Consider the following 71,301-nt stretch of genomic DNA (forward strand, 5'->3'; position numbering starts at 1 on the left):
GAGGGTGGTGGGCAAGACCCTGGCCTTTGAAATTCATGCGTCCATCCAACAAGTATGAATGACTAGGGATGAAATCAAGGATGAGCTAGAAAGGTAGCTACCTGCCAGTTTGAGGAGGGAAGCAGCCCTTATTGCAGTTTACTCTTTTTAAACAGCTCAATCTTTATATTCTAATTTTAATCTATTTATTTTTTAAACTATACTTCATATTATAATCATTCCATACTAAATAGTTAATATTTTGCTAAGTATGCCGTGTTATCTCCTATGGAGTGACACCTGTTATAAAATTAAAAAACTCATTAAAAAAAACCTAAGGGTAGGCCCATTGGTTAGGTCGTGCCATCGGTTGGCCTAGGTGTTGATTTGAGAGATTCTTTAGTTTGTTTTTAAAATGAGATTAAATTTCGTTAAGAGAATAACTTCTAATCAGTACATCCATTAAAAGGTTGAAATCAGCTACCAATGTACACAAGCCACGTAGCCCATTCATTAAACCCAACACGCGTCCTCGACGCACCCAGACCAGATCTCTCTCCCACCCTCATCTCTCTTTCACCAAAGCCAGATCCCCCTCCTCCCCTCACTCGGAGAGAACCATGCAGCAAAGAATGTCTTGTAAGTCCAAAACGGACTCAGCCTTGAGGGCGCGACAAAGATCACGGAGCTGCTTCTTTCGGCACTCGTACTCTTCTTGAATCTTCTTCCTCTACTCCCTGTCGTCGTTGTTCCACAGCCACCGCAACTGCTATTGAAAGAGGCCCCACAAGATCTTGAGAATCTTAGCTCGCTGATCTCTGATCCAGGACTCCATCTGGCTATGTATGGACTCCATTGGTGTCCTAGAGACATGAGATTTGATTTGGGGATCAAAGAAGGAAGGGGAGGCAATGGAGAGTGTATTATGTTTCAATATACCAGTGATAGGTAATGAGAATCTCAGTGTCTGATTGTAAAAGTACATGCCCGAGAGAGCTTTCTCTATTCATCTTTTTGTTTTGTTTCTTCCTCTTTTGATTGAATAAAACAAAAATACTAAAACAAAAACAAAGCCTGAGTGCCAAATTGAATTGATGCATTTATAATTTATTTAAACGAGTTGATATTTTAATTTTAATAAATTAATTCCGTATTATTTCATGTCAGGGTTAAGCAGCAACAGGTGGGGAAGGCCAATGTGGCGTCTGGCTTTTGGTATCCTGCCTCCTAGAGTGAAAAATGAAAATGTGTTTAGGGTATTTGGGGAAAAAATTTGATGGAGTGGTCCTCATAGTGAAATTTACTACATTACTGATGTGACAGTCTCTAATTGGATTATGGTTTCATCCTCAAAACAAACAGTACCACTCCAAAGTGAAACTGTTTTTTTAATATATGTTATTCAATTCATGATAATGAGTTAATTTAACAAAAGAATAATAAAGGTCCGTTCGACAATATAATTGTTCTAAAGTATTTTCAAATGTTTCATTTTCATACATCAAAACACTTTCAATTTCAGATTTTTAATTTTTTCTATAATTATTATCTAATCATTACAACTTTCTCAAACTCTCAAATAAGATATAAAAACAATATTAATTTTTCAAATTTTAATCAAATAATACCACTTTTTTAAATAATAATATTAAAAAAAATGTATTTAAACAATTTTTTAAGTTTATAATATTTTTATTAAACTTTTTATATCTCATTTCTTAAAATTCAATAAAATATTTTAATTCAAATTATTTCACAACTATTTATTGAAATATTTTAAATATCTAAATGACCGTAGATCATCAAAATTAGGAATACAAATAATAAGAAACTTAATATTAGAGGATCGAGGCAATTTGTCCGACAAGCATTAACGAGGATTATTTTAATATGAATAATATTAAATATAATCATGAATTATATAAATGTCAAATACTCTTTTTAAAAATAAATATATAAAATTTATATAAAAAAATAAAATTTTTAATAATGAATTTATTATTTAAATAAAAATTTAATGTACAGTTAATTTTATATATTTTATGTGTATTCTATGTGTACTTTATTAATGTTCTTGATTGTGTCACTTTTTTAATATAAAATAACTGTTTTAATCAATTACATCAATAAAATACATAAATAAAATATAAAGGTGATTGTGAAGAGAGAAAATTCAATAGATTGGGCTAAAAGCAGGGCCCAGATTAAAACCCACATATAAGGTGTGGGCTGGATTGGGCTGGAGACAAGGCCCGAATTAGGGCCCAGGTACGTAATATGGACTAGGTTAAACGGTAGTACCTGTGTCAAGGTTCGAGATTAAGACCTGGGTCGGATCATGCTTACATTAAGAAAAAAGACAAAAAATGTAGGCAAGGCTTAAGAGGGAAGGAATATAATATTTAATGACAGGTGATAAAACTTGCGGCTGTTCACACCTAATATTAATGAGATGAAAATGACCCAAGACAAAATGTACGCCGCATTCAATATGACCCAAGGCTCGAACAACACTTAATAACATTGAGCATTTCATAGCTCGGTGAACTGATGGCAAAATGATAGCTTGGCGAGTAGACAACATGAATATATGATCTCTTGCTATGCAACGCTCCACTACCGTGGAGACCAGATCGACAAGTATAAATAAACACTATTTACAATACGCAGGTAAAAAATCTAATTCTATTATCGTCAATATACTTCATCTTCATCCTCAACACCATACTGACTTAAGCATCGAAAAACAACGAATCACAAGGTCCCTCATTGTTACTGTATAGGTGATCACACGAGCATTGACAGAGTGAAATTACCCACCAAACACAACATCCACAGTGATTATATGTAACATAATTTTTATTTAAATATGACTATTGCTCAACTCTTATGACAGTCAAACATTAATCTTTTAATATTCCATGAGACCGAAAAGAAAAAAAAAATAGAGAGAACGAGTCCCATCAACACCTCACCGAGACCACGCACTTCGAATCCACGCGATCACACACTCTCTCTCGGGGGAGGGAGAGTGGGAGCGAGAGAGAGAGAGAGAGAGAGAGAGAGAGATGAAAAAACAGGGCGCGGGAGTTCGAAATCGCCAAATGAAGAAGGAAAATTACGTCCACTCTCCTTGAGACTGGAGAGAGTGGGACATTTGTGCTTGCTTTACACCCATTCTATGCCCCCTGACCTCCAAACCCTAACAAAATCTCACCCTATCTTCTCGAGCCCACTTCAAATTTTGTGAGGATGGTGGCGCAGTCTCTCAAATGCACTGAAACCGAATCGGAGGTTTTTACCAGGAGAGTGAGCGCTAGAATCAAAGAGAAACAGAGGGCCGACAAGGAGCTCTTGGTTCGTCGGAGAGTCCTGAGTGACCAGAAAGACGTTGGTGGAGGCGGTAGAGGAAAAAGCGTCAAGCATTGCTATAAAAGGGCGCGTGCTGATAAAACTGTGAACGGAGAGAATGCGAATGTGGAGCTGGAAAAGACCCACAAGGGTTTTGAGGTGGTGGCCGAGCCCATGAATCGGAGTTTAGAAGCGACCGAGGCTGGTGTCGCGTGTACGTTTGAGAAAAGTGACCATGCCAAGGTGAAGGAGACCCTGAGATTGTTCAACAAGTACTATCTCCATTTTGTGCAGGTGAGTGTCGTCACTTTTTGTTTCTCTTTTCGGTTCACGCTGAGCGGATCACTCAGCATCTTTTTTTTTTTTTTGCATTGGGGGTGCAGGAAGAGGAAAAGAGGTGTGGGAAAGCGGAAGCAGAAAGGAAAGCTTCCAAAGCTTCAAAATCTAAGGTTAGCATCCACTTCAATCAGGTTGTTTCGTGCCTGAAATTATTGCGTAGTGGTATAGAAATTATTTTTAGCGCTCTGATGTTGAATTTTGAAGCTTCATGGACTCTACATTGCAATTATTTATCTGCTATGTTTTTTTCCTACGCTATATTTAACATACCAATTTGTGCAGAAACGAGCTGCACCAGAAGATACGAAGTCCAAGGCGAAGCGACCTGATCTGAAGGCTGTATCTAAGGCAAGTCAACATTTGAAGAGTGGACGGTTCTTTCTTAGAATCATGGCTAAGTTTTTGTATAAAAAAATTCTACTATTAGACTATTCATCGTAAGTTCGATTTCACTACTTGCAACTGATAGGCTTGACCAGTTGTCATTTTCAAACAATGTTAGGTTAATTTTACATTTGCTCTTCTTGTAGAATATACTTAGTGTGAGATATGAAAAGTAATATGGTCATGTTATGGTATCAAGGACGATGATGACAATGCGCTCAAGTTCTTGGTCCTTCATTGGTCTGCAGTCATATCCTGATTTATAATAATGGTGACTTCTTTTGGTTGTGGAGAATATGATGGTAAACTAATTATCATAACAACATTCTGATAAAATGAGCCCTTTCTTTCTCCAAATGAAAATCTCTGGCAGATGATGGAGACTAATGAAATATTGTACTACGAGAAAAGAATTGGTGACATTCCAGGTTGGTTGCTCGTTCTTCCATTGTATTTTGGTATTGTTCATTTTAGCATGTTTTGAACTCCTTGTCTATTCTGCCCCCCCCCCCCCCCCCCCCCCCCCCCCCCCCCCCCCCCCCCCCCCCCCCCCCCCCCCCCCCCCCCAAAAAAAAAAAAAAATTGTTACCCAGAGGTATTGATAATTGCTCATGATGGCAGGTATTAAAGTTGGGCATCAGTTCTATGCTCGTGCTGAAATGGTTGCTGTTGGATTTCATAGTCATTGGCTGAACGGGATTGATTATATGGGGCAAAATTACAAGAAAGGGGTACTTCAATTATTTTGCTTCTTGGTTAAGGGATGCCTGAGAATGCAATCCATTAGCTTTCCATACATTTTCTTCCTGTAATTCTTTGTTATGCATAAAGTGGAGGACCAAGTACTGTGGTCAAATAATAGTTGATATAAGGTTGTTGTATTTATTAAGTTTTTTTTTGAAATTGATATTGGTTGAAATATATACAGATACATTTTATTTGTAGTTCTTATAATATATTCAGGTTAGGAGAACAAGAAATGTTTGTTGCATTTCTCAAAAGCATTATAAATGATATAACTTTGGCTAATTTGCTTTCATATTCTCTATACTTTTTTAATAGCTTTATGCTTTATATTTTTAGTGCTCCCTTGAAGCATCATTTCTTGGGATACACAATGACTCATGGAAATTCCAAGTCACATTTGGGCCTACCTTCTGTAAGGACTAGTCAAGGTTACATTTAAAGCACATTGAAGTAATTATAAATTGCAAGAACTTCTCTCTCTCAAGAAATGTGGCATCCTATTCACCACCCTCCCATACTGAATTCAGGGCATTACAATCTCCCTCAAGTAAATTCCTAATGTTCTCGTTTGACCATTTCGTTGTAGGTGGTGTAGCTTAAGTCTCCAACTTATGGTTGAGATTGATTCTGATACCATTTGTAACACCTTAAGGAAAGCTCAAGTTACATCTAGACCAATACTTAAAAAACTAGCCAAGGTTACAATTGGAGCCATTTGAAATCATTATAATTTGCAAGAATTTATCCCTGCCAAGTAATGCTAGAACTTATTCAACATCCTCTCTTACTAAATTTGGCGTACTAGAAGATGCTAACTTATTTACAATTTGTGTAAGTAGTGTATCTAGTTGAGGGCCTGGTTTGAAAATTAGAGATTTTAGGTCCAATTGTTCCAAATTACCCATGCATGTGAATTGCAACTTGACACTATGCATATGCTATAGAAGTAAAAACAACCAATCTCTTTGCATTTTCTTGGATGTTTCGGTTTTTCAGTTGATCTTTAGCCTCTTATATGCTATTTTTTTTCTACACTGTTATATTTGTGGTAATGCTGCTATACTGTAAATCATGGACTAAATAAGTAAAGGCTATTCCTAATTGAGTAGTCTCAGTCCTTGTTGATGTAGTCAAAAATTTAATGTTCTTCAGGTTGTGAATTGGAGCTAAAGTAGAATTAATGAAAATATTTATTTCTCTTTTGGAAAATAGGAGTACATGAACTATACCTTCCCGCTAGCTGTTGCCATTGTATTGTCTGGAATGTATGAGGACGACCTGGATAATGCTGAGGATGTTGTGTATACTGGCCAAGGTGGACATGATTTAACTGGTAATAAGCGTCAAATTCAGGATCAAAAGATGGAGCGTGGGAATTTGGCGCTCAAGGTGTGTATTTTGAAACGAATAGAGTTGACCTCCAAATTGGGTTCGAGGAAACCTCCAACCCATCTACAAATATGACAAGTGTCCATTAAGCATGTGGCAAGAGCATGCCTGTTTTTAGAAGTCTTAACTTTAGAAATTGACATGTCCTTCCATTAAGAAAACATGTGTTTGTCACATGCTCAAGTGACGCATGTCAAGTTTTCAAATGGGTTGGAGGAAATTTCCTTCTACCCAGTTTAGATGAAAACTTTGTCCTTTTGAAGCCCTTCTAAGTTCTTTGGATATTTTTCCTCACATACTCACTTCGTAGTATTAGTTGACCCAGAAGCTCTCTTAAGTTCTTATTTCTATTTGATTTTGTTGGGTAAATGATTGTGAGGGAGAACCATTTTACCACAGGAATAAGTGAGTCTCTAGAGTGCCCTTGGAATTTGAAACAGTATTGCTTGACTTCTACCTACTTTGGCCTCAATTGCAGAATTGTGTGGAGCAATGTGTGCCAGTTAGAGTTGTTCGTGGCCATGAATCTAAAAGCAGTTACACTGGTAGAGTTTACACATATGATGGTTTGTACAAGGTGATTCTAAGCATTTGGTATTAATTTATATTTCTTGATGACTTAGGTCTTGCATTAGTGTAATTTACCCCTTGATTATCCTCATTTTCTATATTTAGTTTTCTTTTGCAATATGCATGTGGCAATTTTTCTAATTTGGAGTTGAAACTGTTTTCTCTCTCATAAACTGTTTTCTAATATGCCCTCCTCTTATTTCATTTGAGCACCAACCTCCCAAAATACTTCCATATTTAACATTAATAACATTCTTCCAAAGAGCATCCCCTTCTAGATGATACTGCCACAACCATTTCCTCTTTTTTTTTTTTTTTTTTTTTTTTTTAATATCCATTTCCCTAAAAGTGTTTTATTGAAAATTCTCAACTTTTTGATCCCCAAACCTCCACAAAATAAAGGGGTACAAATCTTATCCCACTTAATGAAATGGATTTTTTTCTCATCCTTTAAACCTCTTCACAAGAAATCATGAAAAATATTTTCCTTTCTATCTGCCACCCTTACATGTAAAGAAAATAAAGATAGAAAGTATGTTGAAAGGTTAGATAAAGTACTCTTGATTTAGGTGATTGTATTACCTCTGGACAAATAAATCCTTTTCCAACCAGCCAATTTACATTTAATCTTTTCAATAATCTCATCTCACATTGCCTTGGTTTATGAGGAGCCCCCAGGGGAAGACCAAGATACTTCATAGGCAAAGATGACACCTTACAACCCAAAATAGTTGCCAATTCTCCTAAATTATTAACCAAGCCAACATGGACCATTTCAGATTTTGATAAATTCACCTTAAGGTTGGAGACAACTTCAAAACAAAGCAAAAGAGCCCTCAAGGAATGTATTTGATCGGGATCCGGCCCACAAAGAATCAATGTATCATCAACAAAGAGGAGATGAGAGACATTTATTCTACCATTTGATGAACCTCCCACTAAAAAACCCAAGATAAAGCCCCTATCCGCTGCTGCCTTCAACATTCTACTCAACATGTCCATTTCTATAATTAGTAGGAAATGAGACAAAGGGTCCCCTTGTCTCAAACGTTGAGAACTATTAAAAAATCCTTCAAGAGTGCCATTAACCAGAATCGAGAATTTGATAGTTGTGATGCAATGTTTCGTCCACTTACACCATCTCTCCCCAAAACCATACCTATCGAGAATATATACCAAACAATCCCAATTAACATGACCAAAAGCCTTCTTGATATCCAGTTTACAAAGAATACTTGGGCACTGTCTTTGAATCTACTTTCCAAGCATTCATTAGCAATGAGAACTGAATCAAGAGTTTTTCTTCCCATAACAAAAACATTTTGTGACCTCGAGATGATCTTTTCCATAACTTCACTCAAACGATTAGCTAAAATCTTTGAAATGATTTTGTATACTCCACTCACCAGACTTATAGGATGGAAATCTTTCACCTCCATTGACCTTGTCCTTTTTGGAATAAGGGCAATGGATTTAGCGTTAAGACTTTTCTCAAATTTCATTAACGAGTGATTCAAGAAAAACCTTCATGATGTCCTCCCTAACAATAGCCAAAAAAGCTTGAAAGAAAGCATTTGTGAAGCTATTTGGGCCCAGTGTTTTGTCTTTGCCCATCTCTCTTAACACAATAAGCACCTTATTCTCTTCAAACGATCTCTCCAACCAAGTCGCACTTGATTGATCAATCGAATAAAAAACCAGCCCATCAACCTTAGGCCTTCAAAAGTATTGCTCCGTGAGAAGCTTATCATAAAAGTGAACAATGTGATCCTTAATTTTAGTGCTGTCCAAAATTAGCCTACCTTCCTAATGAAGGACCTCGATGGCATTATTTCTTTAATGGGAATTAGCTACTCTATAGAAAAACTTTGTACACTTGTCCTCTTTCTTCAACCAAAGAGCTCAATATTTGTCTCCATGAAATCTCCTTCATAGGAGTATTTTTTCCAGCTCAGACTCAACAACAATTTTCCTTGCCTTGTTTTCAACCGAGAGGGCCCCATCAACCTCTTTTTCATCAAAACAATGCAACTCCTCAAAAAGAATATTCCTCTGTTCAATAATGTTCCCAAAGACATCCATATTCCATTTTTTCAAATCATTTTTTAGGGCTTCAAGTTTCTCAGCTAAATGAAACTAGTAGTACCCAAAAACTGATGTGAGGACCACCACGAACTAACCTTGTTCATAAACCCAACTTTCAGCCACATGTTCTCAAAACACCAAGATTCACCCTATCTTTGTGCCTTCCTGTACGGGCAATTCCTTCCCTTGCATCGTAATTGATAGAACAAGAAAGTCTTTTAAGCTCCCTATCACTTTTAGAAGCAGATCTAGCTAAAAGGGGTTATCTCGCCTCAATGGAAATAAGATGAGCTTTAAACTGATCTTTGAAACCTTCACAAGAAATCCCTACACAATCATGAATTTCATCTACCTTATGAAGAACCCAATGTGATGTAAACCAGCCCATAAAGGCGCTAGAGGCAAAGAACATCTAGGGCTAGTCTTGTCCCCAGAATCCTCCAATGTGTTTAAAGAAGCACCTACCCCTGACTCCTTGCAAACCAGCTGCAGATCAGGCCCTTCCATAGACCCATAATCCGAGAGCACCTCATGATCTGAAAGAACCCCATCATCTTCTTCCAAAGTACACAAAACCCTAGAGGAAACCACAACATCATTTACCAGAGGAAACATCCTCACCATCAATAGGTGCAACGACATTTGAAGGTACCCCTATAATTGTGTCAACATCATAAGAAGATGACTGTGGGCCGACAAAAGTCTGTGAAGGTCCGTCGTTGCCTTGAGGATAGGCAGAAACTTCATTTCGAGCCAACCTAGTTGAAGCCATCACCTTGTCACAACTGTTCACACTAACCGAGGCCGGACACTGTGCCATGTTGCGAATCAGAGGGTCATTGCCGACTCACTAGCGACTGACAATCCTTTCTGTGTCGACGAGGAGGTGCTCGGAACAACCACTGGCGAGATTAGAGCTCTCAAGCTTGAAGAAGATGAATTGGGTAAAGATTTAACTTGCCACTCAGAAGAGACAGGTCTAAGATTTGGCCCCCCAATGTTAAGATTCTTCAGGCTTGGCCCACAGAGTTCTCCCTTTCAGCTTCTTTTTTTTTTTTTTTTTATAAGTAAACGGTAGTATAAATAAGAATAGGCCAAGCCCAGGTATACAAGGTGGAATACAAGAGATAGGACCTATCTAGTTGCTAAAGAAGAAAGAAAAAAATCATGTACAGTTAGGCCATTAAAATCTACAGCACTATCCCACAGAAGTAAGGTGCGGTAAAAGAAAATTCTAAGATCCTCTAATGTCAGCTCCTTATCCTCAAATGTCCACTCATTACGCTCCCGCCATATGCACCACATAATACAAATAGGAACCATCTTCTACACAGCTTTGATTTGTGGAGCACCACCCGTCATTTACCCAACGAGCCAATAACTCTACCACTGTAGCATGCATGACCCAAATCAACCCTATACGAATGAATACATCACTCCACAATGCTCTAGGTATCTCACAATGTAGCATAAGATGATCCACTGTCTTGCTAGCTTTCTTGCACATACAACACCATTCTAGAATAATAACCTGGCGCTTTTGTAGATTATCAGTGGTCAAAATCTTACCCAGAGCCGCTGTCCAAGTGAAAAATAGTGCTTTTGGAGGTGCCTTATTCCTCCACACACCTTTCCAAGGAAAATGCGTGTTTGGAAGCTTAGTAAGGGACTTATAGGAGCGAACCGAAAAAATACCCTTACCTGCCGGATTCCACCACAACTTATCTTCTCTCAAACCAGACATCCTTGTAGAATACACTTGATTGAAAAAGGCCTCAACATTGTTAAGTTCCCAGTCATGTATTGCTTTACTAAAGATGACATTCCAATGGAGTTGATCCCCTGAACGAACCATGAGATCCGCCACAGAAGCCTCTTGATCACATGCCACACGAAAAACAGAAGGGAATGCAACTGCTAGAGCCTCCTCCCCACACCAAATGTCTCTCCAAAATTTTATACGAGTGCCCTCCCCCACCAAAAATTTAGTATGATGAGAAAACACCCCCCAACCACGTCGTATATGCTTCCAAACCCCCACCCCATAGGACCCATTCCCCTCTCTAGTACACCACTCCCCTTCCATCTTACCATGTTTGCAATCAACCACTAATTTTCATAGAGCTTCTGGATTCACATTGTATCTCTAAAGCCATTTCCCAAGCAATGCCTGATTAAAAGTTCTCAAATTCTTTATCTCCAATCCACCTGAAGGAATTGGTCTGCATACCTTATCCCAACTGACTAGATGAAACTTGAATTCATCTCCCATCCCACTCCATAAGAAATCCCGATAAAGTTTTTCGATTCGCGCCGCCACACTAGTTGGAATTGGAAATAAAGATAGAAAGTAAGTTGGTAGGTTAGAGAGAGTACTCTTGATAAGCGTCACCCGGCCTCCTTTCAATAAATAGTCTCTTCCACCCAGCCAATTTTCGTTCTATTTTCTCAATAACTGTGTTCCAAATAGACAAAGCCCGTGAAGTAGCCCCCAATGGTAACCCCAAATACGTCATAGGAAGAGAAGCGACCTTGCACACAAAAGTGTTTGCCAACTGTCGAGAAATGTTGACGTTTCCAACAGGCACTAATTCTGATTTATCGAATTTAACTCTTAAACCTGATGCTGCTTCGAAACAAAAAAGAAGCGCCTTCAGTGCCCTAAGTTGATCTTGCTCTGCATCACAGAAAATTAAAGTGTCATCTGCGAATAATAAATGGGAGACCGAGATAAGGCCCCTTTGTGGATCACCCACAGAAAAACCAGCCATAAAACCATGACTAACCACAACCGATAACATCCTACTCAAAGCCTCCATGACGATAACGAAAAGCAGAGGGGACAAAGGATCACCCTGTCTTAAGCCTCGAGAGCTATTGAAAAAACCCTCTGGGTTACCATTGATCAAGACTGAAAATCTTGCCGTATAAATGCACCATCTGATCCACATACACCACCTCTCCCCAAAGCTACATCTCTTCAGTAAGTACAAGAGGAATTCTCAGTTAACATGATCATATGCTTTTTCCATATCTAGTTTACAAATAATGCCTGGAGTGCTGGACTTTAATCTACTATCCAGACATTCATTTGCAATTAAAACCGAGTCTAGAATCTGACGACCCCTTACAAAAGCATTTTGTGGCTTTGAGATTACTTTATCAATTGCCACCCCTAACCTGTTAGCAAGCACCTTTGCAACGATTTTGTATATCCCATAAATGAGGCTAATGGGCCTAAAATCCTTCAACTCCACCGCTCCAGATTTCTTCGGAATCAAAGCAATAAAAGTAGCATTCAGACTTTTCTTGAATTTCCCTGTCGAGAAAAGCTCATGAAACACACTCATAATGTCATCTTTCACGACCTCTCAACATGTTTGAAAAAACCCCATCGTAAAACCATCGGGACCTGGTGCTTTATCCTTTACCATCTTACGAACCACATCCAAAACTTCCACCTCGTCAAAAGATCTTTCCAACTAGGATGCTGTCTGTGGTTCTATGGACTCAAAACCAAGTCCATCTAGTTTGGGCCTCCAACCCTCATTATCTGTAAGTAGACGATCATAGAAATTCACCACATGTTCTCAGATTGCAGGGGCCTCTGTGCAATCACTACCGTTGATTTTCAGCATCTCAATAGAGTTAGTTCTCCGATGAGAGTTAGCCACTTTATGGAAAAATTTAGTGCTTCGATCCCCTTCCTTTAACCAAAGAGCTCTTGACTTCTGTCGCCAAGAGATCTCTTCTAAAGTTAAAACCCTTTTCAACTCTGATGCCAGCGCTGTCTTGCTTGAAGCTTCCTCTGGAGTAAGAGCCCTATCCTCAATAATCCTTTCAAGATTCTGTAACTCCTCCCTTTCAGCTTCTTATTCTTCGAATTCGGCTCAGCATGAATGTTTAAAGATTGTGGGCCAGGCAACCCATGGCCCAAACCCATATCAACTTTGATCATCATACCGCTTACCTTCTCCATAACTCCTGACATATCAGCTCTAATAGCCCACAAATTACAAAACTCCTTCAACTTCCACCATCCTCGAGTAGCCATCGAAATGCTCACCACCACCCATACCAGTCTTCACAAAATGACAATTGTCAATATGTGGAGCAAGTCATTGACCATTGTCACCGTCACCCCCTATTGCCTTACCCTTTTTTGATTCTTGACTACCACCACAACAGAACTGCTTCCTTTCGGAGAACTCGCCTGTGACCTCAAAACCAGCATATGAGGTACCTTTGCAAGAAGGACCTCCCCACATTTGCCCCACTACCAGACCCCACTCCACGTTGAACCAGAGAATGCTTGGGATGAGAATCCTGCACTCTGTTTGCATCTTCAAAAACAGTGGCTTTGAAACCAGCAACCAATTGAGTGTCATACGCAAATCCTTCCCATCCATCCATCCATTACCATTTGAGCCTTCAGGGATAACCAAAAAACCCCTCCTTCCATTCCTGAATTCAACCAATTGCCCAAAAAAAAAAAAAAAAAAAAAAAAAACCCTCGAGTTAACTCGGCGTTGAATGGTGAGAACTCCGTTACCAAACCTCAGTTTTCTGAAGAAACCTTCGCACCGGAAAGGTTCTAAACATTCCTCCACAACCTTTGTTACCCATGAAGCTGACGACCCACTTAGGGAAACAAACTTAACCATCCTTCTGCTATTTTCAGTAATACAAATGCTATTTCCGCTCTCTTTCGAAAATGCAAAGGTCTTTGATTCCACTGTCAATCGCCTATCACCCTCCATCAGAAATTTAATTTTGAAAACCTATGGCAATCTTGCAAAATACGTTTGATCCTTACTCTTCCCATGATGGGACCTTTTGAAGATATTCATTGATCTGAGTTGTGAGTTTTCGTTTTGCATTGCGTGCATTTTGCTAGAACTTTGTTTCTTCTATAATATGTGCTTTCTATTAACAGGTTGTGCAATACTGGGCAGAGAAGGGTATTTCTGGATTTACTGTATATAAGTATCGCCTGAGGCGGCTTGAAGGGCAGCCAATTTTGACCACTAACCAGGTTTATATATCTTCTTTAATTGTCTGATAGACACAACTATTTTTATTAATAATTTACCTAATTACTCTTGCTGAGAGGTTCTGCCATCTGGTATATAACATTAACCATATAATCATAACTAATAAAAAAAGAGCCATAAAGGTGCATACAATTTTGGATATTCTATATTGCCACAAAATGATAAAATTCACTCAGTTCTTAGCTAATGGTTGCTGATGCTGTGGCAGTTTGAGTTGCTCTCTGGGATTGTTGATTTCCTCTCTAAACTTGAAGTTCATAGTAACTGATTCAGAACATTTATTAACTTATTTACTTTGATACATTTTCAACACACTGGTTTTGACCACATTTCTTTAACTGTGTATTTGTGGTTATTGCCTTTAGGTTTTGTTAGAACATGCACTTGTTAGTGTTACTGTGTTAGGGATTAAGTCCTACATTGGTTAGTAGTTTAAAAATTTGAAAACCCTTAGGTTTAAGTTTTTAGTAAAGTGGTGTTCCAAAATGTTATATTAAGGTTCCAGTTGGAGACTTAACGGCTTCAGTAGAAGACTTCCCTGGTGTCTATCTCCTAAACAAGTGGTATTAGAGTTGATGGTGGGTGGCATGGTGGAACTTTTCTTTTGGTGGTAGTTGGAGTAAGGATCGTGGCCATGTATGGTTGATGAGTCTCTTTTGTAGTAGGATAAGGACAAGGTAAAGCCTGTAAAAGTGATCCGAGAGACAATCCAGAGGCTGTGTTAAAACTTCCATTCAAAGGGAATAGGTGATGACTTAAGGGTGTAACCGGTCCGGTTTTGGATAAAATTTAGGACCGAACCGGTATGTACCGGTTTTGTATTTTTCAAAACCGATTATGCACTGGTTATCCTCCTAAACCGGTATCTCCGGTTTTACTGGTTTCCGGTCCGGTCCGGTCCGGTCCAGTTTTCCGGTTTTTTAAAATGTAAGTTTGTCATTAAAAAAAAAAAAAATCTGTTATAAAAACTGCTTCTAAAAATCTGTTCCTATTACAAAATCTGCACTATAAAATCTGTAATACCAAAATCTGTAATACAAAATCTGCACTACTAAAATCTGTAATACGTTGTTTAATAGACTATAGTGATTTAGTTATAGTGATTAGTTATAGTTATATATTAGTATAAATATAACTATATTGTATATTAGACTATATAATAGTATTAATATTATACTATTAGTATAGTTATATATTAGTATTAGTTATAAACTTATAGTGGTTTAGTATAGCTATATTAGTATAAGTATAACTATAGTCTATATTAGACTATTAGTATTAGTTATCAACTTATATATTAGTATAGCTATATAATATATTAGACTATATGTAATATAATTTAGTATATATATTTTATGTTTAAAGCATAAGATCAATTAAATTTTCATCTTTAAGATTAAACTTTTATTTTATAAATTATAATATAAAATTATTTTATATATGATATATAATTATATAAAAAAATTTCACATATAATTATATATTATATATAAAACTTATATATAAAAAATATTTTGTATAATATTAATTTTGTATAAAACTTATATATAAAATATTAATTTTTATTTTTTTTCCCCAACCGGTCCGATCCCGGAAATCTTAGAACCGGTTCCAGCCGGTTTGCATAATTCAAGAACCGGTCTTGGACCGGGCCGGTTCAAAACCGGTCCAACCGGTTCGGTCCGGACCGGTTTTCCGGTTTAAATTTACACCTCTAGGTGATGTGGTAGACTCGTGTGTGAGGGATGTTCGTGGAGTATACATGTGTTAGTATACAATTTTAGGCTTTACATCTTTTAGTAATAAGAAGTGTGAGCACGGTCATTTTCAGGCAACTAATTCCCATATATCTCGTTGTGATAGTGTGGGCTTGGCCATCTGACTTGTCTATTACGATGATATTTAGAGTTTATTGGAGACTAGTCAAGTGTTATTCTAAATTAATAGTCTTCAACTCTTGCAATGCGGGAAAATAATTAAAGTAGAATAGTTAAGAGGTGAGGAAGCCAACTGGGTAAATAATGAATGAGTCAATAGCTACAATAAGATGAATTGTCTTTTTTCGTTATTGGAAAAAGTAATAATAAAATGGTAGAAGACTTAAGTGTAGGAAAGTCAAAGAGACAAGTACTGGGAAATCAATAACCACTATACGATGCATATTTTTCCTCTCTATTGAATTAGTAGTCATAAATGGTAGGAAACCTTTTGTCTTCAAACCTTTTTTTAATCTTAATGTCAAAAAGCCGAGTGGGTTTATTAGGGTAATAATGACAATACAATGAGAAGTCTTTTTTAGTACGTAAAGGGTTGGGACAGGTCAATAAAAATAAAGTTAAAAATAAAATAAAATGATGAGGTGGCTCAATTGAATACACAGGAGATGCATCAGAAATTATATAAGTAATAGATTATTTCTGATCTGATGTTTAATCTTGTCTTTGATGACATGCTTGGCCTTCCATATTGAATCAGATACCAAGTAAAATTTGGATGCAATGTACCTTGTTTAATTGTGATCTTGTTTTGTGAAAACTTTGGATCCCATATTCATCTAGATTAGTCTTATTGGCAAGCCAATGAATCTTTAATGAACCTTTGTTTCAAGTAGTTTCACTCTTATTGTAGGTTCACTTTTCTTTTGGACGCGTACCTCAATCTGTGTCCGAGATACGTGGGTATGTAAAGAACAATGTATCAAAGATCTTATATATTCTGAGTTGTAAACTTATAATTGTGCTTAAGATGTTCTGCTTTCTGGTTAAGGTTGGTGTGCGAGGACATTACTGGTGGTCAAGAAAGTCTTCCCATTCCAGCTACAAATTTGGTTGATGATCCACCTGTTGCACCAATAGGCAAGTTGAACTATCAATTTTGACACCTTTACGATGGATACTTATCTCATGTTATCTTATCTTATGTAAGAGTTTGTGAGTGCTTGCTTGCCTGTGACATCTTAGACTCTTAGTTGACTCATTGCATGATTTCAGTCCGTTCTAAGCTTACCCTTGTTAGATCCTTCTTGCTTGATTTAATTGGTTTGTATCCCCAACAACCTTGTTTTACTGACTTCATTAGGTCCTTGGTTTTGCCTGTTTTCCAAATTGGGTTAAATTTCTTTGTTTCGAGGTGGATTACATCCAAGTTTGCCATGTTGGCTCGAGGCTTGTAGGTTGGCAAGAGAGATCATGTGAATGGGAGGAGCATGGAAAAGGAAAGCCAAAGGTGGGGAGGCATGCAACTAAACAGAATGAAAAGTTTGTTCCCTTGAGGCTGGCTTTGCTAAGGTTTTATGACAAGCTGAGATATTGAGCTCAAGTCCAAGCTCCAGTTGTGCATGTCGCGAAATAGCTTGGATGAGCATCTTAACAAGCTCAGCACATACTTTTCTTGAAGTTTAGTGCAACCAAAATGCGTATCTCTAGCATTTATTTTGTCAATAATTTAACTAGTTTTTCCCTAAACCTGTATTAATTGACCTTAGTTACTTGAAGTTGGTTTGCTGCCTCAGAAAGAAAAGTAGGGATGGCTAAAGCTTTGTATTTGTTCTATAACGTCTAATTATTAGTACTTGTTTTTTTCTATTAATAAATTATTTGGTTTATTCCCTATAAATGATTTATTCCCATTATTTTTTCAACAGCCACTAAATAATGTGTTTTTAAAGAGGACTGGACGCCAGAATTATATTAAACAATGTCATCCTTGACTTATGTGTAGTTATGCTTTCTTGGTAGTTGTAGCATCCTGTCTTTTTATTATCTGCCTTTTGCATTCTCTTTTAGCACTGTTCTTCAGATTGAGGGAGGGTGCTTTATTTCTTATCAAGTGCTATGCTATGCTTGCTACATATTTACTTTCAGGTTACAAGTATTGCAAGTCTATTCAAGTTGAAAAAAATGTAAAGCTTCCCACAAATGCCACTGGATGCAGCTGCAAAGGACACTGTGTGGACCCCAAGATTTGTGCCTGTGCTATGCTTAATGGCTCTGACTTCCCTTATGTATCACGTGACGGTGGCAGGTGAGAAGTGAATTCATTTACAGCCTCAATTGAATTTGCTTACTTATGTTTAGGTGGGAGGACTTATTGAGCTTTAGAAAATTTACGTGTTAGTAGTTTAGTTGATGGGTCCTACTAATGTTGCACCTCACAGATTAATTGAAGCCAAGGATGTTGTCTTTGAGTGTGGTCCAAAATGTGGCTGTGGACCAGATTGTGTAAACCGAACGTCTCAGAGAGGACTGAAGTATCGACTTGAGGTTGTCATTTGTTTAAGTTACCTAAAATGTTCATCGTGTATCTTAGAACGGTCAAAATATTCTAATTAATACCTGAAACCTATTGGTGGTGTCAACAGGTTTTCCGTACCCCAAAGAAAGGTTGGGCTGTTCGATCTTGGGACTTCATACCTTCTGGGGCACCAGTTTGTGAGTACACAGGAATACTTGTCCGGACTCAGGATTTGGATAATGTCTCTGAGAATAATTATATTTTTGACATTGACTGCTTGCAAACAATGAGGGGTCTTGGTGGAAGAGAGGTATAGATACCTGAACTCTAGTAGATATTACTCTATGAATTTATTATTATCCTTTGCCCTGCTAAGCCTTCTATCATTCATGTTGTTTTACTTCTGTATTGGATTGTAGTGCTAACTAAAGTATGAATCACAAAGTTTTAAATTCTTCTTGAAAGACAAGAATGTATTTTGAATGTACTTAAAAGAAAAGTTGTTTGCATATCCGACTTGTTCCTCCTCCATTGTTTACTAATACGATATCATTAATTAATTTCAAAGAGACGAATATCATGATTAATTGATGGGAGTTCTATGGTGAAAAAATAAAGGTCTGGTTTGGGTTTAGAGATGATATGAGATGGTTTTAGATGAAATGTGAAAGTTGAAAAAAATATTATTTTTTTAATATTATTATTATTTTGAGATTTGAAAAAGTTGAATTATTTATTATATTTTGTGTGGAAATTTGAAAAAGTTGTAATGATGAAATGAGATGAAACACTTTCCGAATCCAAACGGAGCCTAAATCATTTTGTATGACCTATTAATGAACTCACTTATTTTTCTTCCTTCAATGGCGCCCTGAATTTATTTTTTTGGACATCTTTTCCTTAACAGAGGCGACTACGAGATGTAACTGTATCAACAATCATTTCTTCAGGCCGACCTGATGACCTGAAATCTGAGACTGTGCCTGAGTTTTGCATTGATGCAGGATCCACTGGAAACATTGCCAGGTTTATTAATCACAGTTGTGAGCCTAATCTTTTTGTCCAATGTGTTTTGAGCTCACACCATGACATCAAACTTGCTCGAGTAATGCTATTTGCGGCAGACAACATACCTCCTTTGCAGGTTATTCTCTTAATCTCTCTCTCTCTCTCTCTCTCTCTCACCCAAACACAATTATTAGTCTACCTTTGCTGGGTTTTGTGTTCAAATATGGATTTTGTTTAAATATGGATATTGAACATTCACATGTCTCTCCATCTGCCACCCTGACGACCAAAGGCTTCGAAACTAGCGTTGGTGAAAGCGACAAGCGCACTAAAGTGCAAATGCCATCACACGTTCAGTTGAAGTAAAGTGCATATTTTTAAAGATCAATATGTTATAGCAAAATATTCATAAAATACAATATAAAAAAAAGTTTAGAATGGCAAGATAATAATATATTTGGCCTATTAACTCATTTTGTTAAGTGTATTATGCAACATGACAATCAAGATCAACTAATTACATAAATTTAATCATAGCATTTTATTTACTTCTCTTGTAATTAACAAAATATACACTACAATGATACATGATAGCCGCAATCAAAATAAAGTACGTGGTTGAATGAAAATATTCCCAAAAGGCAATCCCCAAAAAAAACACAGGAGTTGTAGGTATCGACTTTTATGCAAATGTAAGCAATACACAATTTTACTTAAAAAATAAAAATAAAAAAGCAATATATGCAATCTGAAAGTATATAATCATCCTCATCATTAAGCATAGAACCATCATCATCATCGTCATCAAAGGATGTGTAACCTTCATCATCTTCCTTATGTACTTCATCTAAATTGATGGTGCTTGACAAACATTGATGCTTAAAACTGAGTACTTTCTTGTTTTTTGGAAAGAAGGAAAAAACTACAAAAGCACACTTTGTATGCTTCAAATTCACTGAAAAAGGTGTGCTCTAAATGTGCTTCGCTTTTTTCACTCTGCACTTGAGGGTGCTTTTACTAACACTGTCCCAAAGCATGGATAACTTTTAGATCCCGTTCTATTTATTTACAAAAAGTGATTCTGATCTCTCTTTGGTTGATGACAATTGGTGCAGCATGTATGTGTTATAATATATTATGTAGTTAATTAATCATCAGAGTATGTGCGCATGTTGACATCATGAATTTGGGCATGGTTCAAATTTTTGAACTGTTAACTTTTAACTTCTTATTCATCCTTTTACATATTCAGAAATGAGCCTGTTTTTTAAAATTTCATATGCATACTGATAAGGTTGGAGCAATATACAGGTATATGCTTACTTTAAGCATACTAGTTGGGGCACATGGAATGCCTTTGATATGCGATTTGGTTGGAGTTATATGATTTATAGAGCCTGTGCTAAAGTTATGATATACATTGATTGTCAACTCTGTTATTAGCAGAACTGCCTGGTAGGCAAACAGCCGTGTTTTCTATTCCCTTGCTGTGATATTTCGTTAGTGCAGTGAAGTGCACCGTCTTTGTATTGGACCTTGACATTCTTGGTATTTTATTTCAATTTTCCCCTTTGATGTACAGAGGATATCTGTGAGTGAAGTTTGAAGTAACCAAATCCGCTGTTTATTGCTTGTAGGAGCTGACATATGACTACGGCTATGCCCTTGATAGTGTGTATGGCCCGGATGGGAAGATAAAACAGATGGCCTGTTACTGTGGTGCTGCAGATTGTAGGAAGCGCTTGTTCTGAAAAAGAACTTCCCCCATCTGCTCTTTTTGCCCAACATCATTGGTTGCACCAACCAACATTTGTACACCGACTGTTGTTCGCCGGCTTCTACTGATTTAACCTTTACATTCTGATTGCCCCTCTTTTGGTGGTTTTAGTACACGTCACTGACCGTGGGTGCCACTGCATCATTACCTGGAGTTACCCATATACTGATTTTGTAACCGAGTGAAGAAACTAACTTTTGATATAGAAAATTTTATGAAGATCAATGAAACGCGTGAAATAAGTTGGTAGGAATTTGATCACGCACAGCTTGATCTGCTTTTATTTTGATTTTTTAATTTCAATTATATTTTGTTACTCAAGGTTTTGTTTCTAAAAGTGAAGGTTGCCCACTTGATTGCATAACGTTCAATATCTGCAGTTCCGCAATGCTACTATGATCTATATCTCTTATTGTTTGGTAAACGCTGTCTAATTTGATTGCTGTTGGACAAATTGGCATTGATAGTTCATTTTTCTAAGGTTCTCTTTCTGTGATTAGATAAAACAAGTGGTTTAGGCGAGAAGCCTGACAAGGCCTACTATTTAATTGACAAAGCAGGTAACTTGCTTCTCAGGTAATGCTGAACGTAAAAGGTGTTTATTCACAAAGGCAGTGCTAGGCCACCGCCACCGAGAGTGGGTCCCAACACTTCCCACCTATAAGGCCATATCGCTTTTTTTTTTTTTTTTTTTCTTTCTTGTATCTTTTTAATCTTGTTAGATATTTAAAAATAAATTTAAAAAAATTATAATAATTAGATGAAATGGGAAGAGTTTAAATCAACTCTAAATTCAATAGAAACCTTAATCATTAAAAAAAAAAATTGAAATGGGACTTCTCATCCGGACCCCTTATGGGGAAGAGAAGCACTTCCCATACAAAAATCATTAAAAATGATTTATTACTAATATCTTCAGGTTTAATCTTGTATGAAAGAAAGAGGAAAAAAGATCTGGCTCTAACCTCATTTTTGTTGGGGGCAACGTATCCCACATGACATGCTAACAGTGGTTCTTCCCACGCTAATGAGTCTTTGTTTTTGTTTTCCCAAGTGTACTGTAAGCATACCGATGAGTCGATGAAGGAGGCAGGCCCCCAAGGTTGCCACGAACAGACTCTTATGGTCATATGGTAACTATGGTTATGGGATTTGACTTTTGTGTGTCAGACCTCTTAAATGGCACATCTTGAACTGATCCCATTCTTTGGTCGGAAGACGATAAAGGAGCAACAAACTTAAAAGTGCACGCGAAGGTCGTCTTTATACAAATGGACACCAAAATCAGAAGGCACTACAAGAGGTCTTTAGCTGAAGACGGACAGATCCAAAAAATGCAAAGAACAACATGCACGTTCATCATCAGGCCACACGAAACAAGGTTAAAAATTAAAAAAAAAAAAAAAAAAAAAAAAAAATTACATTAACTAAGTTACAGAGCTTACCATCTAAACACTAGGTAAAAAGAGGTTTTCAAGGCCATGCTTATTTATTCAAAAGAGTGGTTTGATCACCAACGTCTACTCTCCTACCTGTTACAGGATTTCCTATTTTGGAACGGATCAGAGAAGATATGAGAGATTTGTTCTGCACTCATCTGCCAGTCTTTTCCTTCATCAATAGCACGCGAAGCACGAACTAGATAAGAAGAATAAAAATTAAAAAATTAAAAAATCTTTAGATAAAATGCATCAAGATTGAATACAAAAGGAGAGAAAGCTAGCATTGTGGTGCCTCCCTGAGCTCATAAGATGATCAAAGTCAAACAACAGATTTGGTCCTATAGTTTCGGCCCAGTCTCTGCGAACTGTTTCTTCCATCAGCTACCGGCTCCGTTTCATCTTCCTCCATTGCACAAACTTCACCGGCTTCCATGTCCCCAGCTGCAATTCCAGTAGGCAACTCTCTGCTATGCAGAAACTTACTACCAACATCATCCTTCTCGTTCTGCCTCAAAGCAGCTGGTTTCTTGGCCATTATAGTATCATCCATTTTTCTTTTTGGTATAAAGGTGACAGCGGGTAGATCAATGAAAGCATCTGGCTGTGATTCGAAATTATTTGACCTCTTTATCACCTTGAGAAAGTCCATATAGGCTTGCTTGTTAGATGCTTCATCCATGTCGCCTGATGAATCAAAAGTGTAATGTGTATATTTCGAAGGATTTCGCACATAATCCGGAACTGCAGAAGAATAGCATTGAGTGGAAAAGTTGGCCTTATTGGAAACACCTCCATTACAATTATCTTCATACTCGAGTTCAAACCGGACACGTTTTTCTGACTTCGAATCCAATTGAGCCTCCTTTCTCTTGAGAATAGATTTCAGGTTAACACCGCCCTCAGATGCGTTGATTTGGGGATGTTCCCCTCCCGTTACATCTTTCTCGGAGACCCGCAAAGAATCGATTTTCTGAGCGGCTTCTGCATCCTCTCTCAGCCTAAGTTTTGCAGCCAAATGATTCGCACGCGGGTCCCTAGCAACTTCCTCAAAAGAATCGGGAAGCTCATTGCAAGAATCTACGTCTATAGCATAATCCATTATATCCCTCATGTACATGCGATGCTCAGCCTTTTCCCCGCCAATAGCCAGTTTGTCGTATTCATCTCTCTCTTCCTGCCCAGACAACGAATCTCCCTTCAGATAAAATCTATCATCTTTCTCTACTATGCAGAATGACAAACCCATAACCATTACTACATACTAACAACGAAGTGAACCCATCAAACTTTAATATATAACATTTCACACACAAACTCAGCACGCTTAGATGAGTAATCATATCCCCATTTTGATCATTGCAAAGCGTGGAATTACTTTCTAAACATTTTCCGTTCTTACACGTACAAAATCTTTAACATAAGCTAACATCCAAAAACGACGGCAGAAAGAGAAAGCAAAAAATAAAAATAAAAATTCTTTACATACCTCGTAATCCAAAGTACAGTCTTGGCCAATACTAGACTCAATGTTCCACTCTTCGTCGTTGTCTTCCGGTTTATTCGACGGCCGCCGCTGGGGTTCATCGCCCGCGTTATCATCGTCAAGGTCTTCGAGGTCCCTCTCCAGCTCGTCCCTCAGTTCCAGAGGACTATTGACTTTTTGGAACCCTTTACCATGGGAGTTGCAGAAGAAAGATTCGGACTCGGGCTCGGGGATGGTCTTGTCACGGATCCATTCTCTCCTCTGGATTTCGTCGTCCGTGAGAGACCAGAGAGAAGAGGACGAAATTGTTGTTGCTGTTGCGGGTGGTGTTGAAGAAGCTAAGGAGCCGAATGTCTTGTCTACTCGGACTTTGAAACTGTCTTCCATGGCCGCCTCCCTGGAAGAACGAGGAAGGGAATCCGAGTTGATTTCAATTGGGAACAACCACTGTACAATGATTATTGTGGGCGCAACGGCAATTGCTGAGAGGGTAGTTGGGCTCGTGGGCCTTTTCTCTTGTACATCTTTTTGTTGTGTCCGTCCTGCGTTTTATGAGAACCAACGCTCAAAATTTTATCTTTTAAAGCTAAAACAGAGTCGGGATTCGAATTTGCGCAATTGCGTTCTGTGATGTCAAATTACGAATAAGAAATGATAGTATGTATTGTCATTTTGTCGTCTTATTTTAATTTTTAATTTTTTTAATAATTAAAAAAGTAATTATTAGTGTATTAATATTTTTCTTTTATTTTTTAAAAATGTTTAAAAATGTGAAAATAAAAAAATAAAAAAAAAGTGAGATTTAGCACTAACAGTACATATAAAATTATATGTGTCAATTAGAATATGATTTATTTAATTAAATAAATCAAACTCTAAAATTTTAATACAGTCCATATAAATAATAGGTGACGACTTGTTTAACCTGTTTAATCATTAACTTCTAACGAATTAATTTGAACATGATTCATTTAATCCATTTCAACCCCGTCTAAACTTGTTTATATAAATAGGTTAAGCTAATGTGTATATTTATTTTTTAACCTAATTAATATAAATTCATATATAACACAAGGACAACTATATAAATTATTTGTATAAGTTTCAAATAGATAAGTTCTATATACGTCATTCAAAAAAGTAGACCCCACCTAAAAAAAATGTAAAAAAGACTATTTTTTATTAGTGTGATCCACTTTTATACAAAGAGCTTGTATGAAAAATCTACTCAACTTACATTTGGTTCGTCGCACACCACACATTTGGCGTGGCAAATCCAGTTCGTTGCCCACGTCATGGTTCTTTTACCTTATCCTTCGCCTACGAGTGATAATATATAATACGACTCATGAACTCAATACGAACACGACATGACATGAAATTAGGGAGTTTGAATTTGATATTAACGGGTTCGAGTCAAAACAGGTTCACTTGTTAATAAATCGCGGGTTGACCTGTTAAGACACGATTTATTAACAGGTCAACCAGCTTAACACGAAATCAATGCATTTTGACCTGTTTAGATTTTATTTCAAATTTAAAATTTTATTATTTTTAAGTTATAATATTGATATTTCTCAGTATGCTTATGTTTTTATTATTGAAATTGTAATTTTAAACCTATGCTCATATTTGTTATTGTATGGTTTGTAATATTGGCTTTATTATATGTTAAAATTTGAAAAATATTTTTTAAAATATTGTGGCTACTAATAAATCTAAATTTTAACTTTTATGTGAAATTATGTTAATCAGGTCAAGTGAGTTATGCGTGTTAGTTCAACTTATTTATATGAAACGAGTTTAAATAGATCATGTTGTATTAATTAATTTATAATTAATTATTAAATTGATCAAAACGGGTGACACGACTAGACTTATTATCTAAATTGGTTGGATTAAGATTTAAAAATTTAACACATTTAATTTAATGAAACGGATTTGGATTGACCTAAATAATCGAATATCCATAACTTGATACGACGTGAAAACACTATTTACTAATGAGCTGTGCTATGGATCAACTACTGTTCACGGCTGATCCGTAGCATACGTGACGTGTATTTTTTTTTTTTTAAAAAAAAAAATCCAAAACCGACGCATTTCAATTTTCAACCCTTACCCCCACCCAATTCCTTCTCTCAGCCCGTAGCCCCACCGTGCGCCACCTGCAGTCACCGGCTACCACCATTGTTAGCCTCCAGCCCCACTGTCAGTACCGCTGATGCTTGTGTACGCCTCCATCGCCGTGTCACGTACTCCTTCCTCGCCAAGCAACCGAATCGCGTTCAGCCTCTCTTCGTCGCTGTCGGCCACCCAGTAGCGCCACCGACCACCTCACCGGCTCCCCCTCACACCGGCGACCCTTTAGCCACCTTCGAGCCTCCACGCGCAGCCCCCACACGCAGTGTCTTCTCCACTCTTGAAATGGGTCTCATACGTATTTAGTCTTGAAATGCCGCTGTCGAAGCCAGCCCAGCCACCACCACCGAGCCCCATGACCTCTCAACAACCCCCTATTGCAGCTCAGATCAACCCAACCCGAAATGAGTCTCCCCCTCTCTCACCACCATGCTGCCACCGTACACCAGCCCAGCCACCACCACCGAGCCTCAAGACCTCGCAGCAACCCCCACCGTCGAACTCCAATCACGGCAACTCCCTCCTCTCTTTCCATCACAACTCAAATTAGCCCCCGGTAACAATGAAGTGTTTTCAACTTTTCGAATTTTGGGGGGGGGGGGGGGACTTTGTCAATTTGCTTAGGGATAAATTTATCAATTTACTTAACCATATAAGGTGTGTTTTGGATGATGCATAAACAGGGGTTGCTCCCAAGAATTTTTCTTTACGAATTACAACCAGTGCCTCACCTCGCACTCCCTCCCGAGCAGCCCTCAGACTCTTCTTCCTCACCTCTCACAATGCGGGTGTGTTAAGCAACCCTACTAACTTCTCTCTCTCTCTCTCTCTCTCTCTATTCTGGACAAAACAAAACGATACGAAAGAAATTAAGAAATCGAATCCCAAATTCCTTATTTCATCTTTGGAGTTTGTGTTTCTTTTCCTTTCCAGTGGGCATGAGGTTGAACAATGAAATCCAACCAGAGGTGGAGGAGAGGAAGTAGCTGATGGCTTCAATTCGTAGACCTATTCGATCGGCACCAGGTTCCCTCACTCAGAGTCGATCTCATCGTCGGGTATGCCTTGGCCTCTAAGAAGAAAAAGAGCTTCTTGCAGCCCGAGCTTCTCAGCCTTGCTAGGTATAATCTCCCTCACACCTATTCGTTTCCGTACACCTTCTTCCATCATTTCCATCTATTGCATTGAAATTCACCAGTTTTGTACAATCCTCGATGATGATTGCCTTTCATCGCATTGAAATTGGGCATTTTGTCATATAGAAATGTGTGTTTGTGTATGTACATGCTGTATATTTTTGCAGTATGAAGATGCTCAAATTAATTTCAATCAAGGATGGAATCCCCTCTCCATGTATAAAAATAAAAAAAAATAATAATCCGTTTTTATCCAAAACTCTATTGTGTATTGTATTCTTGTCAAATTCGAGTCGTATATTATCATCCGTAACTTAAAAGTAACTACCAATTCATTCTGAATAACTTGGAATGCTATCAAGGAATGGGGGCTTCTTGACTCTTGAGTTTTATATTGCAGAATAAGTAGAAGGATTATGTGGTCCGCATTCACTTCCAAAGTACCCCTCTATAAAACAATCAACGTAAATTAAAATAAATAAATGCTTCAAAATATGGTGTAAATTCAGAAAAGTGCGAAAAACTAATAATAATGATAATAAAAAAAATGAGAAGTAAAGAAAAAAATATAAAATTGAAAAAGCAAAAGTAACGTTCTTAAATGTAGAAACACGCATTGCTGAGGCTATTGAAATTATTTAGTCTCAAATTTGGTTTATAAAGGCAGCAAGAAATTAGTTGACATTACGTATCCCCTAAGAGTGTTCAACCGGGTTTCGGATTGGATTTTCGGGTATACCCGGTCTGGAATTCGGGCTGTAAAACCAGGCCGGGTTTCGGCCCGGGTACACCCGAGTTATGACCCGGGCCGAAACCCGGATGAATCCGGGTTTAAGCAACCCGGAAATCCGGGTTCTGGCTTCAACCTGGTTTTTTTTTTTTTTTTTAATAAAAGCCTGAAGTATCTAATTTTTTTTCAGAAAAAAAAATAATGATGTGAAGTTGAGCACTGATTTCAAAAGTTCAAAATAGAAGTCATAAATTCGATGCTCAATTTTATTTAACCAAGAAAAAATAACAAGGATTAATAGATCCATAAGAGATGACATCCCCTTTTCAACAACAAAACATGTTACACTGAAGATTTCTACCCCACCGATAAACCATAATAACTATTAATTATCATATAAATCTTATGTAAAAAAAAAAAAAAAAAGAATTTGCAAATATGGCCTGCAAAGCATTAAATCTGATTTTATTTCTACATATAAGTCAAATTACCATAGATATCTAATTCATCATCCACAAACACGTCAAGAAACACAAAGAAATATACAAAATTCTGAGAATAAACACGAGCCCTTCCACATCAATCAAAAAAACCTAGAAGATGTAATTCAAGATCACCAAATCTAAAAATGACCCGTACATTTACAGACCCATATTCATTTAGAAAAGTACAGAGAAAAGTTTACTTCAACCACATATAATGTGTCAAACAAACAGATGAAACTAAAAAACATTAAAAATGTTAAATTAAATTACATTACAAAACACAAAATTACAAAATATTTCAATTGAAAGTTTGAAACTGCCATCTATTCAACTGCTTTTGTGTCCTTGAAGTGTTTACTAATTATATCTGCACGTCATGAGAAACTAGAGAACCTAAAAAAACAAAATTTTTACTAATTACAAAATATAAATTGCTATGAACATAGTTTGCTTACATATTGACATCAATTTTCTTTCAAATGAAGGCAGAAATGCACATTCATGAAAATAGTTGCTGGAGAAACATCTACACATGCAGATTTTCCATACTAACGTTATTAGCACATTTAGATGCAAGAACAGCACTCTATATATACTTATCATCAAGCTCTGCTAATAGATGTGCACTGAATTTGTCCTAGGAAACCAATACTATCTGAGGTGAAGTCTTTAAATAATCCTCCCACAAGGCCACAACTCGAATCCAAACTGTTGCTGAATGCAGCAAGAATAATGACTCTCATCTCGATATAAAGATTACAGTCCAACAAGATCACATGTCAAGCCCCTAGTAAAAATGAAACACCTAGTACATGGAGGTTTCTAGATGAGCTACACAGACAAAAGATTTAAGATTATAATAACTAATAACAGAACAAATAATAAGTATGTTCGATTGTTGACCGCTAATTCATATAAATAAATCCAAAAACATCCACCAAGGCCCCACCCCACTCACCCAACTGACCTAAAACAAATAAAAAAGAATATAATAAATTAGTACCTCAACAGAGTACCTGGGTTTTGATGTAATAGACTTCGGACAAGATCCACACAATCTGGATGTATTTCTTCCAAACTATGTTGTGGAAATTGCAGCTCGGTTGATGTTAAAATGTTCTGAAAAAGCTGTAATACACAGCTAATCAGAATAGGTATGAAATAGTACAGAAAACATATATGATCATATTGCCAGCCCTCTTTTAGCTTTAATGGCTTGATCATGCATGGAAAATCTTATGATTTTTCATATAGTAATTTAGCTTATAATAGTTCAGATAACACCTTATCCACTGAAAGTTCATCAACTATAGAGAATTCTTAAGCCCATAAAAGGTAATAACAATGATGACTCCAGAGACTAATTGATAAATATTTAGTATTTTTATAGATATAGGAAAAAATGAACACTCTATCTCAAAACTTATAAAGCTGCACCCCTGTACACCATATCCATGTCCCAACCCTAACTGGCTTCATTTTTCTCAAAACAAACGCTGTGACAGCTGATAGTGTCCAACTACATTTTTCTCAAAATAATTTATGGCATCATTTCTTAATCTAAGTGCTTTATATTTTATACATATATTGTTCTGTAAACAGATCTGCCTTGAGCATTTGACAAACTCCTTATACATGATTCTGTTCGATGAACCTAACAATATATAAATCAATCAGCACTACTTGAGCAGAAGAGGAAGCATCATCCATTAGACAACAAAAGATACTCAAATAATTTTCAACCCAAACCCAGATAAGGCCGAGTCCTAGACTAACGATTGTGAACAATAATTTTTATCTTGGAGCTACCAGATCATATATATACAGAAACGATACTTTTCTCTCTTGGAAAGCCAAACCCAAAAATCCAATGGAGAGAGAGAGAGAGAGAGAGATAGAGAGAGAGTGAGTGAGAGAGACAGACTCACGGGGTCACGATGGAGGCAGGGACTTAGGGAAAGGTTGATGGCGACGGGGATGTGACGACGAAGATGCTGTGACGAAGATGCGGCGGCGGCAATGGGGTCGCGGCGAGGAGGCACGGACTTAGGGTTTCTACTTTCGCAAGCAGCAATCATAACGAGAGAGAGAGAGAGAGAGAGAGAGAGAGAGAAACTCGGGGGGGGTTTCGTTTATGAAGTGTAAAAAGACCCGGGTACTGGGTTTAAAACCCAGTACCCGTGTTTGTAACCTGTATCCGGGCCGGATAGGTCTAGGTTTTTAAACCCGGGTTCCGGCCCGGGTTTGATCTGGGTTAGAACCCAGAACCGGATCCCGGTTTTCCGGGTTTCAGACCGGGCCGGGAAAAAACCCGGCCCAGTTGAACAGTCTTAGTATCCCCTTATGTCTAATTTGGTTACACAAAATATCTCATCTCATCTTATATAACTATTACAATTTTTTCAAATTTTTAAATAAAATACAATAAATAATTTAATTTTTTCAAATCTTAAAATAAAAATTATATTAAAATTTTTTATTATAACAATATTTTATTCAACTTTCAATTTTATTTTATCTGTATAACCAAATGAGAGCTTAATCTAATGGGAGCTGCTACTCCTACCAAACAACCAAAATTTATTTATTTTTTTAGTTTTCTTAAACATGTTTTTAAATCACTTAAACATTTAAAAAAATCATAAATTCATTAAAAAACAATTTCTTAACCACTAAGTAAAAAAAATAATAATAATAAAAAACAACTCAATTGGTGGGTTTTGTCTGTGGGTTTTGTAGGTGGGAGTAATGTTTTCCTAATCTAATTTGGTATCTACACAGAATTGGCCATGGCCGCTCGTTCAAAGTACCCATCTCTCTAGTGTGTTTATTTTGTTTCTTTTTATTTTTAATATGTTTCCTTGACACATCAAAATTTAAAGGAAAATGATGTATACAGTCATAAGATATTTAAGCATTTATGGATCGTGTGTTCAAAGTACCCATCTCTCTAGTGTGTTTATTTTGTTTCTTTTTATTTTTAATATGTTTCTTTGACACTTATCAAAATTTAAAGAGAAATGATATTTACAGTCATAGAATATGTAAGCACTACACACTCATTTAAAAAAAATGAGAACTAATTTTTTAATGGTGAATCCTACTCTTTTTCAAAATAAGTGTGTGACGCTTATATAACCTATAATTGTATCTAACATTACTCCAACATAAATATGAAATGTCAAATCTCACTCAACAATACTACTTCATAGTAGTGAGTTGGAAAAGTGATTTTTCATTTTTTTTGTTTAAAGAACACAGTATAAATATTATGTATCCTTCAAGAAGAAACATGGCGGCATAATGCCATCTCTTTAATTGAACATGTTAATAAAATATTGCACAAGAGAACGGAATGGAGGAAAGAGTCACACCCGATCTATGAGATTATTTGAGTTTTGATACGGTATTCGTCGTGTTCATCCATAACATAAACAATAAATAAGCGAATAAAAGTAAATAAATAGAGACACAAGAATTTACGTGGTTTGGAATAATGTCTATGTCCATAGGTTGTTTTGGGGGTGAAATTCACTATAATGGGTGCTTTTACAATCTCACATGACTTCACACGTCGCACAATACAATAGAAAAATTTAGAGAAGATCTTTTGGAGTTGTAGTGGAGTTTGGACGTATGAAGCTTCTGTGTAGAGAACTTATAAAGAATTTATCAACAGTTTCCTAATTCGTTGGGATCTCCTCATATATATAGAGATCCAAGTTGTTTTGTGAAATATTTTCCTAATAGATGTCTGAATTCCTTTCCTTTCAGGAGTTTGACTCATTTATTTGTTAGAAGTCTGAATCTCTTTAGTTTTAAGAGTATAAGTCTATTTGTCTTATTTATTCTTGATTTTATTTCTTTGCATGATTTTTTATCTTATTTTAAAGCTAAATTATAGGTTGCTGATTTGACCAAAAAGAAAGAAAGTAACTTCCCAGATGCTTGATATTGAAATACATATTGAAACACACCAAATAAATAAAGAAGGAAAATCACATGGAAATGTTGCTCTCTTCGAAGAAGATGGAAAGAAAAAAGAGAAATTTAGGATTTTTAATGTTACATTCCAGATGGTTATTACAATATTCACCAAAGGTACATATATGTCAGATTCAGTAACTATTTCCTTCGAAATGCAACAATTACTAATTAAAAGAAGTTCAACTAAGGAAATAAAACAGAGGCTCGGGCCCTCGGCAAGCTACTGGGCCGGCCGAATAAAACAAACAACTTAACATAAACCCATATCTAGGCCCATCAAGAAGTCCGTCTGCAAGTAAGTAAAAGTAAAACTAAACTAATTGATTTGATCTGAAGTGAACCCCATGGTGAATTCCTTCAGAAGCCCAGCCCCTTCCCTTCCCTTACCTTCCCTTGTCTTTGTTCCTCACAAACCCTTGATCTCATATGTCAAATCTTAGATCTGGTACGTGCGACACATATAGACGCTTTTCTTTTTTTTTTTTCTTTTATAGAAGAGGACAGTATTCTAATTTTATTAATAACTCTTACTTATGACGGAGAAAAATCGTGATTACAGCCGGATGCATGGGGATTACAGATATTCGACAAAAACCAAAACCAGATATGAAAAAATTAAACAAACCCAACCACAATACAAAGCACTCAATAATGTTCATAGAAAAAATTTTAGGACCAAAATAAAGTAAAAAAGGTGAAAAAAAAGGCACTTGCAAAGAGAACACACCAACAAATAATATCAACTCAAATAAAAGAAATAGAAATTACTAGTAGAAACTTACTTAAACCGCAAGTAAGAAAGGCCAATTAGGTCCAAAGAAGACCTATGAGGTGGCCGGTCATGTTCTCACTGTTACTGGTCCAACCCAAATTTAAAAATTTAAACACTTGTTATGAATTATTTCTATACCAAATGATTGAGCGTCGAGCCAGAACCATTCTTTTTAAATACACCTGGCCAGTGGATAACAAACAACATTAAAGGGGAAAAGAACACGAAATAGAAAGAGTTTTTGAGTAGTGTTAACTTTTCAATGAAAACATCTGCTTTTTCTGAGCTTTTTATGTAAATGAAAACGTCTCAGTTCCAAATAGTGTGCCTGAAGGTCCTGATAATGAATATGTGGCGCAACTGAGCCCTCAAATAACATATATATGCAAAAGAAATCAGAAAGAGTAATGTAGGAGAGACCTTAGATGCACCCTGAGAGATCAGACCTGCACATTGACTCCCTTTGTTTGAAGAACACAAAATGCCTGCCATGGTGTGTAAACATAATATCAAAATCAAAAGAGACAGCTGCATAACTGCCCGGTTGGACGTTGAGATGGTTTTTACACATTTCGTTTTATCTTAACATACAAATATCCCTCAAATATAAACATTTTACAATTTTAAAATTTTCATTTAATCATTACCTAATCATTATAAAACTTTTTCAAACTTATAAACAAAACACAAAAATAATTAACTTTTTCAAATCTTAAAACAAAAATTATATTAAAAAATTATATTCTGACAATATTTTAATTTTATAATTTTTTTATTCAACATTTTATCTCTCAATTCCTAAAACCCTATAAATATTTTAACTCAAATCATTTTATTACTATTCACGTACTATTTTATTAATATTCACAAATTTTTCTTCTCATCTCATTTCATCTAAGATCCCATTTGAAACTTAAATTGAGCTGAGATCAAGTCTAATTTTAAGCCGAGTATGACATCCAAGCATCCAACCTTCAAATTACTAAATTCATCTCAACTCAAAACTTCTTTATACGTAAGATTCATAACTTTTTTCAATTCAACATCTCTTCACACACGAGACCCACAATTTTTTTCAACTTCTTATAATACATTTAAACTCATCTTAATATCTAAATACATCTTTTTCATCTTAGGCAGGCCCCACAAAATTTACTATACTATCTCAACTTATTACTATTTATAAAGAACTTAATTTATCTCAACAAACAGGATCTAAACATTCAAACGAGGCCAAGTATGCCACTTGCTAAATCATTTGAAATTTCTGAAAACTAGGCCACGTGTGAATGTGTACTTTGCACTGGGTTAAAACAGATCTACAAACATGACCAAGAACATCAACAGAAACATAGAAAGCCAACAGCTTTGAAAGATGATACCTTCGTTTGATTACAATTTCCAGCACAAACTTTCAATATCGACTTCCCTCCTATTTTACTGTGATCGTGTCACTGTGGATGCAACGAGGTGAGAAGACTCATCTCCGCAAAGAAAAGAATACCAGCTAAACCAGAACTTTATCTAGCCTCACCACTATCGAATTATATATAAATATAACAGGTAACTTGAAAAGGAGGATGATTAATACTGTATTAAGTGAGCGGGAGAGGGCCAAAACGTTCTGCAGCTAGAGCGCCGAAACAGTTAACTAGCTAGGGTTGTTTGGTTTACCAAATTCCAACGACAAGAAAGATACAAAACTTGCGAATCGTATGGGAGATCAATACAAAGGTGCGGGGCCTACTACTTCCCATTCCTTTGGGATCGACAAGTGATAATTCATACAGTAAGACGGTGCTAATTACAGATCATTCTTGCACTGCATATGGAAGTCCATAATTGTTCCTGTTCTTTCTTGATTCTCAGTTTTTATTTTTTACTCTCTAAATCTTTTTAGTTCATTAAATTTCTATTTTTTAATGTTATACTATTTTTTCTTCTTTCAATTTTTGGGTTTTTATTGTAATATTTTCTATTTTTCAAATATTTCATTACACGTTGCAAACCATATTGTGGCATTATACTTATACATCCATACCAATGCTGTGAAACTCAAATCAAGTCTCAATCAAACTCCCAAAACCAATGTTAAGAAATCGAGAAACACAAATGCGCCATTATAAATTACATTTTTTACAATCCAAAAAAATAAAAAACTTGAGTGAATAAGAAGACAACTTTTGCGTCTGATTTTAATCGGCAATAGAATTTAAAATAACTTGATGATGCTTCAAAACTGGCCGACTGCATCGACATTTAGCTAAATCTCCATTTGGTTGATATTTTCATTGATATAATAATGCTTACTTCTGACTGAAAAATCTTATTTGCAAGTCAACACATCAATAACATAGTCGGACTTTATTTTATTTGCAAAACAACGGGTGTGTTGTTTACATCGATTTTACAAATAGAAGTGCTCTTCCGATTCGGATGAAGGACGGGCAGGTAGCTAGCCGAATGTTGAGGAATTCAACAAGGTATGGGAGGGGGGGAAGCGGATAGGAGGGAGAAGAATGATCGAAGAGGTAGATAGGCAATTGGGATTGCAAGAGATGAAAGGAATCCTTTGAATAAGATGGTAAGTCATAACCAAGGCGATTCCAAGTTGACAAGCCATCCATCCATCATTGAGATGGCGTTTTCAGCTTCAACGTGTTCAGAATTATGGCGTTCTTAGTTTGTATCATATAGAGATCCAAGACTCTTGTTATAAAAAATGAAAAGGTACCCATCAAACTGGACAGCCAGACTGCATTCAAGGGATTACATATTATTCGCACAGGTTTAGGGAAAAAGCGAAACATTTTTATTCTTAAAACTGAAGATATTCAGATATCACCATAAGTTTGCCACGCTTCAAAGCACGTTTACAAAACATATTCCACTGAATAACGTTAGATCAAGCTTCGAACATTTGGACTTGGATCTGTGCACCTTCACCATTTACCTTTACCGAAGGGAATGAGGAGCAAATGCACTTACCAACTACTCCTGGTGCACCACTACTGTTAGTTCCTCCATCTATACGAACAGGTTGCAGTTACCGATCAAGTACCGAGTTACATCATACTGGGGCAGCCGGTTGAGTCCAAGAGTACTGCTTTAATCTGCTCGGGCAACACATCCTGGCCTTCCCCGCATTGCTGATGAACAATGAAAAAAAAAAATCATGTCTTTGGATGACCATAATTGGCCAAAAAGCTTGTACCCGCTTGGGCGAAGAATTCGTTAGGCCACACTTAACAAAAGGAGAGGCCGCATGGACCATCCATTCAGGTGCCACTAATAGAATAAAGGTCCCTTTCGTATTGCTTTGCATTTCTGAGAAACCTGACATGTACTACCGAATCTTATAGCAGTCCATACTGTTACTGACATTCTGTCATCCTTTTACATATGAAATTGTTCAAAGAATCAATATCCTGCCTTGCATGTTGGTCTAATGGCAATCAATAAAGCTAGACAGCAAAGTGACAGAATATGACTAGAAAAAAAATCTCCCTAGATTTGAAATTTTGTTTCCTTACTTTTGTTTCTTTCCACTCATTAGCCATCTTTACCTTTCTTAAGCTATTGAAAAATCCACTGAAGGACTACCATGCTCTCTTTTTCATTTATATACCATCATTTATCAGCATTGATTATTTTTCAAATAATCTGTTCTCTCATCTTCTTACAGTATCAAATGAAACAAAGAGTCGTGGAGATGTAGACATTAGAAAGCTTTAGTTGCATCTCAGAAGTAACAAGCTGTCAAACAACTTTCCATTTTTTTAATTGACACCATGGGGATGCCAAAAACAGAATTATTACAAGTAATTGATGTGTACAAATGAGAGAGAGAGAGAGAATAAGAAAAGATGATCTGAAGTCCTATGGAAATGGGCAACCCGGTTGTACTTTCATGAAAATCAGAAAATGGCAAAAAGGACTATCATCTCTCCAATTAAAGGAAAGGACTCTCCATTACAGGGTTTGTTTTTTAAGTATTCCAGAGCTTTTTTCCACATACAAACGAGATTTTCTCCAATATAGTGAACAGACAACCTTTCAGCTCTAGAGGATACAGGGGGAACAAGACTTTTACGTTGAAATGTGCAGGTGCAAAGCACCAAAACCAGAACACGAAAATGGGCAATCTTTTTTCTTTATATAAGTACAAAAGAAATACAGAAAATGTGCAATCTTTCTACTGTTTCATAGTCAAAAGGTAAATTCGGTAGAAACATTGAAAGGGTGACTTTTGTATCAGAGAAAGAAGCATACCTCAGCTCGAAACACATCCAGGGCAAACCCATTGAAGCAGCTAATTACAGCCTGCTGTATGTCTAACCCCAGGTTGTCCAGAGTCCTCATAGTGGAAAGCAAGAGACCCGGTCTACGGGCACAAAACATGTGGATGTTGACAGCTCTTCCTTCCCTTACTCGAACCTCCACCTATAAAACGCAGAAATCAAGCAAGTTACAAACAAACCAATTTCCTGGATTACAATCAAAAACTTGATTCGGTATGCTCGAGAAACACTTGGTCTTATGCGATATAAGAAGTAGAGTAAGTATCTCAGATACAGAAGTTTTTGGAGTATAGAAATAGTAAAAGGTATTCCTCCACCAGAAGTGATGGTAATTGACAAAATTGTAAAAAGAAAAGAAAGATAAGGGAGTCTCTGGTATGCTCTAGAAACACTCAAATGGTCAATGGTGGCTTCGACCCACTAATACACGAAATAATCTTGCCCATCCTATACACTAAAATTTAAGGCTCCCTCCCCAATACAGGGCTACGCAGTGTGAATCACAAGTTGACAAACTGTATTATATCTAACTAGGTAATAATCATTGCACCTCATTGTCTTAAGGTTTTGCTTGAATATACCTCAGTCAATTTTACAAACATATGGAAATACAAATTTACAAGTAAGAAAGCTATGTGTATACTTCCTGTGTACTCGGGCTATGCCTTTTTTCTTATGAATAAAACTTCTAGATTACCTACCAAAAAAAGTAAGAAAGCTATGTGGACACCAATACACATCGTCAGTAGATCTCAAAATCAACACCAATACAGCACATTTGCAAACTTACAAGCATCAGGATATTGATTAAAAACCTGAAAATATCAAATGAGAAGCAAGATGTTTGAGCTTTACCCGTGCCTGTTGGCTTTTAGGGCTTGGCAAAGAGCTCGGACAAAGCTCTTCCTTGACACGACAGGGAAGCGTAGGTGGAGTTGGTGTCGAAGGGTGAAAGCTTGCAGAAGGTGGCAGCAAAGACCCGGGTGGGGATGAGTCCAGCTCATTATGGAGGTCATTGATCTTTTGCAGAAGCTCCTTTAAGTAGTCAATGGCATCCCCAAGAATAGAAGCTCTATCCATCTAAGTACAAATAAGACATATAATCATCAGATACAATGGCTGACCCATCAAGTGTAACGAATTAATGAATCCCAAAGCAACCACATAATGACTGCCAAAGAACCTCCACACGACCAGCGATCCTAGATATTTAGATATCAAGTATCGGAATTTCACACACACACACACACACACAATTCTCACCTCCTATTAAAACATACAATAGATAATTATTTATCTCAAAAGCTCAAATTAGTTGACTTTAACACTTTCGAGATTTCTCAGAGTTCTTTGGGAGAGAGGATAAAAGGGCACTCACTCTAGGCTCTTCAATTGTCGGTTGGTCCACAAAGTTCGTGCGAAAGAATTACACACACACACACACGGCATACACACGCAGAAGACATTCAAATTCAAGATTAGTACTTTTCCATGTCAATTATTGGCCTTCAGATACAGAATAAAGTCATATGGTAACAACTAACCAGCACGTATAATTTAAATAGCAAGAAACCCAAACGAAGCAAAGTCCAAAAATTATAAACCCTCTAAACCTAAAGGATGACATTACTTCATACCTTGCTAATCTTGGGTACAACAGACCTAAGCATGTAAAGCCTATCATTAAGCTTCTTTCTTCGCCTCCTTTCAGCCATCAGATTCTTTGCCGGCAGCCCCTTCCTCTTTCCCTTCTGAACTCCGCCAGTGACAGTACTGTTGGCGTTAGAATTGCTCCCACCCTTCTTAACATTCTCCTCCACCTTACCAACGCCTTCAAACTCATCCGAATCGTAATTTACACCTGAAAAGTCGATGCTCGCGTCATCAACATCACCCGAAACGTCATTATTCTTCCTCCTACTCTCCAAATTCGCCGAATTTTCGTCGAACCTAACGCCCGAAACCTCCAGATTCCCAGACTTTTCAGCTCCTTGCCGAAGCGCCGCTCGCTTCTGAAACAGGGTGGGTGGCGAACCCACTTGTGGGAAGACCTCGAGGGGTCTGAGAACTTTTGCTCTGTTCAGAAATAGAGCACTCCCTGAGTTGTCAAAATCCTCGAAACACGTTGAGATAAACCCGCCATCAAGTCCGGCGGAAGTGTCAGATATCGGCAGCAACCGAGTTGATTGAAACGCGGAGGCAGAACTCAGTTCGGGAGCACCAATCTGGGGCTGAGAGTTCCAGGCCGTGAAGCCTATCAAAGCAGGGGAGTTCGAAGCAGCTGGGTTGAACGGGCCGAGAAGCCCGGTATCGAGGCCCAAATCGAAGGCATTGTCAAAAGGGTTGGAGCAAACGGCGTTGATAAGCGAAGAGAAGCAAGATTTGTGGGGCAAGAAGGGGGACTGTGCCTGTGAGGGGTCGAGACTGAAAGCCTGCGACGGAGAACAGGAAGAGGACGAGTCCAAGGTCTGCAAAAGAAGGTTATTGTTGTCGTTTGGGTTCGAGCAAAAGCTAATGTCTCTGACATCTTGCGGGTTTGGAAGACCACGGAGATGGTTATGGAGGTCCTGTTGAGGTGGGTTCAGGGCGTTGTTGTTGATGTACCAGTCATTCTCGAGCATGGACTTGAAGGAAGAGAGAGGCATCCCCAGACCAATGTCGTCGTTCTTGCCAGGCTCGCCTTCATTGTTGTTTCTGGTCCACGACGCTGTGTCTTCTTCTTCTCCTCCTCCTGGTCCTTCCATCCAAACGACGCCGCTTGTAGACCTCGGAAGCATCTTTCCCAGGGCGTTTCTGACTCTCAGAGAGAGAGAGAGAGAGAGAGAGAGAGAGAGGGGGGGGGGGCTGGGGGGCCTGAGGGCGGGGGGAGAACGAAAGGGGAAGTGGCTTTTTCTATGGATCGGAGTTGAGTTCAGAGAATCATTGTTGAGAAGAAAGAGATGAGATTAGAAGTTTGAGCGTTATGTAATGTATAATTGAAATGAAAAAATGGTAGCGAAAATAAAATGAATGGAGAGCGCTGTCTGTGTGGGTTATCCATGTGTGTGGCAGTCTGCTTGCACTGACGCTAGCTCGCGGCTACTGGTTTCCGCTCTCTCCAATTGTTGTAACGAAATTTGCCTATGAATTTTAGCGAAGGCCAAGCCCATGGTTACCCAGAAAATAAAATTGTTATCGTGATCACTAATGATCTATATAGTGGAAAATGATTCTACTATGAGTTTGTTTCCCTAAAACTTAAACGCTTGGATATTTGATTTGATTTTTTTATTTTTTTTAATGGTTAAGGAATTGATTATTAGTGAAATAGTATATTTTTTTAATTTTTAAAAAATATTTCAAATAAAAATTAAAAAGTGCAATTTACACTAATGATAAATTTGAGGGGACAAATTCATATATATATATATAAGATATATAAATTTGAAATAAAAGATTTATTCTTTATCAGAGACAGATCATTCCATTCTATACTAAATTATAAAAATTTATGTTAAATCTTAACTTTAAAAAACGACAATAAATATTATTGGAATTAGTCTCAAACGCAAAGTTAATTACGCCTTGTCTTTTTCTCTTAATCGATATATCATCAATTATATATCTCTTTTTATTATCATTGAATGGAAATTAATTGTATAAAGCCACATTATTAAGTTCCATTTCATGTGTTATATATCATGATTAGGTTAAACTTATTAAAAAATAACATATGTATTTAAAAAAAAATTATATACTATATAATCATCAAATTAAGCAGTTTGGAATTTGTACCACTCCTATATATGAAACTAAGCCATCAAATATTCGATCAATCAAACACTATTAACTCATTAAAATGTATAGGATAACCATGAATTTTCAACGGCGATTATAATATATAGGTTACCATTTTAAGCAATTAGACAACTAATAGGTTTGGTGGGTGAGATGAGAATTTTTTGTTTCAGATGAAAATTTTAAATGTTATTTTTTAATATTATTATTGTTTTGAGATTTGAAAATGCTGAATTGAGATTTGAAAAAGTTTAATTATTTATGAGATTTTGTGTGCGAGTTTGAAAAAATTGTAATGATGAGATGAGATGAAAATTTTATGTCTCATTCATTCCATGCCCCAAGTCTCAACAAGAGCAAACTAGGGCTATGTTTGTGTGTATGTGTGTACACACGTAAAATGTATAGGACAATTCAAGCAATATTAATTGAGACCTGTCCTAGCCAATTAAAGATCAATGGAATTATCTAAGGCACAAAAGGTATGGCAAAAAGGGTTATATGTCCTTTAAATTGGATATGAGCAAGGCCTACGACTGGGTGGAGTGGAGTTTTTTAGACAAAATAATGCTTAAACTAGGATTTGCTCATGATTTTGTGCAGTTGGTTATGCAATGTGTGACAACTGTGTCCTTTTCCATTTTGATTAATAGAGAGCCTCATGGTCCTATTATGCCTACTAGGGGGCTTAGGCAAGGGGACCCCCTTTCCCCTTACCTTTTCCTTCTATGTACTGAGGGTCTCACTGCTTTGTTAAAGGATGCTGAGAGTAAACAACTAGTGAAGGGAATAAAGGTTTGCCGAGGGGCTCCTGCTGTGAGCCACTTGTTGTTTGCGGATGATAGCATAATTTTCTGTAAAGTTGATGTGCAAACTACCAGACATATTCAGGGGGTGCTTGAGAAATATGAGGCGGCATCGGGACAAAAGGTTAATAAGGAAAAAATTGCAGTGTTTTTTTCTAGGAATGTGGATGCTGGGCAATAGAGGGAGTTGTTGAATTTGTGGGGTGTTAGGACTTTCCAACAATATGATAAGTATCTTGGGCTGCCTAACTTGGTTGGGAGGTCCAAATCTCTTCCTTTTGCCGACATAAAAAGGAGAGTATGGAATAAACTACAAAGCTGGAAGGAGAGATTGTTATCACAAGGAGAAAGATAAGTTGTTATTAAGGCAGTAGCTTTATCGATCCCTACATATGCTAAGTCATGCTTCAAGCTACCTTTGGGTTTATGTAGGGAATTGGAAGGAATGATGTCTAGGTTCTGGTAGGGACAGAAGGGAAATAAACAAAAAATGCATTGGTTAAGCTGGCAGCATTTATGTGCTTCAAAATTCAGATGGGGGGTTTAAAAGTTTACACTCCTTTAATAAAGCTCTCTTGACTAAGCAAGGATAACGAATTTTACAAAATGAGGAGTCTTTGCTGCAAAGGATTTATAAAACTAAATATTTTCCCAATAATACATTCTTTCAAGCAAAGTTGGGGTGCATCCTTCTTATGCATGGAGGAATGGTCACTAGAGGGACATCGATGGTGAGTACGGTCTGGAGTCTCTATTTCTATTTGGAATGATTATTGGGTTCCAAGTCATAAAAGCTTAAGAAGGAGTGCTGAGATTGGGCTTCCTGCTTCTCAAAAGGATGTAATTGTGGATAGCCTTATATGTCATGACATAAGAAATTTGAGGTTTGATACTGTTAGAGCTCTCTTTGATCTAATGGTAGCTGAGGAAAGCTTGAAGATTAGATTGTCTTTTATGTCTTGTAGTGATAAATGGATATGGATAGAGGAAGTAAGTTGATGTTTTACTATGAAAAGTGCTTATAGGCTATTTTAAGCTTTGAGTTTGAGGGAGATAGTTGAACCATCCATCTAGGTGCAAGATAGGCACATGTGGAAGAACCTATGGAAGATGAATGTGCCAAGGAAGATTAAAACTTTTGCATGGCGAGCCTGTAGGAATATTTTGCCTACACTCAAAAATCTGAGGCACCGAAAAATTGAAGTGGAAGGAGGTTGCTGTTTCTGTGGAGAAAGGGGTGAAGATGTTTCTCATGTTCTATCCTCAGTTAAGTGAGATGTGGCGGTGGTTTGGTCCAATAGATTTAAGGCTCCAACATGATAAAAGCTTTATGGATAATGTGAAAGGTGTGTTAACTACTGGAAATGGAGCAGATTTTACCCTCATGTTTGTACTGTGTTGGGGCATGTGGTATCGAAGGAATAAGTTGAAGGTGGAAAGTGAGAACATCACTCCCTATGCAGCAGCAAATATGGCTATTTCTTTGTACGAATCTTTCTCAGTTTGAAAGGTTTCTAATGTTGCAGCTGGGAAGAACCTGTGCAGGTGGATATCACCTCCTTCTGATTTTCTGAAGCTCAATGTTGATGGGGTGATCTTCACAGAGTATAAAAAGGCTGGAATTGGAATGGTTTTACGGATAGCAATGGTAAGGTGGTGATGGCAGCAATTGTCTCTGAACCTGCAGTGAATGAATCAGCTACCATTGAGTTACTTGCTGTATTTTGGGGATTGCAAACGTGCCTTCCATTGGGCATCCCTAAATTAATTGTTGAGTCTGACTGTTTGCACATTGTTCAAGAATTGAAAGCTGCCAGGAGTTTTCATCTTTTAAAGGTAATTTAGTTACGAAGGTAAAGAGTCTAATGTGCCTTTTCCAAGAAGTGATCATCGAACATGTACATCGAGAAGGTAATGATGAGGCTCATTGTTTAGCTAGGTATGCATGAAATGTATTGGATGTTTAGATGTGGTGGGGTGCTATCCCTGAGTTTGCTGGTCATGCCATGTGGCTTGATCATATTATCATGTAAGGATGTTTTATGAAATTGGAATGAAACTGTTCTGTTTATCAAGAAAAAAAAAGATCAACGGAATTAGAACATTTGGTTATACACGCATGCATGCATTGCTAATTAATATTGGAGTTAGCTAGGCTGATATATAATTAATTCATAGATGTAGCTCCTAGCCTTTATATATCCTTAAATGAAATCACATAGATGATACATTTTCTCATAATTTCATTCTACTGCCTTATCTCTAGAGAACTTGTGGGAAATGGGCAATTTATTGTAGTGCGGCATGCATGCATGCATTTGTGTGTCTGTGCGAAGCATTTCAAATGACAAAAATGCTGCAGCAATATTGAGTGGCTGGCTTTGAAATAGAGATCGAAGTACTACTGTGGCTTCCTCGTATATATATACATGAGAAAGATCGATGGAACTTCCACTTGCCATGCAATTCAAAAGCGAGACTTTGGCATAAATTTTGGGGAAGAAAACCCAGGTTTCTCGTGATTCCTTTCCATTCACCGTACCTACTCGATCCCCATTAATTGAACTTGAAACTGATCATCATCCCATCCCACTTTTCAATTCCCTAGCTCTCCTTCAACGATATATATCCTGCTTCGATCCCATGCAGCAGCTTACACTTGTCAATTTAATTTCTCGATCTCTAGCTAGCTAGCTAGCTAAACCAGCAAATTCGCCAAACTTCATTATGCACGAGTCATGACAGAGTACTTGATCACGAGAAAAGGCCTTTGACTGGCCACAGGTGATAATGATGATTATGCATCATTTTAGTGTTGAAAATGCTCAAAAGTCTCTCAAAGCCAGCCAAACTGGCCGGCGCTATGGTTGGGTTGCGTTGCCAACAGCCAACCTAGCTAAATAAACTAATTCAATTTCTAGTTCCGCAATTTGAACCTAATTCCTAACGTACGTCATTATGATCGACAACTTGGGAGTGTCAGTCCCAGCTGGCATGCATATATATTCACGTGATACTACGTACTGTGATACATGCACACGTGGCACACATGCAACTAATTGGGTTGTTGGGACAGGCTAATCAAATATATATGGGGTTCCTGATAAATGCCACATGCATGCAATTGCAAAGCCAAAATCATGCATCGACGTTGTACCCGCCGCGTGTGGTTGCATTGGAACTTGGCTGTTACATGCTCGATCGTCGCGCGACACATGTGAATTGGATGATGACCATGTGGTACGCGATGGCGGGTTATCTCACTTCTCTGAGTCGTTCCTACATAGAAATACCAAGAAGCTGCCTCGTTCTGGCCCCCATGCATGATCAAAAGCCATGAACACAACTTCCTATCTGTGTACTCTGGATTGTCCGATCGACTCTTAATTCACTCCCTCAACACTTGCTTCTTATAATATATTCTTCCTTCACCCTCCATCCCCTTTTATATCAAACTTTTTTGCACTTGTGAAAATCATTTCCATGTTTTTTCTGAAATATCTCTCTCTCTCTCTCTCTCTATTTATATATATATATATATATATATATATATATATAATGTGGATCATAATAGCTAGGCCAGCATATAAATAAATATCTGAGGTCTTTTAATTCTAACTACAACAATATGATCTGCATATTATATGTATATGTTGCACCGCTTGTGAGCCAATAAGTAAAATGTAGGGCGCTAACTTTAGCTACTAACAAAAATGAATGGTGTTAGTACTGTGCCCTCAGCCCTATCTGACACTAAATTTTATTTATTTAAAAAAAAAAAAAAACTTGGAGCATCCGATCTAGATACATCATATATATTAATCATGATCCGTGTCTCTGATCATCATGTACTCCAAGGCGCTGGCTATTCAATATCAATATATCATAATTAGATCACTTTAATTCAGGAGTTATGGATTTTAAATGTAAAAAAATAATTGAATTTGCAGTTTACAGGGAACGTACGATATTATTGGTCCCTAGCTACTAGCTTCTCTCTTTTTCTTTTTCAGATATATATTTAAGAGATATATATGTTCAAAGTTTCCCACAGTTCAATGAATAGTCCTCCTCGCAGAGCCATTGGCCTGGTTGAGTGAGTTCATCTACGGCCGGGGCCGGGTTACATTTTGAAGGGCTGTTAATTGAGCATATAGAAACGTACGCTTCAGGCCCTGACTAAGCCCGATCGAGTTGTGTCGTCGGACGTCCATTAATTAATTAATAATATATATACCTAGCTAGCTACATGCATGATTACATGATATAACTGGATCGTATAATTAGAATATATAGCAGTACTATATATATATATATATATATATATATGGCTTTAGAATATTATTCATATCGCGCTTATAATAATCAATACGTGTCCAGCTATATATATAATTTATAATCTAAACATGATCAATTAATTAATTCATGAGTCACGGATGAATTAAAACGGAAAAGAAGCTGATTCTGATAATATCAATTTGAAAATTAAGCTGGCTAGCTGGCTGAAGATCAAGAGCAAAGACATGCTGCATGCAATTGCATATAATATGCCTCCGCCAGGATGACAATACCAATTATATGTATATATATCATATCATGTGTCGTTACACAATCTGATGATCATGATCAGGAGAAGGGAACCTAAGATTTTTATAGCAAGTGAAACCTCCATCCACGACCAGGTTATGACCTGTTACATACTTGGCTTCGTCTGATGCCAAATACAAGGCTGCCCGGGCAACGTCTATTTCTTCACACTTAGCCCCCTTCAGCTCCCCGAGCCCATTCACTATTCCCACCACTTGCTCCTTTGTCGCCCCTTTGTAAAATTTGCCTATTTGGCCCACCGCCATTGGAGTTGGAATCGGTGCCGGTGAAATGCAATTTATCCTCACCCCAGCTCCGCATAGCTCACTGGCCACCGACTTCACTATCCCATTTATTGTATACTTGGATATCGTATATGGGTGTGGCCCCAGCCCTCCCATTACCCCACTTATGCTAGACGTACACAGAATGGAACCCGACCCCATCGGTATCATCACTCTCGCTGCATGCTTTATCCCCGCAACCACGCCTCGCACGTTGATCTCCATCACCCGGTCAAACTCCTTAAGGTCCATCTCCGCAATGCTCGGTGGCATCGACGTGCCTGCTATTCCGGCATTGTTGTACATTATGTCAAGTTTTTTATGGCGGGACACCGCGGCATTGACTGCGTCCTCTACTTGAGACTCCACGGTCACGTCGCATTCCACAAAGTGAGCTGCAGGGCCCAGGTCATTAGCGACCTTTGGGCCAAGCTCAGTGTCTATATCGGCAATGACGACTTGGGCCCCATGCTGAATGAATTCTTGGGCAGTGGCCCTACCAAGCCCGCTTGCCGCCCCTGTTATTAGGGCAACTTTTCCTTCTAGCCTGCTTTTTGGGAGAGAAAAGCCGAAGTATCAATCACCGCAAGTCTCCTCCTCGGGTTTGAGAGGGAGCTATATATGTTTATGAAATGATCAGAGCCTCCTAATTCCTGTTCTTTTTTCAAGTCTTTAATATTGAAAACTCAGATGTATGTGCTAATTTAAGTAGATTGCCATTACTGCAATTTTAAGTGCTTAATTCACGATTTGTTACATTCTAATTATCTGGGTCGATCGGTTTAAAAGTGATTTGGCAAGCACCCATCACTGATCGCAATGGGGAGGGACTGATAGCTATAGTTACAATCATGTCTATATATGCAATTAATTAAGCACCTTATTTATGGAGCTGATCATAAGCGCGCTGTGTGACACAAAATTAAACTTTTCTAACCCATCTAAAACTAAAAGGACAAAGTAGAACAAACACCACAACCACGAAATGTGTGAAAACAAAACTGGGTGTGACATATATATATATATATATATATATATATATGTATTTTTTTAAAAACATAACGAGTCTAATCGATATATTCATGAGTTCAAGTTTAGTCCTTTCTCGAGTCCCTTTAAAGATTTGGTTTACGTTGAAAAACAAAAATCTGGTCTTCGGACCTTCCACCTGCTTGATGGATTTTTAAAACCATATATATTTGAATCATTTTTTTTATTTTTATTTTGGAGAGAACCATAAAGGATAAGAAAAGATCAAAACCAAAACGTAAATCCAGTAAGGAGAGATGAGGAGTGAACTAGTAAAAGAACTTGTTACTTACCTTCCTCTGCCTCCTGTTGAATAAAATCTCGTAGTACGCTTACAAAGCAAAGCATTACTCATAAACTTGAAGTCTCTGCAAAAGCCCAAAGCCAAATTAACAGATATTAATTGTATGTAATAAGTGGGAAGAAATGCACAAACGCAGAAATAGGAGCAAGAGATAATATATTAGGTTTGAGCCGTTAACTGTGCAGACCTGGCTAATGATTTGAGCATGTCGATGGCAGAGATCCAAAGGAAGAGCACTAGATTATAAGTGTTAGACCCTTGTTGGATCTCAAAAACTCTCTCACTGCCGCTGGAAGATGGGAAGCAAAGTATATATTGAGGGAGGAAAGAAAACGTTTTTGCGGTACTAGTATTAGACACACATTTCCATGCGAGAGAGAGAGAGAGAGCTTGAACATTGAACACGGCATTTGTGACCTGTCCTATTTAATGATCATCATGCTTGAAAGAGTAAAGAAAGTGGTCATATATATTTTTTTATTTGATATTTTTTATAGGGTAGAACAAATTAGATACTTCAATTGCGTCTTCTTTCGCTACCATGTTTAATTAATTTAAAAAAAAAAATCTATTTATCGTATTATTTTATAATATAACATTAGATGATAATTATAAATAAAATATAAAAAATAATTTTTAATCATCTAATAATATGTCATAAAATAATTAGAAAATAATAACAATTAAGAAGATGAATTACCCTTAATTTGAAAGGCAAAAATAACGTTTTTCCAATGGCAGAGAAAGAAATAAATTGAAGTAGCAGTGGTGCTCTGCTACGCACCTAAACAGAAAGTCAACATCATGCTCCATTAAGGAAAGTTTTGATAGTAAATTGAAATAAAATTGAAATAAAATGAATTAAGATAAAAATTTAAAATTGAATGAAATATTATTATTATTTTAAAATTTTAAAATTTTGAATTATTTATTATATTTTATATGAAAATTTAAAAAAATTATAATAATTAGATGACAGATTAAGTTAAAATATTTATTTTATTTTATCCAAACCTCACCTAACTTAATTTACTCACCGTTTCATACAAAAGAATCATTTAAATAGACCATTATAATAAGGAAAATTTTATATATTATACTATCATCTTATTTTTATTTCGTTAAATATAATGTGATACATTTATACTATTAAATGATCATTTATTAAATATTTATTTATTATTTAATAGTGATTAATGTGCCTAATACTATTTAGTATGATCAAAATAAGATGAGAATGTGGTGTATAATATTATTATTATAATAAATATCCTAGTCAAAACTAAATTAAAAGCAAAAAAAAAAAGAAGAAAGAATAACGTTAGTTTTAACTTCACTTAACGCCAACGATCGAAATATCGTCGAAGTAACGCACGACGAGCGTACATTATTGTGTAAAAAAAAAATAAATAAATAAAGGCTTAACAAAATCAAACAAATTACTCGGAATTGCATATATGCAACTCCGTCGGGGTCTTGGAATGGATCTCCTCGTAGAGAATTGATGCCTGTGAGTGAGAGGCTCGAGTCTTGTCCTCAGAAAAACCCAAGCCTAATTTAAAACATGGTTATATAAAAGATTGAAAAATTTTATACATTATACTACTATCTCACTCTCATTCCATTAAATAAAATGTGACATATTTATTACTATTAAATGATAATTTATTACATATTTTTTTTATCATTTAATGGTGATAAATATACCATATACTACTTAGTATGATCAAAATATGATGAGAGTATGGTGTATAGCATTACTATATGTCTATTATTTTCCATAAGTAAAACGTGTTGAATTCTAGTTTCTTAAAAAGTCTTGCCGACTTACCGAAGAATGAATGATTCGCTCTAGGGCTGTAAATGAACCAGTCCGTACGATTACTCGTCCAATACTTGCTCGGCTAAATTCAAACCGAGCTCGACTCGTAAGTAAAAAAACTTGATCGTAAAAGTAGAAATCCGCTCGATTAGTAAATGACATATACTCGATTAAACTCGACTTGACTTGATTAAGATTCGTTAAAGTTCGCTCATTCATGCTCGACTCGACTCGTTATCTCGACTCGATTAGAGCTTGTCCATAAATTATTGGATATATGTAATTTATTTCTATATATTAGTATTCTTATACACACATATATATATGCTTCTATACATATTAAATTTAATAACATAAGTATAGTTTTTTTTTATAAGCATAGTTATCTTGATAATTAAATATGTAGTATGTAACCTAATTACTTATGCCTAGTCATTTATACCTATATATTGAATATAGTTCATAATTATATGATAGTTAATTAAGTACTCAAGTGATTAATTATAATATATATTTTATAATGTGTAATAGTTAGTATATAGGACTTGGTAGTTTCAATATATACTACAATGTATAACCCATATAAAAATGTATTCATAAAGATGTTATAATTTTATAGTTCAATATAAGGTTTATATATTAATTAAAATTTTTATTAGATTTAATATTTTGTTTTGTCATTTTGTATTTTAAATTATTCAATTCATTTAAAATATATATATAAGAGTACAAACAAAACTCGAGTAATAACTTGACTCGGTTCGGCTCGTTAAAGAGTACAAAAAAATATCAATAAATAACTCGACTCGGCTTGAGATTGTGTTTGATTAGCTCAAACTCAGCTCGACTCAACGAGCACTTAATTTGAGCTTAAATTCGAACTCAGTTATTTGAGTCTAACTCAACTTGATAACCCAAAAGCTCGACTTGGCTCGATTCGATTATAATCCTAATTCACTCCTCCTCTTAAAACAAGTATTCAGCCTTCCTATTCAATCAAAGCATTTATCAATAATTTTAAAGAACCTTTATTAATTATATGTTTTTTTTAATCTGGTACTAAATAAATGAATGGCAATTTGATTGCACGGCAACAAAGAGTTAGAATATGATACGTACGACAAGCATTTTATATTCTAATCTATCGTCTATATATGCAAGGATTTCGATTTCGTTTTATTAAGAACCGGATCATCCCCATTCCACACCATATAAATATATATATATATATATATATATAAAATAAAATAAAATAAGGTTTTTTTATGGCCACATCCAACAAGCCAGCTGTACAGCACAGCATAGACATATATTTTAATCCAAACTATATGTATGTCAACGAGAATATTATCAATAAGATATGGATTCGCATGCAAGTTATTTTGTTGGACCGACCATTTATTTTCTTATCCCCGAAATAAAATTAAAGGAAAGTCGGAAAACTTTTTAAAAAGACTACCCTAGAGTCTACGTCCCACCATACCACACTTATCTATCTGCTTTTGGCCAGTTGCTCAAGAACGATGTTTTAAAAGGAAAATGATTTATACATCATATTTTTTATAATATATCTTATAATAATGTGTTAAATGTGAAATAATTTTATAAAATATTTTATAAAAATAATGTTACTTTATAAAAATATCCTTAACATACAATATTATTGTAAAATATATCGTGAAAATGTAATGTTTGTATCAATTCTCTTTTAAAAATTGGAAGATTCAATTTGTTCTTGGGGAAGGAAATTAAATATGGCAGCACACAAGTTAGCGAAGCAAGCTATTCTTTGTGAGGATGAGAAAGTGTGGTTTGAAGATGGACCGGAATGGATCAAACCTTCATGTATTCAACTGGAAAAACAATGTACTAGTTGATTTTTCTGATGAATGAAATTGATATCTGTTTTCGAAAAAAAAAAAAGAGACTAGTGGATGATTCATAATATTTGATAATATTTATGATATCTATTTATTTTTATGATTTTTTGGTGACTTAGCATTTATATATATTTTTTAATACTTTTTTGTTAATCATATGGCACAGAAGTTGGGGATTCTACAATATGTGTATATATCTATTCTATGATTAAAAGTGGGTATCGATTTGCAACATTAATAAACAGTAAATTTTGTTCATCCATTTTTCTTCCGTTTTTATTATTTACCGGTTTTGCCTTGCAGTTAAATACATAAGTTTGTGTGTTTTGCTTTTACTTTAGGGTATAATTGTCTTTTGGTGCGTGTTTAGCAGCTTTAGTGTTTTTTTTTTTTTTGTCTCTTTCAATCTACTTTCTCCACTGTTGGATCATTTCAGTCTTCTTTCTCCACTGTTGGATCAGATTTAGGATACCTAAATAGCTCCCTCCCTTTTCTCCTCATTTTCCTCTTCTCCCTCTCTCTCTTTTCTCTCACGCCATAGCTTTCCCTCTCCCTTCTAATCTCTTCCCTCTTGGCTTCCTAGCCACCGCGCTACCACCAGCAGTCTGTTAAGGACCTCGATCAAGTCTCTAAATACTATGATCTCGGATCTTTTTGAGATGATCGAAAGCCCGTTCCTTTTTTGCTTGATTCTCGAGCAATGATCACAAAGATTACAACTTTGGTAAGGTGAAGCTAGGTGTTTAGACTTGAATTGGTGTATGGGATGGTAGAAAGGATGATGAAGTGTATGGCTTCAAGGGTGGGAAGGGGCGCACGACAATGGGTGAAACTAGGTTTGGCGCCACCTTGGGGTTTAGGTTTAGGGTTTGGAAGATGGAGTTGGGCAACTAGGGTTTGGAATTAGGGTTTGGTGATGGGCGGCTAGGGTTGGACGGCCACAAGGTGTTTGACTTGTTTGATTGATTGATTGAGAGATTTTAGGAATGATGACTCAATATGGAGAGGATATGGCCGGCTATGGGAGTGGATTGGGTCAACTATGGTTCCTAAATTATAGGAACATCATTTGGAAGGAGGAGTGGGCGGCTAGGTCAAATCCCAATATGGTAAGTGATTGCTGAAAAGTGAGTTTGAATGTGGCAAGGGTATTGTGTTCAGCTAGGGCAAACAAAAGATGAAGCAAACAATTATGGAAAGTACCAAACACTATGGTTGGTCGACTTCTAGGGTTTAATGGATTTGGAAGAGCAAATGGATGAAGAACACCAAGAACAAAAGATGAACACTCAAGAATAAAAGCAAAAATACTTAAGAACTTGAATGAACAAAGATAACAATTCAACAATTGATTCACGGATTGCACAAGTGTTGAATAAACCTCATTTATTGATCAAAAGATAATAACAATGATAATGCAACTTGGATTCATGAATTGCACCAAGTTGCAAGAAACAAGATAAATGAATTACACTTATTCAATGAATTGCAAGGTGTAATCCTCTCTTTGGGATTCACGAATTTCACCCAAAAAGCTCAAGTGCAAAGGCACCATTTATGATCTCTTAAACAATAATTCTCCCTCTAGGGTATTTGCCAAAAGATTCTAAAGCAAGTGAATGATTTCCTATTTATAAGCAATACAATTTGGAAACCCCCAATAGGTCTCTTGAAAATAAATAATTAAAATAAATAAATAAAACAAAAAGGATAGTGGCATAGACCAAGCTTGGTCTTGGCATGCATGGGCCCATGGTGAGCTAGGATGGTGCATGGTGGTCTTCGGGTTGGTCCATGGCTAAGTGGTGCGGCATGGCTTGCTAATGGTGAGCCATGTGTGTGTGCGTTGCATGGCCCGAGCTGGTGGCCTGGGCGCTGGCTCTGCATGGCCCAAGCTGATGGCTTGGGTGTTGAGGCTGCAAGGCATGAGCTGAAGCCATGCGCTGGATGTCATGCCTAGTGGACATGTTACTGGCCTGGCTTGCAAGGCACAGGTTGGAGCCGTGTGCTGGATGGCATGCCGCTAACCTCGCTGATGTGCGGCAGGTGGGCTGGTAGTGTTGCGTTGCTCTTAGGCGCGCGCATGGGGCTGTGCGGCGCATGACCTTGCTGCACCTGGGCCCGTGCAGGGCCACACTCTCAAACTGATTTAAATTAAGAAATTGAGAAAACAAAGGGTTGGATTTAAGCCACAATTCATCGGTGAGCTACTAAAAAAAAAAGAAATTTTGTATTTTTCTTCATCTCCTACACTCTCTTACTCAGCAACCAAACAAAGAAAACCTAAAAGAAATACCCTACGTCCTTTGATGAATTTTAGTTGTTCATTGTTTGAGCCACTTTGTTTTTTGGACGTTACTACGTCCACAGAAGAGTTTTACCGAAATTCTTTACTGAACGTTACAAATCTTTATTTTTATTTTTATTTTATTTTCTTTCACTATTTTTTTAAACTATTTAAATATTTTTTTTTAAAAAAAATCACATATTCATTTAAAAACACTTATTTAATCATTAAGTAAAAAAAATTAAAAAAAATTAAAAAAATTTCGGCAAAGAATTTCAGTAGACATGTTCTGTGGGCATAGTGTTTTCCTTCATCAAAACCCAAGATCGGCAACACCATTTCTCCCTCACGCCACCTCTCCTTAGCCAGCCGCCGCCACATGTCGACAATACTACGAAATGTAAAGATAATATGATTTTTTAAATAAAATTAATTAGTCAATAATTTAATGCACAGGAGCAGAAAAATAAATTTTAACAAGCATTATAATGATAACAAAACGTTACAGTAATATGAGTAATATGAAAATTAAAAGATTTTGAATATTCTAGCAATAGTTTTCTTAGCAAAATATATGAATTGTAGAATTCAACCACACTACTCAATGACCCAAGGAGCACTGAAAAAATACATAGTCTTTTATTTCTATATTGCTCTCATATTTTTTCATCATTAAAGTAAGTCTCTTCTATTTTGGAAACTCCAAAAATATTATAATGCTAGAAAATTATTTTATCTAAATGATTTTAGTTAATTAAGAATATTATGAGAATTAAATTATATTAAACACTCTAATTATTTATATGGTTTTATTCTCTTAAAAATATTTAACAAAACTCTATCATTTATTTAATGAAGAAACATTAGTATTTTATAAATTAAAGTTGAATTTATATTTTAATTATCTATTTTAAGTTAGTTTATTTTTAATGTTTTAACCTTCACTGTTGGATCAATTTTAAAGATTCAAGATGAAGGGTTGAGATTTAAATTCTAAACCCTAACTTTTTCCCTTATTTTTTTTCTCCTCCCTCTCTCTCCTCCCTCCCTCCCCGCACGCCCCTCTCCCTCTCGATCTCTCTTCTCCTCAGCTCCTCCCCGTAGCGCCGCCGTTAGCCACCCCTACGATACCACACCACCACCACCAGCCTTGTCCTTCGTCGGGCAACCAAACCCCACCGTCGAGACCCTTGGTAGCTCTTCCCTTAGCCACACGCGAGCAACTCGAAATGGGTCTCAAAGCACGGGTTCTCCACCCTTGCGCCACTACGGCTCAACCCCTGCTTCACCAAGCACCACCATCGAGTTTCCCTCACGTTGTGGACCACTTCCATAGAACTCACCACCCGTAGCTCTTCCCTAGCCCCACCACGCAGCGCTTCTACACGCACGGGTTTCTCTCTGTAGCGCTGCCGTTAGCCAAGTCCACGCCACCGCATCACCACGACGACCTAGATCCGCAGCCCACAGCCCACGACGCCACTACCAGCCTTCCACGACACCTCCCCTGCTCCTCCATGCCCAACCCTCTACCTCTCCCATTTTGTGATTTTGTAAATTTGTAAATTTTTTGATTTTTTGATTTTGATATTTTTTAGAATTAGGATGATTTACAGTGAGTATGTGATCATCCTACGGTAATTTTGAGATGATTTCAGTGAGTTTGGTCTATGCTTGTGATTTTGTAATCTATTATTGTGATGTTGTGGTGATTTTGTAATCTGTTATGGTGATTTTGTTATGATTTTTGTGGTGATTGTGTGATCTGTTATAGTGATTTTGTGATTTGTTGTGGTGATTTTGTGGTATTTTGTAAAGAATATTGGTTTGAGGATGTAGAGTGGGACGGAGAATAAAAGTAAAATAAGAGAGTACTGTTCATCATTACTGTTTTCGTGGTAACAAGGAAGCAATAACTAACGATATATATATTTTTGGTTGGGTCTAGTGATCAATAACAAACAATTAATTAGTGCTGAACATGCGGGGGAGCATAACTTTTGCAGGATTTGAGGCATGTTTTCATCGCTCCTTATGCAACGGAATTAGGTGCAAAACCCCGGCCAATGTATTGTTTTTACTAATTTATAGATGGAAGCTGCCAAATCATCATTTGAATTAAGCAAGCTCTATATGATTTTTTTTTTTTTTTAATATGGTTGCCGGCCTTTTTGAGAATATATATATATATATATATATATATTTATATATATATAATGTTCCGTGAGGTTTCAGTTTTTACATTTTTTTTTAATTCTTAAACTTAATTTCAATTTTAATCAAGTGACTAATCCCTTCATTGATACTCTTGGTTACACCCTGGCCTGTTAATATCTTTAGTATTTCGATTTTCGAAGCATACAAATTGTTAGGGCACTTGTGTTACATTCTCTTGCCCACTTCCCATGACAACCAGCCTCCCTAAATTTTATGCCGCATGCTACGGGAGGGAATTAGGAGCTCAAGGAGTCCAAGCACCGTCCTATATACGTCGACTCGACTATACACCTGTTGTAGATATGTATACCGCCTAGCTATTCCTTTCTTGTATATTCTTTGATACCTTCTTATTATGACAACCGATAATTACTAAAATACTCAATTGACTTTAATTCATGTTGTTGTTTTACGTACCTGGTAAATATTCGTTTCCATCCCGGCCTACATTATATAATTAATGTTTTTTCTTGTGCTAATATATACATATTATATATAAACTAGAGAACGGTCTCAAGTGCGTTAGTCTCGGGGTGTACCTGACATAATGATTTAATTAAAAAAAAAGTAAAAAAATCAGTAACTTATTTGTCTAGAAAAGAAAATACAAGATTAAAGATAAAAAATAAAGATTAAAAAAAATCTAAACTTCAGCAAAATATGAGTATTGTTCTGTATCTATATTAGACTATCTATTTACTCTCTATATAATAATAAAATATTATTAATTTTTTATTTTAAAAAATTTGAAACAAAAAGAAAGGAAAATAAGTACACTGTCAGAATAAAAAAGACATAAAAACGAGACATCAATTCATGTGCGCCGCGGGGCTATTAAGAACATTTTGGTAAAATATGATCTTTCATTAAATTCTACAAAGAAACTACATGTCAAATGATCAAGAGTATTAAGGACCTTTAGGCAAAACAATATCATTTATTAAATTCTACAAAGAAACTACACGTCAAATGATCAAGAGTTTTAAGGGTCTTTGAGTAAAACATAACTTAACGGACTTAATGGAAAAACAATAAAAATTAATAACAAAAATAACAAAAATTACTATTTACAGTTAGATAGTCACTTATTACAATAGAGTAGATATTATATTATCAAGAAATTAAAGAAAATGAGATGCTTGCTTGCTATGCTATCTCCTTTGCAAAACCAACCTTCTACCTATTTCACCATGCATAGACTGGTATTTCATGTTGTTATAAGTTACGGAACCGGAAAACCAAAGATTGTGAGTTTGTGATCGCTAGCTACATACGGTGGTCCATTCGATCTCACGAGGCTGTAAAACAATAGCTAACCTAAATAAAATACCTTGTATAATGTACGAGACGAGACACTAAGAATTATATTACGCATTGAATTATTAAAAGTAGGAATAATAAAGTTGTCTTATTGAAGTCGTGGAGACAACCGCCCGACAACTCGACGATTAATGTATAAAGATATGCTGCAGGCTGTTTGTTCATTTTATATTAATTTTGTTTTGTTTGTTTGATAACTTTTGTTGTTGTTTTTTTTTTTTTTTTTAATGTAAGGTACGGTATGGCATGATGTATGTGCGAAATCCCTTTAATTAATTAGCGGATCTATTTGATAAGAAAGCTAGCTATTAGTTATAGCTGATGCAGAAGACTATACTGATGATGGAAACCGGGGGGGTTTTCGTATAAGAATGATGGTGTCCGCCTAGCTAGGCACGCCCTGATCGATCTACGACGGTGGCAGTCTTGGGTAGAAAATCCTCAATAATCACCATTATTATTGCACAAGATAATAATCTCTTTATAGGAGATGGATATGAATGGAATTAATAATAAATGAAAAGTTGAGTCTTAAATATATATATATGAAAAGTTGAGTCTTAAATATATATATATATATATATATATATATATATATATATATAATGGATTAATTAAATTAATATTATATAATGAGAAATACTAGGAGCCGGCTACGGTGTAAATATCCTATTTACACCCTCCAATAATCGACTGACATATCATCATTCTAATAAGAAAAAAATGGAACTGACCACATTCAAACAATCGGTCTCCCTAGTACGTGTGCTCATCTCTCTCCTCTCTCTCTCTCTCTCTCTCTCTCAAACCAAAAAGCCTTGGGTCTCCCTCTCTCTCTCTAGTCGAACCTCCAATATTGGTTTGCACTCACTCCCTCCCTCCTCAAGCCACCTAAGTCTTTTTCTCCTCGAACCCATCCAAAACTCTCACGCCCAGTGTCGATTTAGACAGAATGGTTATATCATCAGTGTGGTTTGACTCTATTGTCTGCCATTCATTTCCTGATAACAAAACCAAGTTGGAAATAACATGTAACTCAAACGGTTATGGATGGTAACGAATATAAATTTCCATAGCCATTTACATGAAAAGAAAATAACAAAATTGTGCTGCGATGGTTACGATCGGCCTGTATTACAGGCGTGCTCAAGTTACCGAACACCAAAGCATCCAAAATGACTAGTCTCCCTCGATTAGGATATTAGGAATCAATGGCAGTGTTGATACTACAAATCAGAACACAAACATTTGGGCTGAGCTTAAACTTTTATCGAGTTTTGCGTTTTTTTAATTTTCTTTCCTCTCATTTTTTTCTTTTTTCTTTTTGAATGAACACTGGCTTGTGCTGTAAAAATTGGCAGAAAATAGAGCCAAACCACATGACTGACTTGTGCTACGACGCTGGGCGGGAGAGTTTTGGATGGCTTGAGGAGAGAGAGATTGAGACGGCTTGAGAAGGGAGAGAGAGCGCATACCAGCGTCGGAGATTCGACTAGAGAGAGAGAGAGATAGCAGACCCAAGGCTATTTCGTTCGGTTTGATAGAGAGAAAGAGGGAGAGAGGGAGAGAGATGAGCGTAAGTACCAGGGAGGCCGATTGTTTGAGTGACGTTGGTTCTATTTCTTTCTCGTTAGAACGATAGCGTGTGATTCGATTATGGAGAGAGTAAATATCTTCTTTACACCAGAATCAGTTTGAAGTTAAACTCTTGTATTAGGTAGTACACGATGAATCTAGTATCCTCATTTAGACACGTGCTAATTCATGATTTATGGAATAGGAAAGCTAGCGACCTTAGGCGCGGGATTGAGAGAATAGGAAGACCATGTACTGTTAATCTAAGATATCAGCAGGTAAAGAGAGTTATGTGTACGAGAGAGCTTCGTCCTTGAAATCATTATCGGCCTCATTATTGAGACGATGGATCTGGAGAAGACGGGCCTCGGCTCCGAACCCACTTTCAGCCTCTCTCTCTATCGTTTCTGTGGGTCTTGCTTGATCATTCTGTTGTTTCTTTTACGTGGCTCTTAAGTTGAAGCCCAACTATACACTACACTCTGCACGTCAAGTTGGCATTGTAAAACGTCAAACCCAAACCGAATCCCAAAATATTTGGGTCTACCTCCTCCACTACTGACACCTGTACAAGTAATACTCGGTTAATGTACATATATGTCATATAACCCTGTAAAACTTCTTAAATAAATTGTAATTTATGCCAATTTAGATAGCGAAGTGATAAAAGATAAAAATTAAAAATTAAATAAAATATTGTTAAAATATAATTTTTAATATTATTTTTATTTTAAAATTTTAAAAAATTGAATAATTTATTTATATTTTATTTAAAAGTTTAAAAAATTTATAATAATTAAATAAAATGAGATAAAATTATTTCACTAAACAAACCATTCTTTAAACTGGTACAAATTTTGTCAAATGTATATTTATAAAATGAGATTCTTGAATACTTCAAATCAGCAGACGAAAGTGAATAATTACTGTAAAATTAGTGAGGAGTTCAATCACCGGCTGTATGATCAAATGAAGATGAGAAAAGCCAATACGTAGAGCAGCGTTTTTTAGGGAACATGAGGAAGATGATTTTTTCCAAGTATACATGTAATATTATAAAAAACTTCTGCAATGGAAAAATGAAGTTTAATTTCTATAATAGATGTGGCTTACATAGAACTTTATGAAGTTGAATGTAGATAGTAATAGTATTGGGAACCTAAGAAGAGACGGAGGTGGAGGAATTCTTAAAGATACAAAAGGTCATATGATTTGTACTTTTATCAAATATTACGACATTAGTTCAAATAATACTACTGAGATTCAAGCGTTATTAGATGGTCTAATCATTTGTGCATGAATGAATATAATTCATGTTGAAGTGAAAACTGATTCTAAACTTATGGCTCAATGATGGGATAAATGTGGGTCTATCCCGTGGAAGAGTCTCGCTTACTGAAAACAAGCTAAAACGATGGTGAGCTCGATGGTGATATAAATCTCCCACTCTTTTTGAAAAACGAATTACGTAACCGACAAACTTACGAAATTGGGTTCTAGTGATAATGAGACTTTCTTTGAGTTCACTCACAGTCTATAGAAAGACATTCTAGGAAATGTTCGATGGATATTCTCCAATCCCATCATCACCATATCAATATGTAGGTTCTTGGGTTTTATTTATTTTTTATTTTTTGAATGTGTAATTCCTAGGAATCAAGAAGTAATCACGGGAGTCGAAAATATTCATTGAGTTTTTGAAGAAGATAAAGAGTACCAAGTATGAGTCTTGACTACTATATTTACTTTAACGGCACAATATAACAAATAAATCTTTAGAAATATATGTGCCAACAAAAAAAAAATCATCATTTTGGTTTGAGTGAAGGAAAATAATTTATACATAATATTTTATACAATTATATTTTAAATGAGGAATATTTTTTATAAAATATCTTATAAAAATATTTTTATTTTATAATATTATTATAAAATATATTATATATATATCACTACTCTTGAATGAATGAGAGAATGGGAGATACTGATAAATTATAATAATCTTAATTGAACAAGTTAAACTGTTTCCGAAAAGTACAGGCCTCAGAGCTCCCGTCGATACACGTATATTGATACGATGACGACGGGATTGGAGAACATCCATCTGACTATGCTCTCCAGTGTTATCATCGTAATTAACTCCAAGCACAGGGTCATTTTTTTTTTGTGGAACACATCTCTCCTTCGTATAAATAACGCGAGATACAAACTGAGGGCACGGCCGCACGAATTTGGTGCAATTTTGTTTTTTTGTTTTTTAAACTTTGAACTGTCCTCTTATTTCTAAAAGAGAGAGAGAGAGAGAGAGAGGTAGCATCTGGCGGCGAGAGATTGGTAACAAAGCCCTAACTTCTCTCTCTCTCGCTACCGAGTTCCGACGACTTTCTCCCTCTTTTTCTTTTTGACTCCTACAAACACACCACCCCTCTCCTCTCTCCCTCTCCCTCTGTCTGCGATGGCTCTCTCAGAAAGATCATCGCGTCAATCTCTGATCCCGAGCTTCCTCTACTCTTCCGCCGCCTCCCACAAAACCCTAGCTCTCGATAAAATCATGCTTGGCTCCAACCTTAACACCCTCTCAGAACGTTCCTCGCCTACGAGGAACGTCTTTGTTCCTTCCCCTTCCGAGCCTACCAAGAAGATCGAGATGTATTCCCCACAATTCTACGCCGCCTGTACCTTCGGCGGCATCCTCAGCTGCGGTCTCACTCACATGACCGTCACTCCCCTCGATCTTGTCAAATGTAATATGCAGGTCTGTATTTCGTTTATTTACCTCCCTTTCTTATTCTTCTGCTTCTTCTCCTTCTTTCTTTTTTCCCCTTCCTTTATTTTTTCCTTCGATTTTTTTGCCATCTACCTAGCATTTCTGTTTCGGATTAGATTTACATGTATCTATCTGTGCCTCTCTCTAAGCGCTTCTATGCTTTCTTGTGCATTGACTTGGTATTCGTCTAGATCCGAGTTTTTTCTTCATGATCTCATATGTTTGGACGGATATACTATCGAGCTCATTTGATAGTCTCGATATTAGAATATCCACGCGTTTAGATCTATGGTTATATTTTCGGATTGGCGATTCATGTTACGGATGTCACTTTGACAATATGATGATTTGTGTTCTTCCAGCTGAAATTCAACCTTCGAATATTTTTAAATATATCACATGCTCATTACGAGCATGTTTTCTAATTAGTTGGTTTGTACTCTGGAATCCCATCTATCTGTGCAGTGGCTCGACTATCATGCCTATTCTCGGAATCACTACAGTTTTCCGCCCGACGTTGTGCTAGATCTTCACTTGATTACTTTTGGTGTTTTGTACTGAACTTGAGCTTTGCTTCGTTGTTCTTTCTTTCTTTATCTTTTTCCCTATTTCATTCTCAATGTTCCTTATTTCTTTTCTTCTTCAAAGATGCATATACGCAGTTGCTTACGAGTTAATGGCGTTGCATTGCAGCACGATTTTATTCACGAAGGGCATATTTTTTCGACAACTTAGATTTTTGGTCTTAAGCGTGTATGTTGAGGCCATATCATCTGCGCTTCCTAATGAGTGCCTTGGCGTGAACTACACGTTAAAATTTCTTTTTTTTTTTTATGGGGCTAACGAACTAATTTGTAGAGAATGGCCCATGCTTTATTGGGTTCTCATATCACGCAACAGGATTGAACAAAGATCTTGAAGATAATTTTAGTTTCATCTCAGTTCACGGAAAATTTTAAAATATTTTCTTTGTGGATAATGTGGTCTGCTTTGGACGCGATAAATCTGTGTAGAGGTGATAGCTTATGTGTTGGATTTCCGTGCAGAATGAAATGATGTGACATAGATTTATGTTTTTTGCATAATTTCCAATAGTATGCTTGAAATAAAGAGATAACGCTGAAGCATCTTATGTTTTTCTCTCAACAATCAACCAGGTGGCTATCTAATATGATGTGTCACTCTAGTATAGGGTTGCCAATTAACACGGAGATTTTTAGCTTTCAGATTGACCCTGCAAAGTACAAAACCATCTCATCTGGTTTTGGAGTGCTGCTGAAGGAGCAGGGCATCAGAGGCTTCTTCAGGGGTTGGGTGCCAACCTTGCTTGGTTACAGTGCTCAGGGTGCCTGCAAGTTTGGATTCTATGAATTCTTTAAGAAATACTACTCTGACATTGCTGGACCTGAGTATGCAACCAAGTACAAAACCTTGATCTATCTTGCTGGTTCTGCATCTGCTGAGGTCATTGCGGACATTGCTCTTTGCCCTTTTGAGGCAGTGAAGGTCCGAGTTCAAACTCAGCCTGGTTTTGCTAGAGGTCTTTCAGATGGGCTTCCGAAGTTTGTTAAGTCGGAAGGCTATGCAGGGTATGCTTATGAATGGTTTCAATTTTAGCATATGAATGGTTTCAATTTTGTTAATAATATATGCAATTGTGTGAAGGATGACTAAACAATTTTTTAAATCATGCAGATTATACAAAGGACTAGTTCCTCTCTGGGGACGTCAAATTCCTTGTAAGTTGGGGTGGGGGAAGGAATTGGATTGGTAGTACTCTGTTTTTGACTGAAAAAATTCAAAGTAGCGATGATGTTGTAGCACTAAAATTACTTAAAAGTAACTTAATATGAAATGCCAGAACGCTGCACAAATGGCACAACAGAACTATAATTTTAAGATGAATCTCAAGTGAGGCTTTCAAGGATGCAAGCCATATATGTTATTAATTGTTCCAAACATGTGAATGAGTGTGTTACAAGAATTTTTTTTTTTACCTACATATCCTAAATGTGGGAATGATTAGTTTTTATATGACTTCCATGTATCGAGTTTCATTGCATAAAATTTTAAATTTTGGATATTCCTTGTAGAAGCTAGAAAATGTGTATATACACACACTCCATCCCATAATAGTGTAATATGTTCCCCATTCATTCCTACTTATGAAAAAGAAAGAGTATGTACTCCATTCATGCCATGGAATGGTCCATATGTTGCGTCTTAGTTTCTTTGATCTTTATTCTAATATGCACAAAAGTAATTTGCGAGTCTCTGTTCAACTCGGTTTGGTCAGGCCATATATTTTAATTGAAAATTTGTTCACACTTATCTAGGGATTTGATTGGAGAAAAGTGCTGATCCCTTTGAGGCTATCGTTAATGTCTTCTTACCATTTATGTCATTATGTTCAGATACAATGATGAAGTTTGCATCTTTTGAGACCATTGTGGAATATATTTATAAGTATGCCATCCCCACATCGAAGGACCAGTGTAGTAAATCTCTGCAGCTTGGTGTGAGTTTTGCTGGTGGATATGTGGCTGGTGTGTTTTGTGCTATAGTGTCTCATCCTGCTGACAATCTTGTCTCTTTCCTCAACAATGCCAAAGGGGCAACTGTTGGTGATGTGCGTAATTTCTCCTTGGCATGGTTCCTTGGTGCATGTCTGTTCGTTTACACTTTCTTTTGACTCTGTCTTCTGGTTTGTCCAGGCTGTGAAGAAGCTAGGTTTGTGGGGTCTCTTTACTCGTGGGCTTCCTCTCCGTATCGTCATGATTGGAACTCTTACTGGAGCTCAGTGGGGAATCTATGATGCCTTCAAAGTTTTCGTGGGATTGTAAGTCAAATCTTATACTGTGTCGTGTGGTTTAGTAAAACTTGTTTTTCATGATATTGAGTTTAGTTGTTAAATGGGATTTGGTGTTACCTCAGGCCAACCACTGGTGGTGTAACTCCTGCTGCTGCTACCGAGCTTGCAAAGGTGTAGAATTGCAGATGATATGCACAATTTTTTTTTGTCATCTTGTGACATTTATAGGGATTAAATAAACGTAGGATTGCTGGAGCTACTCCGATGGCTCCCAAACCAGTGGAGAGTATTCTTTTGCGTTTGGGACTATTTCCAATTTATTGAAGTTGGCTTATGGAGGGATGGTTTTGTTCTCATCCTTCTGGTTGATTTAAAACTTGTAGTTAGGTCTATAATGAATTTGCAATGTGTTGTTAGGATCACGTTCCCCAGCAAGCTTGGGCCAAAGAATAATGGGCATATGGAATTACATTTCATACTGAGTTTTATCAGTTTTACATCTTTTGGAATGCGATTGTGATAAAAGCTGTAACATATCGCTGATTCAGTTGCCATGTTGATTTTCTCAGCGGCCAACCTTTTCCATGGTCCTTGTATGCACGTTCCCTAGATTTTGCCGTCCGAGTTATTTTGTATCCAAAAAAATACTACTGGATAGCCTATACGGAAATCGCCCGTTTTAAATTTTTTTTTTTTTTAGTAGCCGGCAGTCACTTAAAAAGAGTGGTGCCCAATGGGATCAGAAATTAACCGAATTCAAAATATGGCAGGCATCAGTCCTAAAAGCCATAACCGGGGATGAGTCAACAATTCCAAGTATTTTTGTTCGAGTACTGCTTTTATGCGAATATTATTATTCCTTGTCTAGCATTTTATTGCACGGGGTTCTTAACTCTACACGAGAACTTCGAATCATTCTAATGAGATCCAAATTCATCCTCTTTCCTAGTTCCACTGATTGATGCATCTAAATAATCCTTACAACGACGTTACTCGAGTAGGCAGAGACGACGACATATTTGCTTCATAGGTAGCACAAATTTATTATCTTGAACTAGGGACCCACTCAGCCTTCTGTATTTGGAGGGCCGACCTTCCCAAACAGAAACTCAATTATACCATTTCATTTCAAAGGCCAACTCAAGGTAGTAATGTAACGATAATGCATTGCGTCTTTCAAATAATCAACATGTTATATTATACGGAAATACGTCAACAGCCTTATTTTCACGCTTTTTAAATATCCATACTGAAAGCTCATAAAATAAAAAAGTTATACAATCTCTGTAGTCCAAACCTTCCGTACATATTTCACCTTTGATCCTTAAAACTCTAATTGCAACTCCAAAAAGCTGAAACTCCAATAAGCAACCAAAGAATTGGGTCACTGAATCAAATACACAATGCCTGTCCATTGTTGTTGCTGCCCCTGCACCAAGACGTCTTAACAAGTAAGGAACTGAGATTCAGCACTGATCACACCAGATTGATTGTGAAGCAGACATAGGGATGGCCATCAGTATCCCCTGCCAGACCAGCCATCCCTCCTCCAACTTCATCATCGTTTTTCCAGTATGAGCTGCATTTAACCATCAAAGGACCAGTATAAGGAAAAATCTATCAGATTACAAAAAACCATCGAGATTCACAAACGAACAGCATTAACAAATTTCCAGATATATGAAATTCCATTACAAAAAGCTATCAGCATTAACAAACAACACATCACAATGAACTGGAATGTGACCACAATGTTTTTGAACTTAAGGCATAAAGTTCTTGCAAAGAGAGTTTAAAGTTTAGCTTAGTCACATTAAAAAAAGATGAATAGTGTCCCCACAGAGATTAAAAAAAAAAATTTAAATCTCGACAGCCTTCCTATCTTTCTTGACCACACCTGCATAGTGTCCCTCCTAGGACTACTGAATCAGGTGACCATCTCAGATAAATTTATCTTATTAGTTTAGTAAACAATATCTCGAGTTCGTCCAATCTTATAATGATTTTACATGGCCCCATGAAGCTAAGAAAGCTACTTCAACCTTGACCCTAGTTTGTGTATATATAAGTAACTATTGAGGTTATTCATACCATTACATAAAATATACACAGCTTTAAGGACTTGCCTGTTTGCACTGTCACACAACCCTTCAAGGATTGATCTTACTTTCTTCTCACTTCTTCCGGATGGAGCTAAAACACATGCCTGAAATTATTTCAATTGAAGCCCATCATAACGATATTCATTTTATTCATACAATCCATGCTCAATTGAAAAGAAAATGCTCGGATGGAAAGCCATGAATGAACATAAAATATATATACCAAGAAAGATGGCGGCAGACCATATCTCAGAATGCTCTCTACAAAAACACGTACTGCACAAAAGTGCATCCAGGAGCTAAATACCTACGGGCAAGAAACATACTCAGTATAAGAGAATTAGAATTCTATTATGGGAGGGCAAGAAAACACCGATGAGAACACATAATAACAATATATAGTGATAATTACAACAATATAAATAACAGCAAAACTTAAAACTGTAATGAAAACAACAATTTGGAAGATTCTGACCATATATAGGCCAGTAGTCTACATTGGTGGACAGTTAAGTCATAGGCATCTTAAAAACAAGAAATAGAAAAAAAGAAAAAGGAAAAATACCTCCCCATAGCTGGTATAGCACCACTGCAAAAGAGAACTTCTTAATCTTTCCTGGTCTTGCATTAATTTTTCTAACTCCTGCTTCCGACTCTCTTGTGCTTCTGGACTGTATTCAAAATCACGAATCTGAATCCCATTATAAATTGGAAAAAAAAAAACACTGGTTAGATATCTTCATCCTAGTCAAACACTGAAAGTAGCAGAAACTGGACAATTCGCAACAGAATCTTCATGATTTCTGCCCCACAGATTCTTCACAAAGGATACAAATTTTAAATGATGACAAAGATCCACTGCTGTAACATCCACAGATCAATCAGCACATGCAACTTGTACAACATACTCACTTGAAACCCTCTTTCACGTGCACTTGTTCTAAAATTGTCTGCAACACGATGAAAGAGTATCACAGTATAAAGAGCATATTCATTATCCTCGTACAACTTCTTGGAGGACCTGGGGACCTGAAAGTACTAAGTTTGATTAATAAGTCTGAGGTAAGAAAACAACAAACAATAAGACTGCAACTACTCCAGAGATCTAAATCACCACCCTACAAAATATATATTTTTTTTGTAGGTAATACGGCCACCCTACAAAATATATAACCATAAAAACCAATTATTACCACAAAGTTAGTCAGAGTCTCATAGCTGGCCAACCAGTCTTTCTGTGAATACTTTGGAACAATCGCAAGGAGGGTCACTAGATGTTCTGTGGTAATCATATCCTCAGGTTTCACTAGATTTGAGAGATCACGCACAGCTAAGCTGAAATCGAAGAAAGCTAGGTCAGCTAAGAGACCAGAATAAGATACATTTCATGTATATGAAAGAATTAAACAGAAGAAAGAAGCTGATCAGAAAAAACTTATACCTTCCACTTTGCTTTCGGTTTATAGCGTTAAGCTGACTGCGCACATTGTTATATTCAGCAACACGAACCTAGAGGGACGGGGATTACAGTAACTTAACCATATGCAACATATCGGCAAGGCGTAACCATAAGCAATAATCTTGAGATATCTTCTTAGGTATCACAGGTAACCAACATATCGAATCAACAGGGCATTAATGGTAATTACCTTGAGATCATCCTCGATCTTTGTTACTTGACCATGAATGCTATCCACAATCTCCCTCAGGGGTGCCATGGTCGGGTACTTTGCTTCGTCCCAAACAAACCTTTTCCATTTACAAAAACCGAAAGCACAAGTCTTAAGTACAACACACAGATCACTCACAATCACAAAAACAAAAAAATCCCTAAGCCACCCTCTTCCTGATAAAGAGCTATCCAATGATTTTACAGAAATTCTCATTCACCTGGTGAGGTAAGAATCAACTGGTACTCCATCCACAGTAAGAGCATTGCTCTCCACGCCCGATACCCTCTCCAGTTCCTCGATCTGACGCCTGATCTTGTGTGAGACTCCTTCCACAAAGCTGTTCGACTGCACATTTCCACAATTCACCTCAAAATCTCAATTGTTTTAATAATAAAATTCACTACAATAATAGATCATTATCAAAATTTGAAACCCAATTGCCACAACTTCGTCGAATAAATTACAGGTTTACAAATGACAAAAGAAAACCGTAATAAATTGATAACCAACAGACAAATTTACAGAATCTGCATTATAAATTAAAAGAAAAAGGAACATCTTCCATGAATAAAAAACTAGAAAGTACGAAATATTAATAAAAGAAAGTTCTTCAAAATTGAATTCAGATGTTGGATAAATTACCTTTACCAGATCATCGCTGAGGGAGAGGAGAGAATCTAGGGTTCCAACTCGGAGATTGGGAACATTGAACTGTCAAAATCAAATCGAATATAAGAACGAACAATAATATTTAAAGTGCGATTCGATGAAATTCATTCAAATGGAAACAGATCTTGGCAGGAAATGGGTGAGTGAAAGGGTGTACTCTGTAAAGAGGAGTGTCAAAGGAATGCTTGGAGATTTGCTCTTGCAATCGGTTCCAGAGAGAAGAAGCGGAGTTCTGAACCGGAAGAGAGACCACCCAGTATCTCGTCGCCATTGAAGCTTCGGTTATGAGCTCTGAATTTCAGACAGATAGAGAGAGGGGTTAGCAATGGCGGAGACGAAGGTTCGCAGAATTTTGAGGAAGTTTGTATTTTACTTCGGAAATATCCTGGTAGTTTGCACCCAATAAAAAGCCAACGAGCTCACGCTCCAGTATTTGGAATATCAATATAATTTTGGGACGACAAATGGTTTTTATCAATTTTTATTATAAAGTAAAATTATAATAAATTTAACCTAAATTATTTTTATTATAAAATAAATTTAAAGAATCATATAAATTTATATAAATTTATTAATCTAATTTCTTGAAACGAGATATACAAGCCCTTTATACGTTCTTCTATTATTAACAATATTATATATATTATAAATATATCCCATAAATCATGATGTCCTGGTTAGGCCATTCAATAATAAGTTGCAAGGTTCAAGTCTCCTTTTATTTAGGGTTGTTTGCCGACCCGACCCGAAAACAATTTCCGACCTTACTCAAATCTTTTCCATACCGATTGCTCGTTAACCGATCACCCGTTAAGCTATTGCCAGTTAATTGATTACACGATTTTTTTTTTTTTAGATTTTTTTTTTGTTCTTTTTATTTTTGGGAGATTTCTCCCAATAATCCAGTTTCAAATCACTAGTCCAATTTCAAATCACAATCAAACCCACGCGATAATGATCTTAAAATCAAAATCGGATGGAACAACCCGGGAGAAAAACACATAAGAAAAAATCGGATGGAAAAATACAGAAGAAAAACACAAGAGAAAAACATAAAAGAAAAAATCGGATGAAAAAACCCAAAAGAAAAAGTCGGATGGAAAAACACAGAAGAAAAACATAGGAGAAAAACACAAAAGAAAAAATTGGATGGAAAAACCCAGAAGAGAAAATCGGGAAAAAAAAACACAAAAGGAAAAAAAAAAAAAAACTGAACATTGCTTTCAGATGTCATTCGATTCTCCATAGAAAATAGTTTCACACGAAACTCCCAAAATACCTTTCAAATCTCTGAGCCCGATGTTGTTGTATAGCTCCAACAAATATATATTTGTTTAAATATTTCAAAATATTCGAGAATCATCACAAAAGTCAAATCTTAGCTTTTCATTTCTAAAGCTAGCAACGATAGCCCATTGACGAAAACTTTCAAGTGAATTGATTTGTGCGCACCTTTACGGATATGATGCTGTGGTCTGTAGACAAAGAAGAAGAAGAAGAAAATGATATGGTTTGAGAGAGAGAGAGAGAGAGAGAGAGTAAAATCGAAAATGAACTGAAAATCAAAAATCAAAATAAGTTAAAATTTGGTAACAGGTAATACCTATTTTCGATTTTAACCACAAACGTGTCGGGTTTTTGGACCGGGCTAATTCGGAAAAAAGGGTCGGGTTAGGTTTGCGGGTTTTTTGTTCAGCCCTACCTTTATTGTCGAGGAGCTTTAATGCATTAATGTAATATATATGGGCAACAAAAAACAAAAACAATCGTGATTTTTTTTTATCATCCTCTCAACATCGATCTGATCTTGATATGACATTAAATAATAAGTTCATAAGAGAAACTTAATAACTTATAATCTCAAATTATTAATTTAATACAATATCATGAGATGATGAGAGGATGATGAGTAACATTACTAAAAAAAAATAAAAACTGCATCATTTCGGTTTATATGCTAAAAAATGTAGTCAATAATATAATTCAAATACCAGCT

The 71,301-nt window shown here is 36.5% G+C and overlaps 6 protein-coding genes and 1 long non-coding RNA gene across 9 annotated transcripts; 2 read left to right on the forward strand and 5 right to left on the reverse strand.

The window, feature by feature from the left end:
* Positions 1-3,050: 3,050 nt before the first annotated feature.
* On the forward strand, positions 3,051-21,147 carry LOC121251852 (histone-lysine N-methyltransferase, H3 lysine-9 specific SUVH4). Of its 2 annotated transcripts, XM_041151242.1 has the most exons (16): positions 3,051-3,624; positions 3,714-3,779; positions 3,952-4,017; positions 4,427-4,481; positions 4,675-4,784; positions 5,150-5,212; positions 6,013-6,189; positions 6,668-6,766; positions 13,781-13,879; positions 16,527-16,576; positions 16,665-16,753; positions 17,762-17,921; positions 18,055-18,160; positions 18,259-18,441; positions 19,039-19,275; positions 20,777-21,147. In XM_041151242.1, exons 1-16 carry the CDS (start codon positions 3,232-3,234, stop codon positions 20,888-20,890), a joined length of 2,067 nt encoding a protein of 688 aa, XP_041007176.1. In that variant the 5' UTR covers positions 3,051-3,231; the 3' UTR covers positions 20,891-21,147. The 2 variants fall into 2 exon arrangements, with proteins under 2 accessions (XP_041007176.1, XP_041007178.1); XM_041151244.1 differs by lacking the exon at positions 5,150-5,212.
* A 1,258-nt stretch (positions 21,148-22,405) lies between these two features.
* On the reverse strand, positions 22,406-24,322 carry LOC121251853. Its single transcript, XM_041151245.1, has 2 exons — positions 23,845-24,322; positions 22,406-23,532 (listed from the first exon to the last, which is right to left on the reverse strand). The coding sequence occupies exons 1-2, from the start codon at positions 24,226-24,228 to the stop codon at positions 22,678-22,680; spliced, it is 1,239 nt and encodes a 412-aa protein (XP_041007179.1). The 5' UTR covers positions 24,229-24,322; the 3' UTR covers positions 22,406-22,677.
* An 11,527-nt stretch (positions 24,323-35,849) lies between these two features.
* LOC121251416 (transcription factor ICE1-like) lies at positions 35,850-40,551 on the reverse strand. The gene is made up of 4 exons (XM_041150669.1): positions 39,032-40,551; positions 38,250-38,474; positions 37,366-37,536; positions 35,850-36,242 (listed from the first exon to the last, which is right to left on the reverse strand). The coding sequence occupies exons 1-4, from the start codon at positions 40,169-40,171 to the stop codon at positions 36,159-36,161; spliced, it is 1,620 nt and encodes a 539-aa protein (XP_041006603.1). The 5' UTR covers positions 40,172-40,551; the 3' UTR covers positions 35,850-36,158.
* Positions 40,552-46,544: 5,993 nt separating this feature from the next.
* Positions 46,545-48,579, reverse strand: LOC121251418 (secoisolariciresinol dehydrogenase-like). Of its 2 annotated transcripts, none has more exons than XM_041150671.1 (3): positions 48,369-48,579; positions 48,171-48,245; positions 46,545-47,398 (listed from the first exon to the last, which is right to left on the reverse strand). In XM_041150671.1, the coding sequence occupies exons 1-3, from the start codon at positions 48,386-48,388 to the stop codon at positions 46,582-46,584; spliced, it is 912 nt and encodes a 303-aa protein (XP_041006605.1). In that variant the 5' UTR covers positions 48,389-48,579; the 3' UTR covers positions 46,545-46,581. The 2 variants fall into 2 exon arrangements, with proteins under 2 accessions (XP_041006605.1, XP_041006606.1); XM_041150672.1 differs by having other exon boundaries at positions 46,545-47,395; positions 48,369-48,578.
* Positions 48,580-61,504: 12,925 nt separating this feature from the next.
* On the forward strand, positions 61,505-65,334 carry LOC121251417 (mitochondrial phosphate carrier protein 3, mitochondrial-like). Its single transcript, XM_041150670.1, has 6 exons — positions 61,505-62,037; positions 63,277-63,638; positions 63,745-63,788; positions 64,464-64,678; positions 64,764-64,888; positions 64,984-65,334. The coding sequence occupies exons 1-6, from the start codon at positions 61,738-61,740 to the stop codon at positions 65,036-65,038; spliced, it is 1,101 nt and encodes a 366-aa protein (XP_041006604.1). The 5' UTR covers positions 61,505-61,737; the 3' UTR covers positions 65,039-65,334.
* LOC121251420 lies at positions 65,224-65,799 on the reverse strand. Its single transcript, XR_005938015.1, has 2 exons — positions 65,670-65,799; positions 65,224-65,438 (listed from the first exon to the last, which is right to left on the reverse strand). It is a non-coding gene; the product is annotated as an uncharacterized LOC121251420 (long non-coding RNA).
* A 236-nt stretch (positions 65,800-66,035) lies between these two features.
* On the reverse strand, positions 66,036-69,740 carry LOC121252925 (V-type proton ATPase subunit C). Its single transcript, XM_041152779.1, has 11 exons — positions 69,463-69,740; positions 69,279-69,347; positions 68,854-68,981; positions 68,613-68,712; positions 68,405-68,472; positions 68,157-68,298; positions 67,876-67,992; positions 67,529-67,654; positions 67,187-67,270; positions 66,988-67,067; positions 66,036-66,440 (listed from the first exon to the last, which is right to left on the reverse strand). The coding sequence occupies exons 1-11, from the start codon at positions 69,574-69,576 to the stop codon at positions 66,338-66,340; spliced, it is 1,131 nt and encodes a 376-aa protein (XP_041008713.1). The 5' UTR covers positions 69,577-69,740; the 3' UTR covers positions 66,036-66,337.
* Between the last annotated feature and the right edge of the window lie 1,561 nt (positions 69,741-71,301).

This window comes from Juglans microcarpa x Juglans regia, chromosome 2S, assembly GCF_004785595.1.
Source record: "Juglans microcarpa x Juglans regia isolate MS1-56 chromosome 2S, Jm3101_v1.0, whole genome shotgun sequence".
Lineage (NCBI taxonomy): Eukaryota > Viridiplantae > Streptophyta > Magnoliopsida > Fagales > Juglandaceae > Juglans > Juglans microcarpa x Juglans regia.

Coding starts and splice junctions, on each gene's coding strand:
- LOC121251852 (XM_041151242.1), top strand. CDS start 3,232: ATGGTGGCGCAGTCTCTCAAATGCACTGAAACCGAATCGGAGGTTTTT. Junction 3,780..3,951: donor CCAAAGCTTCAAAATCTAAG/GTTAGCATCCAC, acceptor CAATTTGTGCAG/AAACGAGCTGCACCAGAAGA. Junction 16,577..16,664: donor TCTGTGTCCGAGATACGTGG/GTATGTAAAGAA, acceptor TTTCTGGTTAAG/GTTGGTGTGCGAGGACATTA.
- LOC121251853 (XM_041151245.1), bottom strand. CDS start 24,228: ATGGAAGACAGTTTCAAAGTCCGAGTAGACAAGACATTCGGCTCCTTA. Junction 23,533..23,844: donor ACTGTACTTTGGATTACGAG/GTATGTAAAGAA, acceptor TTGTCTGGGCAG/GAAGAGAGAGATGAATACGA.
- LOC121251416 (XM_041150669.1), bottom strand. CDS start 40,171: ATGCTTCCGAGGTCTACAAGCGGCGTCGTTTGGATGGAAGGACCAGGA. Junction 37,537..38,249: donor CTAAAAGCCAACAGGCACGG/GTAAAGCTCAAA, acceptor TGCGTTTTATAG/GTGGAGGTTCGAGTAAGGGA. Junction 36,243..37,365: donor TGGATGTGTTTCGAGCTGAG/GTATGCTTCTTT, acceptor ATTGTTCATCAG/CAATGCGGGGAAGGCCAGGA.
- LOC121251418 (XM_041150671.1), bottom strand. CDS start 48,388: ATGCTCAAATCATTAGCCAG. Junction 48,246..48,368: donor ATGCTCAAATCATTAGCCAG/GTCTGCACAGTT, acceptor GGGCTTTTGCAG/AGACTTCAAGTTTATGAGTA. Junction 47,399..48,170: donor TCAACAGGAGGCAGAGGAAG/GTAAGTAACAAG, acceptor TCTCCCAAAAAG/CAGGCTAGAAGGAAAAGTTG.
- LOC121251417 (XM_041150670.1), top strand. CDS start 61,738: ATGGCTCTCTCAGAAAGATCATCGCGTCAATCTCTGATCCCGAGCTTC. Junction 63,789..64,463: donor CTGGGGACGTCAAATTCCTT/GTAAGTTGGGGT, acceptor CATTATGTTCAG/ATACAATGATGAAGTTTGCA. Junction 64,889..64,983: donor TTCAAAGTTTTCGTGGGATT/GTAAGTCAAATC, acceptor GTGTTACCTCAG/GCCAACCACTGGTGGTGTAA.
- LOC121252925 (XM_041152779.1), bottom strand. CDS start 69,576: ATGGCGACGAGATACTGGGTGGTCTCTCTTCCGGTTCAGAACTCCGCT. Junction 69,348..69,462: donor TTGACACTCCTCTTTACAGA/GTACACCCTTTC, acceptor TGATTTTGACAG/TTCAATGTTCCCAATCTCCG. Junction 67,655..67,875: donor CACGTGAAAGAGGGTTTCAA/GTGAGTATGTTG, acceptor AATGGGATTCAG/ATTCGTGATTTTGAATACAG.